Here is a 69,368-nt window from a genome sequence, read left to right as displayed (position 1 = left end):
TCTCCTGTCAGACTGCAGGGATTTAAGGGCTCTATAGTTCCCAGTGCTGATAAGGGTGCATAGTAAATGGACAAATCTCATAGACTGTTTAAGTAAATTGTACAACTATTTGGAGAAGAATTTGACAATAACTATCAAAATATAAGATGACTAAATAATCATTTCAAGATACCCCCCTATCTTATAAAAAACAGCGTGTTAAGATGTATGTGTGAAAATACTAGATATACAGTTATCTAATTGTCTAAGATATTGAGGAGTTCTCTAATTGTCTAAGAATAGGTGAATGGGTAAAGACATTTGGGTACATCCATATGTTAGAAAAGACGGAGCCATCAAAACAGAAAAAAAAGGAAGTCAGTACTCTAACTCTGAAGTATGTTCATGATACATTTTTAAGTGGAAAAAAACTATCTGCAGAATATTTCCTACGATATTTTACAATGCATGCAAATGATTATAGACAAACATAGAAAAAAGCCTGGAATAAACATCAAACTGATAATATGCTACCCATGCTTCCTGGAAAAATCTCCAGGGACAGAGGCTGTCAGGCGCCATTTTCGCCATTTTTCTTTCTTCCTTCTTTCTTCTTGGCAGGTGCCATCTTCATGCTCTCCCTCTGCTGGTGTCCTGATTTTTGTGGCTGCTGCCCAGGGTACACCCCTCAACTGCTGGTCTCTGAAGGCTGGTGGGGGGTTGCGCTCCTGGGTCCCATGGCACTGTAACAATTGAAGAGACAGTTCTTGGCAGACTACCACCCCCAGGGCACTGCAAAGACAGTAGACGGAAACACGCCCTCAGTCTTTCTTAAAAATAGACCTGTTTGTTTGTCCAGGAGCTTTGGCCTGAGGGGCAGGCTTCTGGTCTGGCACACCTCTAGTGGCCTGTGGAGATGCTCTCAGGGAACTGTTAGAACTAACAAGCAAATTCAGGAAGGATATAAAATTCATATACAAAAATCTGCTGTGTTTTAATACACTAATAACAAACTATCAGAAAGGAAAATTAAGAAAACAACCTATTTATAATTGCATTGAAAAGAAAATATCTAGCAATAAATTTAACCAAGGTGGAAAGATCTATACTCTGAACACTAAGAGACACTGATGAAAGAAACTGAAGAAGACACAAATGAATAGGAAGATATTCCATGATCATGGATTGGAAGAACTATTACTGTTAAAATGTCCATACTAACCAAAGTGAACTACAGATTTAATACAGTCCCTACCAAAATCCCAAAGGCATTTTTCCCAGAAATGGAACAAAAAAATCCTAATGTTTGTATGGAATCACAAAAGACAACCAAATAGCCAAAGCAATCTTAAGAAAAAAGGACAAAGCTGGAGGCATCACATACCCTGATTTCAAACTATACTACAAATCTATAGTAATCAAAACAGTAGGTATTGGCATCAAAACAGACACATAGATCAATGGAACAGAACAGAGAGTCCAGAAACAAACCCACACATATATGGTCAACTAATTTACAACAAAAGAGCAAAGAATACATCATGGGATTGGGCAATCTCTTCAATAAATGATGCTGGGAAAACTAGATGCCCACATGCAAAAGAATGAAACTGGATGTCTTACACCACACACAAAAGTTAACTCAAAATGGATTAAAGAGTTGAAACAATAAAACTACTAGAAAAGAAAAAAAAAAAAACACAGATGGTAAGATCCTTGACATTAGAATGGCAATGGTGTTTTGGATCATTCCGAAAGCAAAGGCAATAAAAGCAAAATAAACAAGTGAGACTACAAGCAACCTTGTTTTATTGCACTTCATTTTACTGCCCTTCACAGATACTGCATGTTTTACAAATTGAAAGTTTGTGGAAATCTTGCTTTGTCAGATGATGATCAGCATTTTTTAGCAATAAAGTATTTTTAAACTAAGGTACATACATTGTTCTTTAAACATATTGCCATTGCATACTTAATAAATTATAATATAGTGTAAACATAACTTACATACACTGGGAAACCAAAAAATTTGTGTGACTAGTTTTATTGATAATTTTATTGCAGTGGTCTGGAACTGAACCTGCAGTATCTCTGAGGTGTGCCTGTACATGAAACTAAAAAACCTCTGCTCAACAAAGGAAATTATCAACAAAATTAAAAAGCAACCTACAGAATTGGAGGAAATATTTGCAAATCATATCTGATAAGGTGTTAGCACCCAAAATATATTTTTTTAAAAAACTCATAAAATAGCCACACAAAAAAACTAATTAAAAAATGTCAGATCTGAATAGCCATTTTCCAGTGAAAGCATACAGATGGCCAACAGGTATATGAAAACTGCTCATCATCACTAATCATTGGAGAAATGCAAATCAAACAATGAGATATCACCTCACACCTGTTAGGATGGCTATTATTAGAAAGACAAGAAATAACAAGTTTTGGTGAGGATATAGAGAAAAGGGAGCCCTCCTGCACTGTTGGTGAGACTATAAATCAGTGCAGCCACTACAGAAAACAATATGGCAGTTTCTAAAAAACATTTTAAGAATAGAATTACCATACATTCCAGCAATTTCACTTCTGGGTATTTACCCAAAGAAAATGAGAACATTGATTCAGGAAGATATATCCACCTCCATGTTCACTGCAAATTTACAACAGCCAAGGTACAGACATAAGTGAATAAAGAAAATGTGTATATAGACACAGCGGAGTATTGTTCAGCCATAAGAATGAATGAAATATTGCTATTTGTAACATGGACGGACCTTGATGGCATTACACTCAAGTGAAATTAAGTCAGACAGAGAAAGACAAAACACTGTACAATATAACTTATATGTAGAGTCCAGAAGAAAAAAATTTAAAGTAAAACTTTTATAAAGCTCAAAAATACAGAAAATAGGTTGGTGGCTACCAAAGATGGCAGGTGGTGGGGGTGGGCAACATGGGTGGTGGGGGTGTGTGAAGTGGGTGAAGAGGGTAAAAAGTACAAACGTTCAGTTACAAAAGAAACAAGTCATGGAGATACAATACACAGCATGGTGACTACAGCTAATACCACACTGACTATTTGAAAGTTGTTAGGAGAGTAAATCTTCAAAGTCCTCATCACAAGAAAAGAAAGTATAACTACGTACCGTGATGGGTGATAACTAGACTGACTGTGGTGATGATTTCACAACACAAATACCAAATCATGTTGGACACCTGAAACTAATATTGTCATATTTCAATTAAAAAACAAATCAATATAAATTTGTAATTTTGAATGCTTTTAAAAATATTTTGATTTTTTTCCCTTCGTTCCTAATCAATATCACATCTAGACTATTTTGCCAGATTGCACCAGGAAACATTCCCAAACGCAGAGGACAAATAAGCTTTCCCTTCCTCCTCTCAGACTGTAGGCTATTGCAGTAAAAACAATGTGGCTCCAAGTCTGACCTTGTCGCATCCTAACAATAAAGTCTGAAGCATCTATCAGAAAGAGATGATGTGAAGAGTAAACATGACATCATTAAAGTTCTCCTCCTTTCTCTTTTCGCCCTTCCCCAGATTTTTACTATGCAAACTCAGTGTGCCCTGAGTACCATTCCCCCACATCAACACTTGTGTCTGATGAGTTCAAGTGCAAAACATATCCCTGTGTCACTTCAATAGCTGAAATGTACTTTGTTTTATCAAGATCTGTTTGTTCCTATTGATCCTGCACTCACTCATCCACTACTTTACTCAGATCTATGACCCTTTCCCAGTGATTTTCCCGTTTCTGTAAATCGTCAACTGTATTTATGGTATCTTTGGTTCAAGGCCCAGTGAGGTAGAAAAGTTCCTCGAAGATTACATAAAGTTCTACCCTATTCTATGATGCAAGACAGAATGGGTTATCCTACTGTTTGTTGGATCTATCCTTAAACTAACAGTTCCCTGAAGCTGGCAAAATAGTTTTAACAGTTCCAGGCTTTGCTTTCGCATCCTTTAGTTCCTTGATGTGAAAAAAAAAAAAAAGTATCTATTCCAGTGACTGTCCTAAGAGCAGGCAAATCTTTCCCAGAAATTCTCGGGAAAACTCCCATGACATCTCACTGGCCTAAGGATGGTAAACTGCCCAGTTCTAAGCCAAGCCATGGCAAAAGGAATGCCAGGCCCTATGTGATTAGGAGTTCCTGAGGAAAAGGGGTAACACAGGCCGGTCAAGTCCATTCTCCAAGGATGGGGACAGCTATTCCTGAATTGCATGGGTTCTGGTAGGGTGGGGATACTTGAGTGATAACTGAAGAACTGTTAGAATGTATAAAAAGGATGGAGGCTACATAGGAAACCAGTAACATTCACAGTAACTATTATTTAGACTTTATTAATAAAATGAAGTCAGTGCATCTGTTCTCAAATCATCACTCTAGCCGTATGACCTCACTGTGGTGTCGAAATACAGCTGCTACAGAATAGGTAATGTATGTTTCTAAAGATGTCTGTTTACAAAGTATGAAAAGAGCCCAAGTTCTTGCATGAGTTTTTCTACAAAACAGAATATGGGTTTGTGATTTTGAAATAAGAAATGATGCAAATGGGGATTTAACTTTAAATCCAAAATCCCAAAAAGGAAGTTTACATTCAGTAAAATTTTATGTGCATCTAAATAGCTTTGAAAACACACACACACACACACACACACACACACACACACACACACACACACACACACCCCAAACTGAGTATTACGAGGTTAAAATCAATCCCAATATTATTCTGTCATCATAGATTTCAGTTAAAAACTCTCAGAAGTTACACAGAGGAAAAACACATCACTTCTCCAGTAAAATACTCTAAATAGGATGTTCCCATAAAAACCACTTAAGTTCCTTAATTTTGTACCAAAATTCTCACACACTTCTGAAAACCACTACAGACGAAGTGGGTAGACGGAATTTTTGCAGTCTATTAGCCAGTTGTTAATATTTTGTTGATTTAATATTTCCAACCGAAGGGGGAAAAAAAAGAAAATCTGAGCTCATATTCCAGAATCAGAGTCCCTTGGAAATTCTGTGAGGCTAACTGCAGCCCCCTGCCCTGTCTTTTGCCACACATTTTAAAAACAAAGTTCCTTTGAGTGACTTCAGTGGAAGCCAAGATCTGGAAGTTTCCTGACCTTTCATAACCTGAATATCATTTGTAGGATTGAGTTGTCTTTCAGATGCCACAGACAGGTTTAGGACATAGAGAAGAAACTGAAAGGGAACCGCAAAGACTTAAAAGCATGAAAAGGAGGGGAAAAAAATAAATGACCCATATTACAGAGGATGGAATGCTCTAAATTGTTTAAGCTCTAAGATTCCAATTCCTACTACAAGGAACTTGAAGTCTAAAAGCTTGGACAAATAATGTCACAGGTGTCTAATTTTTAATACATATAACAAATTACATTTGGGATGTTTTCTATCCAAGTCAAACCAAATTTTAAAAATTGGGATAAAATCATCCATGTGTGTCAGTCACCCTGACCTTGGAGTCGGGAACTCCAGCATAGTCAGTCAAATGCTGGCAACTTACACTTCCTTCTTATTCCATGTTTCAATGCTTAGGATGATAATTTTAAGACTAAGCCTGAGAATAAAATCATCATAGGGGAAAGCAAAGCCAACAGAGAAGTGACATTGATTCACTCTCTTGAAGTTTTACTCTAGCCAATAAAATCCTGACTGAATTTCTATAAATTCTTAATAATTGAATTTTGTTTTTGACTTGAACATGTTGGTGATGCACAGATTTTTAGAATCAATATTGTGGAATACATGAAAGAAACTATGCTTTTCACAGCAAGGAAAGCTGCCATAAATATCTTCAAATAGCTAATCAGGATTTCCATTTTACATTTCTATTATTTTGACTCCTCTGCATAGGAGAAAAAAAAATATCATGCAATCTTTTACACCATGGTCCTGTCAGTTTTTTTTCATCCAAAAAAATCAGGAGGAGAGAAACCAGTTACTTTGAAGATAAATGCTGGAAAAGGCATGGAGAAAAGGGAACCCACCTACACTGTTGGTGGGAATGTAAACTGGTGCAGTCACTAGGGAGAGTAGTATGAAGTTTCTCTAAAAAAAAAAAAAACTAAGAGTTCCCATAGGATCCAGCAATCCTACTCCTGGGCATATATCCAAAGAAAACTGTAATATGAATAGATATATGCACTCTAATGTTTGTAACAGCACTATTTACAATAGCCAAGACATGGAAACAACCTAAATGTCCATCGACAGATGACTGGATAAAGAAGGTGTGATATATACAATGGAGTATTACTCAGTTATACAAAGGAATGAAATAACACCATTTGCAGAAACATGGATGGCCCTAGAGATTATCACACTAAGCCAGTGACAGACAAGTATCAAAACACTTATATGTGTATCTAAAAAAATGATACAAATGAACTTATTTACAAAACATAAATAGTATCACAGACATAGAAAACAAACTTATGGTTACCAAAGGGGAAATTTGGGGGATGAATAAATTAGGAGTTTGGAACTAACACATTTAATATAGATAACCAACAAGGGCCTACTCTATAGCACAGGGGACTGTATTCAGTATCTTGTAGTAATCTATGCAAGAAAAGAATCTGAAAAAGAATAGATTTACCTATATACAGAACTGAATCACTTTGCTGTACACCTGAAACACTGTAAATCAACCATACCTCAATTTTTAAAAATGAAAAAGTTTCTGATATTGTAAAAAAATATATATATACTTATATACAAAATAGTAAGGGAACTTTATTTTGTATAGGCTTGCATTTTTTAAAAAACTTTTAAAAATCAGTATTTTTTCTGAATGTGGGGAAAATGAGTCTTTAATGTTTGGTATGTCTGCTGTATTCCTTCATCTTGCTTGGGCTCCTGACTGATTATGTCACTAGTCACCTAAAACTAGTAATTTGTTTTGGAAAATCAGGACACCAAAACAGTATGGTTCTTAAAAGCCAATTGGAAATCAATGCATAAACGACCTGTGGTTTCATCTTGACCTGGCAGTTACCTCTTTTAGAAGGGTAAACCCAATGGAGCCTTAGCAGAGTAGGTCTTTCTTAGTATCTCTGTGGTTGTCCTCTCAGCTATGAATTTACAGACTGAACATCTGAAGGGCATGTGCAGGGAATGTGCTGAGAAGCCCTCAGATTTAATAAATAATTTTTAAAACCAGAAAAAAAAGATCAGAAGGAGGAGAAACCAATTATTTTGAGGATTAAATCAGCTAACATTAAGCATACAGAATTGTATCTGGTACTTAAATAGGAAATCAGAAATAGGAAATAGAAACCTGAAGGAAATACATTTAATACTCTTGGTAGAACCCAGCATCATCATTTAAAAATATTTATTAATACTCTACTTTTCCAAGAGATGAGGTGACTTCTTCAAAAAATACCAAATTGGATAAAAACATGGGTTGAATCTTGGCTCCATCAATTATCAACTTCACAATCTTGGACAAGTTACTTGCTTCTTTGGGCCTCTCTATCTTAAAAATAGGGAGTTGGATGTCATATGAAGGTGAAATAAGTCAGTACACGAAAGCCACTAAGTGCCTTTAAATGCTAAGCGCTCAATATAACTTGTATTTTATTATTACTGTTATTATTTCAGGAAGATGACTACTGGTCATTTACCTACCGATCTTGTGTAACTGGTCACCTCATAAAGCAACATTTTTAGTGATTCCTCTACATTTTAGAAATTTTTCAGTTTAAGAACTTGAAAAGAAAACCTTAGATATTAATGTGTAAAACTAGTGAAAATTAACAAAGTATCAGTGAAATGACCTAAATTGTATTACCAGCTGGTTTAGTTTAAATAAAGGCAAATACTGAAAGTAGAACCCAATTTTCTTAACACATAGTTAAATATTCTTTCGTCTCTCCCTACACTCATAGATTTAAAATAAACCCTTAGGCTTTATTTTTGAAATAGGTAAATAAAACCACTAATTACAAGTGCATGGAAAAATATTCTAAATGCCAGTTAGAATATGGAAGCAGTAAACTGATAGTTTTAAATATCCTTCCACAGTGAAGTTCTTATGTTCGAGACTAATAAATAGAGTAAGTACCAAACTGTGATTCTGATTAGTACAGGACACAATTACAAATATGACAATATATGAAAACAAAAAATGTGGTCAAATATTCAGATATCCCAAATGTTTAAATATTCAACATAATAAAGGCCAAAATTCTAAGTATAACTCAAAATAAAACACAAAAATATTTTTCATAAACTGTGTTTTATATAGCTTGTTACTACTGACAGGGAATGATGAACTTAAAATAACTATGTGGTTTAAATTTTACGTAAAATAGAAAATATCTAAGGTAGCTAACTTATCAAAGATGAAAACAGAAAACCTGAGAGAAGAAAGCAATTCTGTGACCAGAGTAGAACCAAAAATTTTATCAGGTGAACACTTAACCAACATAGGAAACTAACTCCATTGTGTACCATTAGTTCTTGTATTAGAAAGTTAATTAAAGAACCTGTGGTATATTTATACAATGGAATACTACTCAGCCATAATAAATAATAAAATAATGCCATTTGCAGCAACACGGATGAACCTGGAGATTGTCATTCTAAGTGAAGCAAGCCAGAAAGAGAAAGAAAAATCCATATATCACTTACATGTGGAATCTAAAAAACAGAAAAACAAAGACAAACTTATTTACAAAATAGAAACAGACTCACACAGAAAACAAACTATGGTTACCAGGAGGAAGGGATAAAGTAGGAGTTCAGATTTGCAGATACTAACTAATATATACAAAATAGATAAACAAGTTTATACTGTATAGCACAGGGAAATATATTTAATAACCTGTAGTAACTTATGGTGAAAAGGAGTATGAAAACAAACATATGTATGTTCCTATATGACTGAAGTATTGTGCTGTACACCAGAAACTGACACAACACTGTAAACTGATTATACTTCAATAAAAATATACATAAAAAAAGAAAGTTAAATGACCTAGGTTAATTGCTAAAATATGCAAAAAAAAAAAAAGGCAAATGGGGCCCCTATAATCCCTAAACACAAAGCATTCTTTGATGCCCACTAATACATAAGAAAACAAACTTGCTTCCAGACAAGAAAGAAACACAACGGATAAGTGTCAATCTTTACCAATTTATTTTATACAAAACAGTAGCAATGTAGAATATGGGAATTATCTTCCGCTGCCGCACACACAAGTTGTGAACATTCCAGGACGATGTGTACAGTGTGGAGGGGAAGGCTAAAGCGATGGCATCAACCATGCTACTGAACATGGGAATTTATTTAAAAAGATTAAAAATTAGATAGCAATGTCTTCTTAATATTGCTCTCATCATTGAAGATGGAAGAAAAATAAAAAGTGACTTTTTTTAAGATTAAAAAAAAAAAGGAAAGGGAGAAACCAAGAGGCTGCTACAACACTGCCATACAGTCAAACCATCATACTTCAATATTTGCATACCTGATAGCAGCATTATTTTTACTGAACCGTGTGCAACTACATTTAGAAACACATCAAAGCAAAATATCATGGCAGTCATCAGTTAAGATCCAAAAGGAAGAAAACAAACAAAAATAACTCTAGGATGAACACACTATAAGTAGATAAACATTACGGAGAATGAATCAATATCTACATTCTTGGACTGTTCCATTCTGCCCCAGTAAGTGTCAACTCAAATTGTCAGCTGTGCATTTTTGGAGGATTTGAGTTTTTCCAGTTCTTATTATACTGCATGCTTGGAACAAAGAGGGTCATAATAAATCCTTCTACACAATGAACTTTAAGCAGACAGCTGAAAATAAATTTACTACTTGTAAACACACACAAAAAGAAAAATACAAGATATTTTATCTTTAAACAATCAGTGCTTCCAAAAGCGCATTATCTTCTATATCGACCTCTCTCCCCTCGGTCTCTGTCCCGATCACATAATCGCTCTCTTTCTCTTTCTCTATCACGTCCTCTATCTCGCTCTCTGTCTCTTCTGTTATCTCTAGGACGGTCACGTTCTCGCTCCCGATCTCTTTCACGGGGTCTACTTCTCCGACCACTGACAACAGCTTGTGTTCGACGAAGGAAATCATCCACCCTCATATCATAATCATGCTAAAAAAGGTAAGAAATGGGTAAGGTATGTCAAAATCAAATGGAATTTATGAGTCCCTTTATTATAATTGTCTGGTAGAGAGAAAGAATCTAGAGAAATATACTTATGCATTAATTCAGAATGTAATTCTGACGCTGTTTAGAAAAAGGATTTCGATGTCTTACTCATTAGACACCTACAGCAGAGGATTATTCAAATCTCGTTAAAAATTACTTCACGTAGTTAGTTTTCTATTTAATTTCTCCATCCAATCCCTTTAATAAGATTTAGGCCAAAATAATCACCTAGTGGGGACCATCAACCACATGATCAATACATGAATACACGTTGCCAATTACATTAAATGTCATCAACGTTTTTCTGCAACATGGTGAACCCTGTTTTTCCTCCTTTGATTCTACAAACTAAACTAAGCCAACTCTGCCCTCTTAAGGTGAAATTAGGAATTTTTCCATTCTGGATTTTCTCTCAAACTAAATCACTGTTAATGACAAACAGTTCAGGCATTTCATAGAATTTTGAGAAAGTATGTACTGCAGTAAGATTGTGGAGTCTACTCCACACAGAGCTAATAATCCACAAAAGGTTGAGGAGGACAGCGAAGGGTAAGATTAAGCAACTGAGGTGCAAAGTTGCCATGCGGCTACTTTAAGTCTGATACCTCCTCTAGGCTTTCTACTCTTAGTTCGCAACTCATCTCTACTTACTGAACTTGGTCTCTTCAAAACTCAGCTTGAATGTACAGGATATAAGGTTCAACAATTCCACATTACCTTTCATATATAATAAATAAGTAAATATTACGTAAGCATGAAACATAAATACTAATCAAAAAGCAAGTACATAAACGTGCATGAAACAGAACTTGTTAAAAAGGACGAGTATATTTTGTAAAAGAATCTCAGGAAAACTTCCTATTGTGAAAATAATATGATCATTCACAAAAGGGATTTTTTTTAAACACAACCCAGTAATCTAGTGAACTAAGATTTCATCATACACAGGCTGTATATTTCTTTTTCTGTGACTGAAAAAAAAAACCCACTGAAGTCTATTAGTCATTAGGATTCACAGACTGTTTTACTGAATATTGAAAGTTCTAGTATGACTTTATTTTGAAGGATTAATATCTGTATAAGGATAACGAAATAAATGACAGACCAAAGTATCTCAATGACAGGCTAGGAAACTACTGCTCTGATGGGCCCTATCAAATATGCAAGCCCTTCACCATCTGGGAAGATAAAAGGAGTTTATGTGGCCCAGCACAGAGTCAGAGAGTGTGTGTGCGCGTGTGCGTGTGCGTGCATAACATTTAAAAAACAAACTTGACCCAACTATGTTGAAGACCCAGAAATCTCAAACTAGAGACTGTCTTTCATTCATCCTATTTTGAAGTTACTGAAAAAAAAGCTTTCATATCAACTATCGGAACCAAAATCTATTAAGGGACAATTACTTTTCTGCTGCATTGCTTCTTATCTGTTTGTCGTTTGCTGTATCATCGTAAGAATCAAGAGATAGAGAGGTGAAATAATTCATTTGATTACTAGCTTTAACAAAATATGGTAGAACCAGAAATAAATGACTAAATGAGATTAGAGTTTATCTATTAACTAAATATATACCATCTATCGTACGAAAATTGAGTCAGCCAGAATATATAGAGCTTAGAAATATCTATCTGTAATATTAATTACAGAGTTACATTTAAAGATTCAAGCACAAAAAGAAAACATCCTAGTTTATGGTATCTTTAGGACACTACCTAGTTTGCTGTATCACTAGGACATTACCTGAAAGTTGTATGTAGGAGTTGCCTCAACCTAAGCAGTTCATGCTTGATCAGTGAAAGAAATATAGTCTAGTTAAACGGGATTAGTCACTTTTAGTAAAAACAAACAGTGAACTGCTTCAAAGTCTGCAGTAAGCAGTAAGAATATGAAACATTCCACCACTCAATGTGCCCTGGTATGCCCCACATTTAAATTTTCTACAGAATTATTAGCAGATGCCTCACATCTCTGCCTTCTTATGCACTTACTACTCGTTTATCTCTGTATCTGGCTTCATGTGGTACTGGGTGATGTCCTGAGTAAGGGGGATGAGCTTGAGGAGGTGGAGCATGGTGCTGATAGTAAGGATGGTGTGGAGGTTGTTCCATCCCAGGATAAGGAGTCTAAAAAAAGAAAACTTCCATGAGCATCTACCGAACACCCTTGTAAACAAACCATTTTTAGAATTCCCCTATCCAAATCACCCATCCCAAACAATTTAATCTGTACTAGCCTTCCACTTTGATGGTATTAGGATTCTTCACAATATTATATTTGCTTATTGAAAATACATGTGCAATAAACTATCCAACTGGATACATATCTTGTAAGATTTAACATGTTTATACTTTTTAACACATTATTTAAATTCTAATAGACATAGCAAGCCGTTACTACACACTGATTAATTACTATGAACCAGGCACTATCCTAAGCACTTCACACATCTCATTTAATTCTCACAGCAACCGTACCAGATAGGTACTGTTACATAATCATAGTTTACAAAAGGGCAAACTGAGGCACCAAAATGGTCAAGTAATTGGCTTAAGATCACATTGCTATTAAAGGAGTGGAAGTTAGATACAGCATCAAGCACTCTGGCTCTGGAATCAGTCATCTTAACCACTATGCACAAATCTATTCTTTAAAAAAAAAAAAAAAAATCCAGGAGCGAATAAACTTTTAAATGCCATTATAAAATGAGTAAGAACAAATAAAAGGTACTTCTCCCCCTAGTTAGCGTCAACATAATAAATACTTTGTTTATTTTAATTTCATAGAATCTAAAGGAAAGAAATTTATAATTCATCTATCTGTGTACAATACCTTAAGTGAAACAAAAGTCAGATGTAAAGGTCACATTACAGGCAGCACTTAAAATAAAAAAATGTTTAAAAAGAAAGAAACAGTAAGAACTACTTCCAAGTTTTTTATTTCTGAGGAATTGATGCTTCAGCTATCCTCAATATCTCAAAATATACTCTAAAAAGCATATCCAGTTTTCTTAAATATAGAAAAAAAAGTTTAGAAACAAGGTTTAATTAACCTTATCTTAAACAGAAAATTTACTGAATATTAGAGTCAGGCACTAAGCTATAAATTTTACATGTATTTTGCAAATTAAGCTTCCTATGAGGCTGACATTATTCCATTAAATTTTAAGCCATACAAGGATAGGCATAACGTCCAATTTATTCACCAATGCATACCCAGAGAAAGCACAGTGCCTTGCAAAGAGTGGATACTAAACATTAAGTTTGATGAGCCAAAGAATAAATAGACGCTCACTGAGTTTTACAGGAAAGGAAAACTAAGAAAAAAAAAAGTATTATGAAACTTGTCTAGGTCAGATTTGTGAAGAGAAGGTGTTTGAACCTAGAGTTTTGCACTACCTACCACTACAATAATAAATCATAAGACTTGTCAGTTAAGCCTGTACTATTAATACAAATCAAATCATTCATGAGTCTTGAGTTTTAAAAACAGCATGCAGTTATTTGTCCTCAAAGATACGTATATTAAGTCTCTTAATGGGTAACTGTAACAATCAAACTGCAAACGAAGTAAAATAACTTGCAAAAATAGAATACAAACCATTCCTTGCCAAGGTGGTGGTGGTCCCATGTTATGAAACTCCCTCACATAATCATTGTAGGACTAAAATGAAAGGTGATAATGTCAATAAGTAAATAAAAAACCCAGAACTACAAAATAAATCAGATCCTGATTTTACATACATTAAATATAAAAAATGAAATGCTTACCCCATTTAAAAACACATCTCGGCGAACTCCTGAAAATCGTCTGTTGGGAATAAGATTTGTGAAACTAAATTCAGGTAATTCATAAACTAGTTCCAAGAATGTAATTCAAAACTAAGCAAGAGTGAACCCAACTTACCTGTCTACTTCCTGGTATCGTGGATCCTTTAAATACCCTGTTCAAACATCAAGCATTTTAGTATATCAAATTTATACTTTTTATTATGGCATTATAATTAAACCTTCCTTACCACTCATTTCAATTCTTCCCATGAAATATAGTGATGCTATTAAATGATGCTATTACGTATCATTCCATTTTCAGATTTTCTTCTCAGATTTCAAGATAATTTAGGAAGTAACTAAATAACTTACTGATATCACAGAATTATAAACTGCTAGAGAGGTTTTCATATGGATCTTCTAAATCCACACCCCAATTCTTGCTAGACAGAAATTTCTTCATGCTGCACCATAATAAAGGTAAGGGAAGAGGAATTATCTTGAGGACACTGTAATAGGACTTTCTTAAAACAAATGTTTACCTTCCACCTTGAGTACACAGAAGCCTTTCTAAATCAATCATAGATCGTTTTAAAAAATGCAAACTTAAGGGAAGAAAAGCAAAATTACAAAAGTTGCAAAAATGAAGATATATACACTTTAAATGAAAGAACCATGGTGATAGAGAAATATTCGCCCCCTCCCATATCTGCTTCTAGTAAGGACTCAGCAAATTAAAATGTAAAAAAAAGTGAGTGGCCAAGTTATGGGAGTAAAATTAATTTTACTCTCTGGAATATCCCATTTTAGAGAAGAATGAGGCTTATCAAGCCACTTGTGATGTAACAGTGCTGTAGTGCTCACTAACACCAATTTCCAAACTGCTTAATCTTTATAATTGGATCACTGACAATTTTAAATAATACAGTTTGCCTTTTATGTTTCTAGTAAGGGAAAGACTAACTGAGAAGCTGCTTTTAGATTACAAGCCAAGTACTTCCTACTCCTCTCTATAAACATGGAAGTCAAAGATACTTGTATGTAAAAAAAAAATTTCAGTTTCTAATTAAAGCTATATACCACATGAAATACTAAGTACCAGAGAAGAAAAAGCCTAACAGTGTAAGATCATTGCTTTCCCTAACTACATTTAATCTTAAAACACATACGCAGTTTCCATTTGTGCAGTAATTATAAACTGGCAATTTCAGGTAATTAACAGACTATGATAATGAGTCACACTGGAATAGATTAAACAAATTTAAAGTAGAGGAAGAATTATTAAGAACTATTAATAAATTTCTAAGGTTTAAGCAGTCACATCCTAAGTTTTCTCACTTTTAAAACTATAGGCCCATGACAGAAGTTTTTGTGTTGTTGTTGCTGTTACTGTTTTTAATAATTTCAAGTCATCAGGATTATAAAATATTAACCTGGTCTCTGATGAAACTCAGGGGCATAGTCAATCCTTGGTTTCTTTCTGCTGTTATGAATATCATAATCTTCTGGTCGACGCCTACACAAATTAGACACATTAGAAATTAAACCAAAAACTGCTGGGAGAACAAACAGCAAAGCAAGAGTTTCTGACAAAAATAAGTACAAAGAATAGCTTATTATTTCCTTTAAAATAACACCCTAATTTCTGGTGAGCAAGTATCTTAAAATTTCTAAATTTTAATTCCTCAAATTAATTACTATATACTAATCCTTAGATGTACTGCTGGAAACAAGATATTTCTGTAATCCTCATGCTGTGATGAGACGCTTGCAAAGAGTAATCTGCTCAAAATATGTAAATCATATTTTAGTAATCAAAACAAAAGTAAATGAGCTGCCCTCAAACTAATGTTAATATCTAGTTTAGCAATTAAAACACTTTCTCAGAGTCTCCATTCAAGTAAAAAGAGAGGGAGAAAAACTCTCTCATCATTACACAATAAGTAACTACAAAATCCATATATTTAAACTTATTAGTGTCATGTTAGGCTAAGTCTGAAGAATGAGGACTTCTTAAATATTTTTCTTCTACTTTGCACAAAATTATACTTTTCACATGATCATACAGAAAATTTGACACTTATTAAAAGTGACTTTACAGGTAAGTTTTGAAAATCTTAATACTTCAAAAAACTAATTTCTAAAGTTAATAACATTTAAGAATTCAGGGAATTTTATTTCCAGAGACAATGCCTTAAAAAATAATACTGGCAAGTAATGGGGCAGAGTTTTAACAGAGTTTATACAAGTTCAAACTTTACTCTCTGCAGAGGGCTGCTCTTCACTATCTACCATAAATCTTAATGGTTAACGTAAATACATCATTAAATACACTTCATTTTACTTACAGTTTAATAAAGAGCTACACAAAAGAAACAAAAATCCAAGTTTTTAAGGTAATAAATATCTTTTTACCCTTAATATCAAAAACTCTGTGATAACCTGACATCACTAGTTTTCCAGTTATTTCTCTGAGTATCAACTGCTTTCATTAACTTTTGCAACACAAATTCACTCAAACTGCTAAGTTGCAATAAACCCAAGCCCCCCAACAGAATAAAAACAGTTGCATCTACAATAAATAAGACTAAGAAAATGAAAAGCTGGTTTAAAAAATAAACATACCGCTTTCTTGTAGTTTGGGAAGTGCATTTACGACCGGAATAAAACATGATAGTAACAGTTCATAAAGTAGTCCAACTACTGACTTTAAGCTGTAAGCCACATACAAATATGGAGGCCCTGGCAGGCTTGAGAGAAGGTGTAGTGGTGTAATAAGTATGGTTTACAGTCCATTGCAAAACTGAGGTAAACTTCACTTGTATGTACTGTATTGCACTGGAACTCTCTTAGCTTAAAACTTCAAGAGACATCTTGGTGTTCAGTCCTTCTAGGCCAACAATAAGGGGGCTCTGCCAGGTTCCTCCTACCTACTTGACAGTGTCCTTCTTAAGCTCAAAGAAATAGGGACGCTTGTTGGATTATCTGTACCTACCACAGGATGTTTCCATCAAAAGGAAACTTAACCAAAGGTTTCATCCCATCATCAACCATACATCCAACAGTCTTTAGCAGAGTATTTTAGATTTAGCTGTATGCAAATCTAGACAGGGGAAGGTGTTGGGTAGAAGGGCTTAAATCAGTCCTTTGCAAAAACTTCTCCAATTCTGTAACAAGTTAAACCCCCTTTTCCTGGAAAATGCTGTTTAGTTCATAAAGTAGTGATCAATAACCATGGCGATCCTCTAAAAACACTTTTAAGTCCACAGGTACTGCCAGCATCTGGAAAAGTTGAAAACAGACACAGCAACAGCCTTTCTTTTTGGTTTGTTGCCGGGTCTCCCAGGGCCACTTGATCCCCTTTGGAAAGAACCTATGGTTTTCAGAAGCTCAGCAAGATGTGTGAATTCACTGGGTACATGTTAGACAATATTTGACAATGGGGTTAACACATCACGGTGGTAAAATCTGAAATAGTCCCAATAATGCTCCTCTTGAACATCAAAATAATTTAAAATATTTTATCCTCTAAATAAGGCGGCATCTTCTGAAAAAATATTAGTGATCCTTTATAAAAGTCCCATATCTGATAAGGTTATCCAGAGACACACCTGAAAGAAAAGGCTTTTTACAAAATATTAACAATTTTTGCAAATAAAGACTTTCTCCTCTTCCTCCTTCCTAGCCTGTTCTTAGCAACAAAGGCCTACCTCATTTCAGTGGTATACATCGTATAATGAGATTATCATCTAAACTGGTTATCACGCTTTAGCAAATAATTTTTTCTGCATTAGGAAAGATCCCCATTTTCCTCTTGAAAAATGACTGAGACCAAGGTGAGACCATGTGAAATCCTCAATGAAGCCACAAACTAGTCCATGCAGCTTGATTTGAGGATTTTCTCTTTCTTCTTTACCGCAGGACAAACTTTTGACGAATCAAATTCCTCCATCATGTTATTCTGACACATGTGCCTATTATCAGTCCAAAGAACGTTTCTAACCTTCCCACATCCCGGACTGGTTCTCGACGGGATGGACGTCCTCTTGATCGGGGCTGAGAATGCATTCTTCTCTTGTGACGCATTTTATGAATGACCTGATACAAGTCAATACTTTCATCAGGGGGAAATAGAAGACAAAGCTGGGTTCCACATTCAAGTTCAATTTCCTAAAATAGGAAAGTAGTAATTTACAAGAAGAAAAAAAGAGGAGACACTTTCAATAGACTTGCTGTATTTTCCTCATGTACAAGAAAAACAGACTGACTTGAAGGCTTCCTTCCCGAGGTTGATGATTGTATGAGATTCCGATAAACTTCCGTGAAAGGTATTAAAAAGCCTTTCGAAAGTGTTTCATGTATTTATATAAAGGTAAAAAACTAAAAGTATAAAATCTCCAAAGTTAACTATACAAAAAACTCTGTGACAATCACCCTCTGCAACAAAGGAGTATTTCTTTGTGCAGAATACTTAAGAATCAGGACAAAGTCATCCATCTTAACACAGTGGGGGAAAACAATACTTTAGTGTGTGTGAACAACTTTCGTAATTATGAAGAGCTAAATGCACTGAAATACATTAACTACAAAGGCAGACTAACCTATGGGCTTTTTAAAATTAAGTTTGATTTTCAATTACCAACATTTCTTTTATAAGCAATGAAAACCTGGTTCAAAAATATATGTAGAAACATAAGGGTCACAGGTCTGGATTTATTTTAATTTCATTTGTAGACTTGAAAATCTGAGTACATATACTTATCATCTTTTCATAAAGCTTCCTTCTATTCAGAAGATTTCAGCAAAGATGTTAAATGGCATTTCTGAAATGTATTATACAAAATGCAGAATCTATTAAAACCGTAATAAATATAATGAAAAACCATTTGAAATAATGTCAATTTTCTTCAAAAAAAATTTCCTTCAATTGTATTAATTAAAGTATCACATAAAGCTACCTATCTTTCAATATTAATGGAAGTTTTATTAATCAGTCATAATCACAGTGATCACAAACTCCAAATAAGAGTATCTTCCCTTAATCTTTCCCAAGTTCTTTCAAAAATGGTTTTTAAATGTCCCTCAATAAAGATCTCTAAAAGGGTTGATTAAATATGTGTTTTTTTTAAAGAATCAACTAAAACAACAAACCTGTCCATCACGTCCAATCTTTACTGGCTTATGTTCATTCCAAGGGTTAGTGAGATGAGCCGACTTAGTGAAGGGTAGTTCACGCCTAAAAATACAGTGTTATCAATTATATTCTTTTGCAGAATCCTTTAAAGGCCTTACAGTACTTTCACAGTGAATTCTTATGTTAATCACAATTTAAATGTGACTAAAATTTAAGACTGGTAGAACTTGTTTCCCAGAAAGGGAACCATCTTCAGAGATGCATTCTTTCCACATTCTCCCCAGTGTTTTAAAAAAACAAACGGAACAAAACGAAACAGACCTAAATAACATGCTTAAGAATATGAGCTTGGAAACCAAGACAGTTTGGGGTTTAAATCCCAACTCTCTTTCAACTTCTCCGAGCCTGAGTTTCTTCATCTTATAAACCAGGATATCACTATTGTCTTCATAGTTGTTTTTAGTAGTTTGAAATATCAAGTGTTTAGCATATTTCTTGCTTCTCTGTACTAAAAGAAACTGTATTTTTTAATAACTGATCAACAAAGAGATAAGCCTTAACCAGGCAGTTAACACCAAATGAAAGTAAGTGTTCCCTATTCTTAGTTCAGGACTGCTTTCCCAAAGTCAAGCGTCCTCCCCTTTTGATAACGCAATACTCCCCACCACACATGGAATGGCTCTTGACAGTACAAATGTTTATAGTTATAAATACACATATTTGCATGTATTAATTATGTCCTCCACTTATACTATAGTGCTATACGTATTTACCTTAAAAAAAAACAACAACAACAAAAAACAAAAAACCCAGCTCTAAGCTCTGTGAGCAATAGGGGAAAATGGTCTCTCCAAGTTAAAAAAAGTATCCTGTATTTTTATAGTTCTTTATCAACCTAGCATAATACTGAACACAAATATGACATTGTAATAAGTACTTGTTAGTTGTCAAAAAACAATCAGAAATTAACAACGTTCGATAAGGTATCATCTAATTGTGCATAAAACAAGCAATGTCAAATTAAGTAAATGCTTTAAAGAATTATTTATTATAACTATAATACAAATGAAATTTTTCAAAGGACACACAAAGACGAATAAGACAAAGAAGAGCCTGCATTCCTAACTTTTCTTCCACAGCTTTTATCAAAGAATAAACAAGCACACACAACTATTTTGTAAATGAATGAGTAGCACAGAGTATAGAATTTTGTTTTTCATGTGGATGTTCATATTTATTTTGGAAAGAAAAAAAAAACCAGAAATTGCATCCTGGAAAAGGTGGCATATGGGATAAATCTGAAAGAAAAAGAGATTCAGGAAAAGCCATATGTAGGGAGGTTAAGGCAGGGTTACATTTGAAGCAATGAAAAGGACTTGAGCAAAGACATACCAGAGAAGACAAAATACAAGCAGGTAACCTAACCTGGTCCAGTAAATAAATGCTACATAACCATTTATTCTAACCTTACATGAATTTTCTTAAAGATGAGTATTACATGCTCGAATTTTTACCACTGTTTTAAACCTCAGAAACATTTTGACATTTATAGGAAAGAGAAGTACTTCTAAAATTAATGTTAACAAGGGGGCATGATCTGCAGTGGTGATATGAAGGTATGGAAGAAGTGGGCAGTGAGTAATGGAAATGCCCACTAGGTACTACTACAAGACTTGGATTCTTCATCTAACACATATCTTACCTCACACATCAAGAGTAGTTCAAGAATATATATACACATAGGTATGTATATATATAACAATCACTTTGCTGTACACCTGAAATTAATGCTGTAAATTGACTACATGTCAATAAAAAATAAGAATTAAAATAAATTTAAAAAGCATACATACATACATAAAATATACATATACACACACAAACATTCCCTGCCCTGCCCCCTTTTCAGGGAGGTTGGGAGAAAGAGACTATCATTAAGCTAGAGCAAGTCCATACCAAAGCCTAGAATATCTAGAGGCAGATCTATAGTTTAAAACTTTGTATTTCGTTTAATACTTTCTTAGATTTTTCTTCTAAACTGCCAGTTAAAAAACAGTTATAGGAAAGGAATATATAATCTACAACTAACCAAAGTGCAGGAAGGTTACAAATTATTATTGCACAGAGTTATCACTGTTATTTAAATATCAGCAATAGAATACCCTAGGTCCAAAATAAAGGCGTATGTCAAGCTGGCTGAGTCATCTGGGGTTAAGAGTCTTTGGTGGCACTGGTTCTAACGAGATTCTATAGATATCTGCCTACTGTTTTGACAAATTAGTTAATCCCAGCCAGAATATCACAGAGAACTATGAGGTCTTAGGCAAAACAGGGCTCAGATTAAGAATAAGAGAAATTGCACATCTGTGATTACAATTAGAGAACAGGCATCCTAACAGTTAGCTTTTGAGCAGACATGTAATGAAGAAGCCTACAGATGACTATCTTTACTGTGAGTACTTTAGATAACATGGGAGTAATTCTTTAACTTAGCGAGCTTAGTAAATGGGGCAAATTTAACAAAAGAACGTGAAACTGTACAGAGGCTCTGTGTACTGGATAGTGATTTGGTCATTAAAGTCAAAATAAAAGAGAAATCCTGAAAGAAGAGAAATGGGTTATTTGCAATGGCCATGAAAAGGGTGAGTATAAAATACAGTAATAGTCAGCAGATTTAATTCTAGTCAGATGACATTTTATAGATTATAACCTTATTTTGATCTAACTCCCAGTGACAAATAAGTCACTTTTTATGCCTCCCCTCCTATCTGCTACCACGTACCATCTGGTCTTAAACTTCAGTGTGCCTACAGGTTTCAGGTGGGTCTCAGGAGTCTGCATTTTAACAATCAGATACTACTGATGCAAGTGATCCAGGGACCACACCTAAAAACTTAAGGCTAGTTACTACTAAATCCGCAAGGTGCTTAAATGAAAGTCTAATAACTATCATATCTGAAAAGAAAAAATACTAATAGCAGTATTACTGATAGCAAAGACCTTAGGGTTTATATTTATTGAAGCTTAATCCTTTTAACTCCGAATCAAATGCAATTCTAATTCATACAGAGAACTTGAGAGTTCAAGTGATTTACCCAAGGCAATATCAAAGTAGTAAGTATCACATGCACCCTCAGAACTCTTAAGTACTGTAAAATTACTCTTGAACAAAAATAATATTAAAGCTTTTTAAATTTAAGAATATTCTTTCCAGCTAAACCTAAAACTTACTTGAAAACAGTTAAAAAAAAAAAAGTCAATACCCAAAATCTTGAACAAAATGTTAGTAAATGGACTATTTAGGTTTGTACCTCTTCCGTTGCTATATGTATCTAATGAGTTAGTATAATAGACAGTAAGTCAATGAAGAACATGAAGACAATAATCTGTGACTAAATTAAACTTATCTTCTAAAATTAAGAAACAAATTTTCTTACCAATAGTTAAAAAATGAAGGTTAATAAAACAAGTAACATCAAAATAAAATTTGCAACCAGTGATCTAAAACTGGTAATTATTTTTCTATTACTAAGAAAGCATCATCTCCAAATATTTTTTAGTGACACAATGCTTCTAGTCATAAAACTATAGACTTAACCTCTATTTTGGTGTTTATAGTTATCCAGCCAATCAATCAATCAGTAAAAGTGTCTATCTCTGCTAGGAAATAATTGGTACCTTGTCTTCCCTATAAACTGCCATCAGATTTTTAAATTTTATAATTTTGATTATGATCTAATTTTAATTGAATTATAACTAATTTCTAAAGAACTATAATTTTGTATTAATAAACCTTGGGTACAATGGAGTATGGGGATATCATCTATTGTCTCACCACCCTAACAATGCATTCCAACATTACAATTATGTATTCTTTCATCTATTTTATCTTTCCGTTTATTACATGGACAATTATTTTTGCATATTACATTTAAGTGACAAACCATAATTTACTTAACCAATTTCCTGTACGGGAGAATTCAGACTGCTTCTATTTTTCCCCTATAGAAAGTAATGATGGGACGAATAATGGTGGTATACTTATGGCATAAACTTTTTGTTTAATTGTCAACCTAATACCACTATATCACTGCCCATGTATTTTCTTAGTTCCTCACTGTCCCACAGTAAAGGTTTAACTCCTTAGGCTGGTCCACATTACCATTCATCTTTGTCTTTTGTTCTTCTCCTTACTATACAGTTCATTAAAAAGGTGTCTCCTTATCCCACCCACATACCCCACTCCCACCCCCGATCTCCCACACCATGGTTTCTGATTCCATGGCTCTTCTTTGTGCTAGTCTACCTTCCTGAATATGAATAGCATTTTTCCCTTTTATCCAATTCCTCCATCCTCATAAAAATTCACGTAAGCCAATTTATGACACAAAAAAAACCCATATGGTCCCTTTTCAGGTAATTCTTATTTAACTAAAATTAATTTAACAGGTAACAGATTTGTGTATGTCATACAAAGTTCACTTAAATAATTAGCTTTTTCTGTTGTTGAAATAACTTTCTAGACCCAAGATGGAGCCAATCCTATCCCGGGTGTCACATCAGCAAACTGAAACTTGTAAAATTTTCATGTCCCTATAAACACACCACTTAATCAGAAATGCAGTATATCCAGTCAGCCAATTCCCAAATGCCAAGTCAACCCTGGGCTTTCTCATTCCAAACATGATTGACTATGTGGCTCCGTCCAATCAGATGTTTTGTTATTCGTCTCTTCCTTGTTTTCTTTACAACTGATCCTAGAAAAGCTTTCTGCCATCTGCCCTATTTTGCAGTTCTCCAAAAGAGACTGTCCATTTCCTGAAGTGTCAAGTTTGTTTGTATCACCTAAATTGACTTCTTTAATCATTTTTTTTAAACGATATACAGGGGGAGGATGTAGCTCAGTGACAGAGTACATGTTTAGCATGCACAAGATCCTGGGTTCAATCCCCAGAATCTCTATTAATATCTATTAAAAAAATAAAAAATAAAACAACATACAATCAATCAGTTAAGGACAAAAAAAACAGTGGCAAATAACTCGGTGTTTGAAATAAGTCTATTTTTCTAACAAACATTTAAATCAAATATTCCAGTTTCAAAAGATAACAATGCCAGCTAATATGATTTAACTTCCTTTAAAAAGACTACTTGTTCACAACTAAATTAGTCACCTCCAAAATGTTATTAGCCAAATCAGAGTGATTGTTTTCCCATTCCACAGTAATACGATGTTAAATCACTAAACATATATATATATATGCCAAATAACATTCCAAGCAATTGTCGTAGCAAATTTACTGCTGAATTACTAATACAGAGGACAACTTAAATACATAAAACTCTTGACTACATAAACCTTTGCCCTTTGCATCCTATATAGATTATAAAGGTGGTGAACAAGACAATCAAAGCATATTAATGTTATTTTTTAGATTGTTAAATAAATTTTACAGGTCCCAATCACCCTAGGAATGAGGCCAAACAACAAGGGAGAATAATCAGAATAGTAAATTACAACATATAACTGTGAAGTTTTAACATTATTCTCAACTAGCAGTCCATTCAAAACAAGGACAACTTTACACACTGAAATGTATAACTTACCTGCAAATCCAGTCAATTTTGAACACACCTCCCAGCATTTTAGCACTCATTCCTGCTGGAAGCACCCAATGTATAGGAGATCCTCCATGATGTGACTCTGAAGAAAGTCTTGCAAAGCCTAAGGGAATAAATCACAACATAATATATAGATGCAAATATAATTAATGTTTTTAAAATCCAACTTATTTTTATTCTTACCTTGAAATTTTCCACTCTCTCTCACAGAAAATATTAAGATAACACTCCTTGCAGATCTGAATGCAAGATTTAATTTCTTCTCATTTACCGGCAGTGTAGACCACACACCCTATATGCAAACATCACAGACCGAAATCAATGCAAATCATTTACGTTTCCAATTATATTTGCAGAAGATCAAAGCTACCAATACTGTGGTACTTTAAATTTAAGTAAATTATAATCAATTATCAGCTGTCAGAATAATGGAATAATCTATTAAAAACTCAGAAAAAATATGGAGAAAATTACCAACCTTAACCAAATCACTAAAACAACTAGTAAACCACACTGGGGAGGGGGGTGAGCAAATCATATGGCATAGAATTTCATGTAATAAAAACAATCACCTACAATTATTTTAGTATCAGAACCATTTACTGTGGTACAAACATGTTGTCTGAAGGTGAATCACAATGTGTACATTTTTCTTCTTAAAAAACTATGCCTAACGAAATAATTATCATTATATTAGTAAATCCATAAGTGAAGAACTTCTGTCAAGTTACTAGCATTTCTTTTTTCCTATTTAAGTTCAAATTTTCATGTATCAATAGTTTGAAGAGGCCTGTGTTTTATCTAGAGTTGGAACATAATTATTAATTTCCAGAGCATTCAATTCTTTGTTCATTAAAGATTAAGAGAGAATGGTAAAATAAGCCAGAAGCTCTAATCCAGTTTAGCCCATTGATACAAACTAGATCTCATCACACGAAGTGATTAATTACTTCTGCCTAAATCTACTAAAGAACAGAATAAACTTCCACTAGAGAGTTATCTGATGTATTATTCCTTCCATCTGTAAAATTTAATGGGTAATCCTCAACTTAAGCTAGAAATACAGGATTATTAATAGTGACAAAAATATGGTTAAAAAATATTTAACTTTAGTTTTAACTTTCTCAGAGTCAGTAGAAACTATTAAACCAAAAATAGTGACCTTACTTTTAAAAGTAAAAGAAACTCTCTGTTAAAGAATGATATTTTTTCAAGAAAAATCTCAAGGCATAGAACAGCATCAATATAAAACAAAAACTGGCTAACTAAAGAAACTTTAAAAAGTATTAGTATAATAAATTAGCAACTGAATACAGAAACTACAAAAATTGAAAGAAACACGTCTTTTGCAGTACAATGTATAATTATATCCATTCTTCAAATACTGAATACATTTACTCCTAAACTTTTAAAAGATTTAAAAACTTAAATTACTACTATGTTGCCTCCAAAAGCAGACTGGGCTATGGATTATGGCAACTGGGCTATGGATCTTTAAAGCTTTCACAAAAATTACAGTATCTCATGCACTCAAGTGACACTCAAATCCAGTTCACATTTAAAAATTTCAAGATTAGGATAGTTTCAACAGAACTGATGCTAATACCTTAGCTTTGGCAAGGGACACATTCTCATGGTTGTTACTCTTTATGAGGAAAAATCTTGCATCCTGTAGGACATATTTGAGTTTACTGGTTTGATCTGAAAAAAAGAAATCCAAATTGATTAACCAGAGGCCATTATCAAACAGAGGGATGTAAGCTGTACTAACTGAAATTATCCCTCTACAACCCAGCTAAACTTTTAAAATTCATAATCACCCATTCAACCTAGAAAGCTAAGCCACAACACATAATAAAGCAAAGCTAAGAGGACACATTAGCATTTTGCATGGAAGTAAACCTAATATAGTGATGTTCTGATATATCATATTCAAATTTAAATACAAAAATGGCTATAAATTTTATAGATTTCTTTTATCAGATTAATCATTTAAAAACTGCTAACAGACCACTATGCTATAAAAAACATATATACCATCCACTGTGTCCAAAAACTTTTACGATATCCTAAAATGTTTGCTATTGTTCTAAAAGATAAGCAGTAAGAAGTGAACATGGAGCTCTATGTAAGACTACATCGTTAATTTTTCTTCCCTTAATGTAATATATCAGAACATTACTACATTAAAACCAACTATTAATGGAGAACCAATAAGGCAAAATAATGACTTTAGGCAGCATGCAATGAAAACAATTTCAAATTTAAATGATACCTTTTCGGACAGCACGAACGGAAGATGATAATTTCTCATGCTTCTTTTCTGAACCTGTATTTAGCCAAAGTACATTTGTTCAGATTGAGCTTTAATATAGAAATAAGACAAAATTTCTACAGTCTTGTCACATAAAGTTCTCATTCAAGACAAATTATTCTTTCTGGCGCACCCACACACACAAATACTTCTCAATGTGTACGAGTGTTTTGCTTTTTGGGTTGTTTGGATTTTTAAAAAAATATTTGAACAGTTTCTCACTCAGAAAACTAGTCACTGAATCATCATCTTCCAAGAAAAAATAAAAGTGAAATTCCACTTAAGCAATAACAGAACAGGATTAAAATAATAAGAAAAAGCTTAGTTTCCTCTAGAATTATTACATTGAACATGCCAGAAATCAATACTAATGAACATCAACAAGTTCACACTAAACTACAGCCTCCACACACTTTTTACAGCAGATTACATCAGAATTGGTCAGATACGGTCACAAGTAAAAATAAACTGAGAATACCTGCATATGACTCCGATGCAGAGCTTCCACTCCTATCAAAAACAATAGGAGATATGCCTCTAGCTCTCTTCCTTTCCTTCTTTTTCTCATCTAAAAATGAATTCAAACAAGATTTTTTAAAACATTACAATACAGGTACAGGTAATCAAATAAGAATGTTTTTATTATGTGTCTGGATTTTGCATAAGCCCTAAGTATTAGTCATTACTAATCTCTCACATTTAAATTTTTTCAGGTTTTCCAATCAGAAGACACTGTTCAAAAACTAAGGACATTTTGTTATTTCTCCAATTTTAATCAAACAAAAACACACGGCCATAATTAAGTACTTGTCCTATACCTAAAGGTGGTCTTAAATAAAGTTTTTCAAAAGGGGAAAAAAACTCTGCAAAGCAAATGCAACTCTTCCTTTAATTAAATTTACTGTGCTCCCTTCTATTCACCAGGTACCACTGTTTTAAGTCCTCTTTTTAAGATGTATACTATCATTCTTCATCACAATTCCAACTGTGATTCTCCCTTAGATGTCTGATAAACCCCAGAACCCAAAGCCTTTCAACTGTTTAAAAAAAGAAAAAAATTACACTATAGTAAACAAGTAATTCCCTTCTGGTTGTCACTGTTTCTGTATCTTCAATTCCATTCTTCTTAACCACTTCCTTTCTCAATTATTGTTTGTTTTCAAATTCAGTTTAAAATTTATCTCTAAAATCAATGATATTCTATAGATATCTTAAAAAAAAAGCTGGGAATCTTCAGTAAATAGAAAAAATTTGCATTACTCATCACATAAGAACCATTTCAGGCTTAATTTGGAATTTTATAAGCACATAAACAAAGGCCTAAACAGGAATTAGGCTCTCCTGTCTCTGTTTATTGGTATTTTAATTATACCACTATAAGCACCTTTACTTTTCAGCTAGAAGGAGGAATATGACAGGAGAAAATGCATATACTTATTTTTATAAAAATAAGTCAATGTTGAAAAAGAATAATCAATGATCTTTCATACACAGTACTATTTTAAAAGCTTTAAATAAATTATCTCCCTTAATCCTTGAATCAAACTCATGAGATACCTAATACCATTATTTTCATTTACAGAAAAGGAAAACTCAACTTAGTGGGGAGGTTAGCCAAATTGGCAAGGGTTCCACAGTTCTTAGGTGACAGAATCTAGTTTCTAACTTGAAAATACAAGCCACAAAGAGCTAGTCTTATTAAGAGAAAACAAAAATTTTTACTACTATTCTAGGGGGATCCTACGTCTAAACTAGTTTAAAGATGGAAAACTCCAAGGAGATAAGTTCCTTTTATTTTAGTTTAAGTATCCTTCCCTTTGTAATGTATTATTAATTGCTTCTCCAAATACACAGTATTAAAAGCTCGTAAATAATGCTGATTTTCCTAACTTAGGGCAGAAAGGAAGGGCTAAGCAACACATATCAGCACAATTGTAGCGCCAAGCCCATTTAAAGCTAGCAACCTTGGGGACATAACAATATTCAAATAACTAACTGTAGGGAAAACCATTTATTTTCAGGCTTGTTGGCTTTGAATAATGATATCTGACTTTCAAGTTTTAAAATCTTTTCCCTCAGGGCAAACTATAAGACTTCAAGAGAATACACTGAAGCTTTTTAGTATAAAATGACTGAGAACTTCACCCAAACAGATGAGAAACAGGTTTTGTCAAATCCCAAATTTCTTTCTCATCCATGTGTTTTGTTCACTGACTACACATTCCTACATAGCGCCTGGCATATAGTAGGAACTGAATTCATTCAATCAATGAATATAACATGTACATGAAAGAAATGAGAAAAATAAAACTTTTAAAAATTTTTAATTATTTCCTTTAAAAATTCTAGCATTTTTTTTATTTTTCCTCTATGAATATTTAAGAATATGAACTTTACAGATTTAATGCAATCCCTATCCAATTACCCAGGACATATTTCACAGAACTAGAACAAATCATAATAAAATTTATATGGAACCATCAAAAAAAAAAAAAGAATATGAACTTTATAAATTGATCACAAAGGATAATACATTTCTTGTTGCTATTTAAAAATAATATGTTATGTTTCTAAGTACTAAAAGGATGTCTCACTAAGATGGAACAGGAAAAATGATAGAAGCAGAAGTTAAGATCTTGCCCAACTATTTTTATATAATGTTAAATATAGCATTATCATGAAAAAATCTCCAAGGATTTTTTCATCTTTTTTATATAACTTTTTTTGTATAAATCACTGCTCTTCCCTCTCCCAACAATTATTCTCAGGTCAAAAAAACAATGAAAGTCACCTAACAAATAAACCTGTAACAACCTTTACTAAATCACTTTTGTAAGGACGGTACTGAAATTCTTGAGAAAAAATAAGGTAGAATAAACTAGAATGTAGGAAATTCATGACAAAGAAACTAAACTGTGATCCCTTGTATTTAAAAATGGACATTTCCTAATCAAGGCATTCCAAATCCACCCCATTTTTCTTTTGCACATGATTATAAAGAGAAACTATTCCAAGATAAAAATTATAATGTCCTGCATACTGAATACAGTCTCTAAAACATGTTCCACATAAGAGCTCTTCAAAGGAAAGGCCATATATTTCCCTTTAATAAGGAAAGTAAGACTTCTAGGTACGTCTTTTAAAACAACAAATCTAACAGTTTTAGTATCAAGGTTTTGTAAAACTACTGCCTATCATTCAATCTGAAATATTTTATCCACAAATATATAAAGTATTAATCAGTACCTTGTGAAATATCAGCATCTAGGAACTTATTAAAACTACAGATTATTTCAGGTCCTATTCATATAATTCTACCTTATTTGACTTAAAACAAGATATACATAAATTCTAAGAAATATTGTTCCTAACATGGACATCAAAAAGAAGACTCCTAAAATAAACTCTTACAGGTGTTTCACATTCTCCACATAAAGGAACATTCATTCATACTGCCAATGCAATTTTTGTTCTCTCTCCATTATCATAAATTATAAAATGTGTATCCCATCAGTTTGCAAAAAGTATGACAGAATCAGAGTAAAATAAAAGTTTTCCACAAGTTTTTTTTTTAAATATCAAATGCAACTACTCATCCATTCAGTTTAACTCTTTAACCTCCTTCAAAAACCCATTTAAACTCCCAAACCTAGAACTCTAGTGAGTACAAGGGTGGAAGCACTTTAGCTGCCAATTAGAAAATACTTGGCCATCTGCTCTATCATTTACACTACATCAAGAATATGATTTACTAACAATGTATTACTAAGATAACAACATTCTATAATACTAAAATTGTAACTATCATATATATCTAAATAGGATTTTTCTAATGTTTAGTACATCTTGCCTATAAAGCAGACGTAAGATAGCCATGAGAGTGTCATCATCACATAGAGGCCAGGGGTCTTTAAGTACCCTGATCTCTCCTTGCTCTACCCTCTGAACTTTCCCCCAAAAGAGGGTCCCCTCAAGCTAGTGACTGCCACCACCTCCCACTTCTACATTCAAGTCCCAAGGGTCAGATATAGTGGGAGGGCGTGTAGTACTGAAGGAATTACTCAAGATGGCTCTTACCCCATCTCTTCACAAGAATTTTACTCTTATTTTCCATCTTGTACCTTTATACCCATCCTTTTGGTAATCCTGCCCCAGTCAGTCAACCCACAGGTATAGAACTGAAAGGAAAGTCTGTTGTGCTCCCAAAAGAAAAAGAAAGTTAAGTTGTTTAGATTTGCTGCCACATGATAGAAATGTAGAAGCACTTAACGTGAAAATACTGTAAATATCTAGCAGACAGGTTCCACATGAATATACTTCATGTACTGTAGTGTTTAAATAAGCTGTTGTTGGTTAGTACAGAAATCTAAGAATTTATAACATTAAAACCTCACATACATCTCCTTATGGAGAAACAGACTAGCGTACATTTACAATTAATCAATTTGTAGCCAGGAAATACCTTTACTAAGATATGTAAATCTTACTCAAATGCATGTATAATACATAAAAGCATGCTATACCAAAAAACTCACTAGGCAGTCTTATTAACATCCCAGTCTTATTAACGGCCCAAGCACCTCAAAAATTTTATAATTTAACTTAAACAGGTTTAAGAATAAAGCCAATCAGGCCAATTAAAAAAAAAGACAAAACTTTACAGATTAAAAACTAGTACCTGATCCATCTGTGCCTGAACCAGATCTGACAGATCCATCCGTGAAGGAAACAGATTCAGAATCAGAGTCACTAGCCTCACTTCGAGTGTCATAATCATTTCCCTCTTCCTTCTGGTCTCTCTCATCCTGTTCATACTCTTCTTCCTCCTCCTCTTCTTCCTCTTCCTCCTCTTCCTCCTCCTCCTCCTCTTCTTCTTCCTCCTCTTCCTCTCCGTCTTCATCCACCTCTTCATCTTCCTCTGCATCTTCTTCTACCTCTTCATCTTCCTCCACATCTTCCACCCCTTCCTCCTCATTCTCAGTGTTGTTGCCTTGCTCATCAGAAGAACCACTGCTGCCAGTCTCATGGTCGGAGCCATATTCTTCAGAGTTCACCTCTTCCTTAGAAGACTGGCTGGATCTGCTTGCACGTCTATCCACTTCAAGCCCAATTCTCTGATGTTTAAAGAAAAAGGGAATCAGGAGTCATGTAACAGACAAGGTCAGAGTGAATAAATAGTTCTAGCCTCAAAAAGAATTGCTTTCTGTTTTATATTTGCAATAATATTTACTACCTCAGAACCATCTGGCGTAGGGGATTTGATCCTCCTTTCAGGATCCCTTTTCCGCAGACAAGTTTTTTCAGGTTGACTCTTATAAGGTTCTCTAGAGGCACTGCTTGACAAACGAATCTTCCGATCAGCTTCCAGACGCTTGTTTCTTTCAGCTCTTTGATATTCTTCATTTTTATACTCTGTAACTGACTTTCCCTTTGTACTAACCATTCTTTTGTTATTGCTAACTGATGAGCTCAGGGGCTTAGAAATTAATTGTCTTGAATGAACAGAAGGCTTCTGTCTCTTTGTGTCAGAGGATTCCATTCGATCACTTTTTCTTTTTGATCCTTAAAAATACAAAGAAAAAAAAAAGAGTCTTGAGTATTTGATTTATTTCACCCAAGATTAACAGGTAAATATATCAGAGAGAAAAAAGCCTCTTCTCATTAATGTCTTCTGAAATATGTTTACTCCAAAGTTAATCATAAAGAAAAACAGCTTTCAAATACTGGAATAAACCCCATGCAAATGTCTGAAAAAAACTTATTACTCTTATTCATGTGGAATTGGGTCCCACTGTTTGTTATGATTGTGCTTTTGGTGTTAAGAGTCTTAAGGAACAAGTGCAAAAGTGAAGACTCTTTCTTAAGAAATTAAATCTCTATTTATACTGGCATTTTAACAAAAATAATAGAAATCTTTCATACCCTTTTTCTCATTTTTATCTTGTTCACTCTCTGGATTATACAGTTCATCATCCTGTTCTGGTACTTCAGTCAAAATATCATCTAGAACATTAAGTTCTCCATCTGAAAACAAAATTAAAAATAGGGAAAAATCATTATCATTAAACATTTATTTCTGAGTACTTACTATGTTGAGGCTAAAGAAGTATAAGGACATAACCATCAAGGAGCTTTTATTTCAAGACACAAGAATAATTCCTGTAAAACCATACAAGATAAAGGATGTGACAGAGCTCTGATTCACAAAGCGAGGAGGAGTATATACCCCATAGAATACGAAAAAATATACTGGGGTACAAAAAAGAAAATGTAAGAACTTCTGTATGTGTATCTCACCCTTTAATTTCTAACTTTAATAGCTGTTTTAAAATATGCACAATAAACTAGCATAAAAATACATGTGCATAGTATAACTTTTAAATAAATATACATTTATCAAAGACTGTGTACTTCCAGCAAAATACTTATTGATTACCAATTTACAGTGGAGAAACCTGGCAGACTCCAGCTTAACCAACTAATGAAAGTTCATATCACCAGTAGTGGTCAAATCAACATCCTGGACCCTCTGGTATGACGCACTATGAATAGAACAATTCTGTAATAGATTCCAATGAAATATGCAAAATCTGAACCTACACATGAGGAAACAAATATTAAACAAACCCAAATTAAGGGGCAACCAAAAATATCAATGACATGAAATACAAACACTAAGGAAATACTTCAGATTAAAGAAGACTAAAAGATACAATAACTGAATACTTACTGTATATGATCTAAGACATTAACTGGAAAAACTAGTAAAATCTAAATAAGGTCTGTAGATTACAAGTTATCAATGTTAATTTTCTAATTTTGATAGTACTATATAGTTAAGTGAAAGAGAATCCTACTTTTTAGGAAACATTTAAGGATTTGGGGGCAAAGAAGCATCATGCCTGCAACCGACAAAAGCATTCAGGAAAAAAAATGTGTCTGTGTGCATACATCCACACATATATACAGAGAGAGAGAGAGAGAAATAGAAAAAGCGAAAGAGAATGAGTTAGAGAGAAAGATAAATGTGGTAAAATGTTAACATTTGTGGAACGTGGTTGAAAAGCAGAAGAATTCTTTGTACTAATCTTATAGTTATCCTGTTTGTCTGAAATAATGTCAAAGCAAGTTAAAAGAAAATTACTGATGTGCTACACAACCAAAAACATTTGAGGCTGCTAGTATGGACTATATTAAATGCAACTTGTTCAGACAAGGGAACTACTGACAACAACTGATATTCAATAATCATGAAAACTAAGAATTCAAGTTTTATCACCCTATCCCCATCCCCACCCTCATCCAACAGGACAAAATAAGTCTTAGAAATACATGCAAATATTTATTTACTACTTTAAACTGATTTAAAAAAAAAATAAGGCACTAAAGCTAATGGTAAATGCTTTGAACACTAAATATTTCGGTATAAAAAAAAACCTCTGCAAATTTAAGGTGATGCAAAGAGGGTTATAAAATTATAAAAATTGATGAGATAGGACAATTATATTTATGACTTCAGCCAAAAGGCAAAGCCCACTCAAAGTACAGCAAGGGCTGTTAACCTGAGGTCTACGAACAGGTTACAAGTGATTCAAATTTCTCCAAAGAGGGATAGAAATCAGTGACTGAAGAGAACTAAAAAAGTTAATGTAGGCATTGATAAGGAGGAAAGCAAGATTACACGGATACAGAAAAGGTAACAATGCACATATTCCTCTGTACTTATAGTCACAGTTGCTATTTAAGAAGAACACGTGAAAATTACATATGCCTGGAATAGCATAGTATCTGATATCTTTGGGTGGTTAAGAACGCTTATCTACACTATTTTTCTAAAATGAATGTATACTATATGGACTGTTTTCATTTGTGTTTATTTATTTTTTAAATGTTACTGAAAATCAAGATATGTCAAACAAAAAGGCTTCTCTCATCCTCTGCGTTCATCTTTTTATGGAAGAAATTCCCTCAAGATCTGAATGGTAGCAAACAATTTTTAAAGGATAGACTGTAAATAAAAAATTCAAAAACGTGTAATTTGATTTTTAAAAATCCACGTTTTTCAAATACTTAATGATTCTTGGGTCAAAGCTTTCTAGCCAGTAAAAAGGGGGCCTAACAGATTCTGAAAAATCAAATATATTTGTAGAACGAAAAGAAAAATACTAAAACTATCACAGGAAAACAGGCAACTAAGTAAATAGTGCTATAAAAATCTTTTCATGAAATCACTAGTTCTTAATAGAAATATCCCACCCAAAAGTTTGAACATTCACATGAAATTATACACTTTAATATGTGCTAAATCTATTATAGAATTAAAGAACTGTGCAGGTTAATTAACTCCATTTAAATTTCAGGCATGCCTAAATCATGATTTCCCTACAAAAAGAGTATTATTGTCTTTAAAAGCTTTAACAAATAATTGTATCAAATTCAAAGACTGGCTGCAGTTTTAGAAAGCATCTATAAATTTTTAAAATATTAACCAATTCTTAGTTTTCTAACATTTTATCACTCTCACATGTTATATATGACATATATAAGGTATGTTTTAAATCTAATACTTTGCAGATAAAGAAATACAATCTCAGAAGTTCAAGTTGAGCAAATTCACTTGTCTACAGTTCAGGCTTTGTAAACTCAGGGTTGAATTAGATGAGGAACATTAAAAGCACCTTTAAACAAAGTATAAGAGAACAACCAAACTGCAAAGTATCACTGAAAGATCTTGATTAATTTCAAGTTAGTACACTAGTAATTTCAAATTAGTGCACCAGAAAGCTCTGTACTAATATCATAGCATCTTAAATTTACTTTAAGATGAACAATAGCATCCTCACTTAATGGTCTACACATTTTTATCCATATTACAGTCCATGACATCAATAATCTAACTGTAGTTTTATCACAACATTGGCAAGCTAAGACCTGCAGGACCAATCCCGCCCATGGCCTATTTTTGACTGACAAGTTGAGAATGGTTTCAGCATTTTTAAGGTTGTATTTTTAAAAAAAGAATGAAAAAATATATTACAAAGACCTTATGCGGCCCACAAAGCCTAAAATATTATCTACAATTTGCCAACCTGTGATATAAGATATATCATATTTTAAGATACTTTCCTCCACCACTGAAACCACTCATGTATTTGCCGAAATATGATACACAGGAGAAAGAGGTTTGTATTTGTAAGTAAGAAAATCCAGGTCATCATTTAAGAGCCAGGTATCCTTGGGAAAGTCTCAGTCTGAGCTTCAGTTTCCTCACCTCTGGGAAAAGGCATTTAAAACAAAAAGATCAGTGTTTGGGGAAGAGGGGAGAGGAGGTAGTTTTCTAAATCCTCTGATAAGCCTTTCCAGTCACTATCAGATTCTAATGAACTCTGTCTGCCACAAACCTTGCTAATGACTAGGGTATATGACACACAAAAACTGGTCCAGAACATAAAACAAAATCCTCTTAGTAAGAAATATATAAATGTTCTGATTATCTATTGATGTAAAGATTATATGTTACTCCAAAACTTGACGATGATCTAAAACAATACAATGATTTATTATTACTGCTTATGGTTCTGAGGCTCAACTAGGGTCTCTCATGTAGCTGCAGTGAGGGCCAGCTAGAATCATCTGAAGGCTTGCTTATTCACATGTCTGGCGGGAGCCTTGGCTGGGAAGACTCAAAAAACCTGGGGCTACAAGGGCATTCCTTTCCAAGGTCACTTGCCTCTCCACCAAGGCAGCTTCAGGGTAGGCTGACCTCTTACATGGTTTAGAGCTCTAAAGATGTACAGCTCAAAAAAGAAAGGGCCAGGCAGAAGCTCAACAACACTGCCATAGTATTTTATTCAGAGACAATCACAAAAGTCTACTAAGGTTCAAAGAGAGGAGCCATGGATGGACTTCACCTATTGTTGGGAGAAACGTCAAATAACTTGGCAGACGTTTTCAAAACTACCACCGTCAGCTTAATTTTGGTTTAACCTTAATGATTTTAATAATAAATGTATGGAGTGTTTTTAAACATCAAAATTTGGTTTAAAAAGAGCTCACAGTATTGCATTATAAAGCTAAAAAGCTGCTTCCACTTCTTTCATTGGCTAGAAAAAGTACACTCTGTATATATTTTAATTCATTTTTTCAATTTCAAGTCAATTAGTTATAAAGAAAGGGAAGATTATTTTGGTAGTCTCAAAGCTACTATTATTAAAGACTAAACATAACTGGCATAACCTTTTCGGAAAGAAATAATTATCTCTAATAATTAAAGTAACATCCATTGGTTCTCTACAGTGACTTTAAGCTACTTTAATGTTTTAAATCATTTTCGTTATCCTGAAATGTAACATTATTATTCTGTATAATGATGCAGATATATTTAAATACTTCACAGTTGTTTGACAGCAGCACCTTAAGAATACTGGTAATAAAATGAACAATGGTTAGCAAACACCAGTTAAGAAGAATTTTATGAACACAATTTATATAGTATAAAAGTGACTCAAATGCAGTTATTTCTGAGTTAAAGCACTTCATATTTTTTGAGAAGTCTATATAAAGAACTATACAGTCTTTTCAAAAAAGCACTTTAAAACCCTAAAAGTTGTATTTTAGACGCCACGACAAATGAGTTTTTTTACATCAGTGCAAATCAACTCAAATGAAACAAAATAAACAGCATTTCCACTTAAAGCTAAAATTCAAATCCATACAAAATTATATACTAACAACCTGTAGATGAACCTAGCTCTTGGATGCTTTGTTTTTAAAAACTCCAGGGATTTAATATAAAAATCCAGACCCTACATTTTCTAAAAAAGACGATTTCATCATTAGCGGCCCAGACTCTCATCTAGAAATGAGCTGGAGCAGTCCTAACAGTCTCCTGCTAAGACACCGTGAAGGTAACTTATGCCAAGGTTGTGCATGAGACAATCTGGGTTTATGCCCCATAAATCAAAGTATTTACTAATACTGCCTGAACACAGACCATGTTTACTCTTTTATTCCTTATAACCTAATACTCACCATTACATACTGTATTAAATGAGTACTTTATCTGCCTGACCCTAGAATGCATACAAACCTATAACTCTTAAACAACACTGATATTAAATAAATGCAAATAAACTTAAGGTTCAAGACACTGAGGCACAGGGACACCAAACTACAGTTTTAGTATATATACAATACTTTGTAAAAGAGTAGGAATGCTTAAAGAGACAAGCCTACTTAACTCCAGTACTACTTAACTGCCTTGACAGAATGCAAGCACCATGATGTCAGATCTTACAAATTTTCAAGAGGATTCCCAAATTCAGATTTTTATTTGGAATTTTCTGACTTTTAAATGCTGCCTTAATTAAAAACAAAACAAAGCAGACTACTGCTAGCTTGATTCTTCTATGGAAATGCAATCATCTGTGAATATTTTGCTTTCACAATATATGATGTGCTTCTATGGACTTGATCATCATTACTGGTGCAAAGGAGCACAATCTTAGTTATTGTCACAAACTATAATTAGCAAACTGAATTTTAGGATAAAGGTACAGATTCACAGGTATAGGAAGCAAAACAAGGAAATAAGTCACTGTTTTTAGAACCTTTTCAAAACTGTGTTAGAATTAACAGGGCTCGTCTTTTTGCTTGATTGGGAGATTTTGGTCTGGACAAGATAAACATGGGAACTTTAAAAAACCTAACTAGCTTTCAAAGCAGTTTAACCTTTAGAAGGTTATGTATGGAACAAGTATTCCAAAATGAAGCCCAAACAATTAAAATAACTTGACTAAAATCTCACAGCTCTGATTCCAAATTCAGTGCTCTCTTTACTATACCAGAATTACATCTTAATGTTGAAATTCTTGGCCCAGAAAGGCCACAAACCTTACTTAACTCCAGGGATTATCAGCGTAGAAAATTAACCTTTATCTGAGACACAGTTCATTTTCTTGACCCTGGAAGTTTGTGTGTCAGGAGACACAAAGTACTATTTATTCCAGGATCCAGCATCAGACTAAGACCTGAAATATTTAAAGGAAAAAAACAAACAAACAAAAAAAAACACTGGGCAGTTAAATATACAATGAATTTTGTTTTCCAACACAAGGCACCAAAGTACACTATAGTTTTAATTTTATTTCACTTAATACAGTTTCAGTGGGGTTTGGCAATGGAGTAAGATTTCCTGGAGCCTCCCCTTCTGTTGTGCTTTACGTTAGACCAGTCTTTCAGTTACTTTTTGTCATTCAAAACTGTCATTCCTCTATATGAAGTGTAGAGACTTGGATTTCCCACCCCATACAAATTTACTGTCTTCCAAAAAGCATACAAGTGAAGTCTAAGGAGAGCATTTAAAATCTCTTGTCTTACTTCTATTATGGGTAAAACAAATATACTGGAATATCAAATATATACTCCATGCTTTATAAAGCCCTAACTAAAGTATAAGTCAATCTAACCGTAAGGACTTACCATATATTGGAAGCTACAGTATGTAAATATGTGTGTGTGTGTGTGTATATAACTGTGTGTACATATTTATATGCAACTGTGAGTGTGCACATATACAATTTAAACTGAGAAACTCTTAGCTTTGGACATCAATAACAAATATCACATAACTAGTCAGTTATTAAAGAAGTCTGATCTTGAGCTAATGATTTACAACCTTCTAAATCATTTATTCAAGGCACTGAGACAATTACTGTATACCACGAACCCGGTAAACTCCTGGCCCTCATGGAGCTTCCAGTCTGATAATGTACAAAACACGTTACTTTTGAAAGTGGTACCTTGTTATCCATGTTTTAGGTATGTTAAACTTGTATAGCTGTTTGTCAGAGAGAACTTTGTAAGAGCTTAAGAAGTAAAATGTATACAAGGTGTTCATAATAGAAAAGATGTGTATTTCCCCATATAGAAAAATGGCATTTAATTTTAGCTACCACCACCAACATTCCAACAATTCCAAATCCATTTTTTGGACAAATAATCACCACAGGAATCAGAGGGAGCTGGCAATTTCTCCAGCTATAGGCTTCAGCTTCTAGGTATGGGTATTATAGGAGCATTTATAGAAGGTAATGTCTGCTTATTACACAGCTAATGTACAAAGCCCAACAATCCAAGCATTTTATGACCAAAAGTCTTCTAACTATTCTGTGATTAATAGCAAACTTCTGCAACTTAAACTCATTTCTTATCAAGATCTTACACCATTTACAGAATCTTTTAAGAAGGGACCAAAGGTTTGTTAACATGTCTAAGATCCTTACAGGGTTTATCTTTTTAATTTCCTAATGTTTCATATAAGGTAACTTATGATAATAAGTACTTAGCTTTCCACTTTTCTTCGTTCAACATGAGAAATCAAGTATTAATTTTAATTCTAATTATAATTCTGGCTGATTGACAGAGATGAAATAAGACACCCTAGGCCTCAGTTTCTTTATTTACAAAGTGGGTTATTCTAGAAATCTTCCCATTCCAAAATTAAATAAGTAATTTCAGTAGGTTTGTATTTGCTAGCTTTCCCAGTAAACTAGAGAAAATTAAGGTAAGTACTTGTATCATAAATTCTGAAATAAAGAAGTTGAACTATGGAAATTAAGTTTTTAAAAAAACTACACAAATGTGAGGCCTTTCAAAAGCTGGACAATTTAACCTAAGTATTGCTAATAGGGGGCATTTACTACTTTCCAATAATAGTCACAAAGTTTAAGTATCTCAACTACATTTTCATCATTAAATCCATTTCTTAAACAAAATTTTTAAAACACTACCTACTTTTCTTCCTCCACATACTTTACTGTGTCTACTGTATCACTTTATTTACAACTTATGTTCATCTGAACGGACAATTAATTCTTGAGAAGTATTAAGTTTTACTCATTTTGTATCTAGTTCATCTCACCCACAACCACCACCCCACTCTCAATACACACAGCTCACAGATTACACAGACACAAATGCTGACTGGATTAATTCTTATTGATTAAAATCATCTATTTAATACTACTTTACTCCTAATTAAAAGCAGTTTCTTTTATTCACTAACCCCATGCAATTTTATGTTCACATTCCTTCTGGATTTCTCAAAAGTGGGGGTGGGGGGGTTGGATTTTAGAATTAATTTAAGGAAAGAAAATTAAACTGCCATAATCTAATTATTGGGTTTAAGACTGGAGTAGTACCTTAAACATATTCCCACCCACTCCATTTCCCAAACTTGTCCCTATCCAGTTCTGATTCATGAAGTCTCTTCTTTCTCTTAAGAAAAATCACACAAGTCTAATATCATTTAACTCTACAGCCCATTTAACAAATCCCCACCCCAAATTAATCAGCCACACAAAAGGGTAGATCCGTGAAATACAGGAAAGCAGCTAGTCATATTTTTTATCAACCATAACCTTTTCAAAACCATCATAGTAATCTTAGGGTTGGAAAAAATCTTAACGCAGCATCCAATATAGACCACTCTACTACAGACATGTATTGATTCAGGATCTACGTTAGTATTTCCAGGGGCTGGAAGGTCAGTATTTCAAAAGATATGGCATTCCATTCTGGCAACATCAGTTCTTCCCATATTTCAATGTAACTATATCCCTCCAATTCTCCATAAATTACATCCATTTGTTCCTCGTTGTACCCTCTAGGAGCTATGCACAACGTGTTTCTAGCAGAACAGTGGCCGGGTTTGTTTGTTTGTTTTTGCCTGGCCTGAGTCACACAATCACGTTTTCAAACATCATGTTTTCCAAAATAAGTATTTAGGGAACCAAACAGGCCATTCTTGCCAGTCTGCCTATTTGACAGGAATAGCCAAAAGTTAATTATAAACATTTCTCGAGATTAATAATCCACCTATATACCACTTCTTAAATATGTTGCTTACTAGCTTTAAACTTGGCATTAAGGGTTTTCGAAATTTAGCTTAATAGAAAAGGCTGTTCTGAAAATACGCAGTACATCCGCATACTACTACCAGGAACTAAACCCTAAGGGCCTTGCAACTCCGAACAGGCCTTCCTTCAGCCGCGCCCAGGACAGCTAACGTTAAGTGAAGAAGGGAATTACGATTAGAAAAGAAAAAAAAAACAAAAAACAAAAAACAAAAAACAAAAAACCAAGACTAGATGAAGTGTTAGGGCATGAAGATCGAGGACGAAAGGGTAGGCCTGTTCTTTTCCAATGAATCCAAGGGTCTCAGCGGGGAGACCGGCTCCGCGCGGGGCAGACTAACCTCCCCAACCCCCAACCCCCAACGACAACCACGGCTCCATCTACCCACTCCCGAGCCCCGCCTGCGCCCGTCACCTTTCTCCGCACTAACCTTTCTCCTCTCGGCTGTCGGCCGCCATTGCTCCCCTCTTGTTTCCGCCGCCGCTTCGACGCGACCCGCGAGGGCGCCGCAGCCGCGGCAGCAGAAGCACAGGCGCGTCCGTCAGTCCGTCCGCTGGGCTGCGCACTTCGCACCTGAGTGTTTACCAGGCACCCTTCCTCCCTGCTTCTTCCCTTTCTCCCTTTTCCCCTTCCCTCCTTTCACTCCAGCCTCCCGCAGCCTAGGCCCAGCCTTCTCGTTGGGGCTTGGGGACGGGAGGGGGCAAAGGGGAGGGAAGGGAAACAGATGGCGACGGCGGGCGGCGCTAAAATGGAGCCTGCTTCCTGCGTGAAACAATCCCGCTCCCGAAATGCCCTGCGCTGTTTACGCCTCGTTTCTCCCTGGGAACGTCACAGTGCGGAGAGGGGCGGGGAAGTGGGGCGGGCAAGGGAACGTAACGTGACGTAACGTCAGCACGTCGCCCCCCCCCCCGCAGCCCGGAAGTCCCTTGAATGAGTTTTACTTCTAGTGATTAAGTCGGCCAAGTTACTTTGTGGGCAACTTGCTGCAATGCGTACTACTAGGTGTCACAGTTTTCTCACCTGAAACGACTATTAATGGACCTTCCATCCTCCAGGCAAAGATGCTTCCTGTCGCTCCGCGGGACGCCTAATTCAGTTCTGGAAATCGGAGTCTTATTTAAGACAAATCTGGGCCGGTCCTTTTGCAGCCATCACTTTATACTCTGGGTACCAGATGTGAGTTCTTATTTGCTTCAGAGCAGGATGCAACCAGCTGACTTCACAAAAGCCTACTAGTATTGATTTTAATTGGGGAAAGGAATGATATTTTAATAATAGCTTTGTATAACAAGTTTGTTAAACATTTATCGAGGTCCTGGGACTAGAAATTAAAACTACAGAAGTGACCAAAAATTACATAATATGGTAAAATCTGCAAAGAAAACTTGCATGAAGTAAACTGTCCAAAGGAATGAAAATGTAATTTTGCTTCACTGCTTCATAACTGAGTTTACAAGGGAAACAAAATTTGAAGGAAAAAAAAAAAGAGGTAACACTGTTATATAAAAACAAGCTAATGGCAAATTTAGAGAAAGACAGTCTACAGAGTCTTGGTCCTTGATAGCCCTTTTTACATATTGAGACCAAACTGAAGGCAACTGGAAGATTTTAAGCAGTGGGAAAACACGAATAGAGATTTGTTTGGAGCCATCTGGAGGGCTTGAAGGGAGAAAAGAGAAGGAAATCAATTCAGTAAATATAAAACCAAGCTATGTATCAGAGGCTTAGGAATCAAGATTAAATAGGACAGTATTTCTGCCTTTAAGGAATTTTAAATATATAGTATAGGGAGGAGAAAAGTAAACAGGATATTACTGTGTAAAAACAATACCTAAAAATTTGTGTGTTCTTGCTGTGTGGTGGGTACCGTTCTGAGCACTTGACCTACACGATGTGATTTCATCTTTCAAAAACGCAATTAGATTAATATATTATTAGCTCTATTTTACATGAAAGGAAAGTGAAGGATTATGAAATTGAAGTGCCCAAAGTTAGGAGTAGTAGTAACATGGCTGAAGTCCAGGTAATTTGGATCCAGCCATCACCCACTTCCTAATACTGCTTTATGTAGTAAGCTCAGAATGTTACTGGAACCCTTGGGGGCAGGCCACTCAGACTGGTGGGGGGTACAGAATAGAGTAAACGGAAGCTTTCTGGAGAAGGGGAAATAAAGCCTAGTTGAGATTTAATAGCCTCTCAGCCTCAGTAAGAGGAAAAAGGGCAAGGGTGGTGGGCAGAAGAATGGTTTTCATGTGAAAAAAAAAAATCCTAGGTGACAAAGCTGCCCATGGTTCAATTCAGGTTGATATTCAATGGTTATGTAAGAAGAAGCTGAGGATTATGTTCTAGTGAGAGAGACAAAGCATAAGGAAACAAAAGTCATGATGAATTCTGTGAAAGAAACAAGAGGCTAATGTGGCAAGGTGGTGATGGGTGGAGGCTTTTTATATTAAAAAAACTAGTAAAGTCCTCTCTGAGGAGGGGATACATCAGGTGGACTGATACCCAGTAAGAGGAGATAAGAGTCTTCCAGGCAAAGAACAGCCCATACAGAGGCTCTGAGGGAGAAAGAGGCCTTGGTATGGTCAAGGATCTAATGAGAACACCAATGAGCCACCCAGATAATGAGTGAGAAAGCAAGTGACTGAGATAATTTGAAGGAAAGGCCACATCGTACAAGTAAGGGCCTAATCAAGACCCAGGCTAAGACAAAAACAGCACATGATCTGCAGAGGGACAGAATTTCAAGGTTGAATCCACTGGAGGGTTGGAATGGATCCACAGATCCACAGCTAAAAATATAAAAACAAGCCAATACAAGTTCAAGGTGACCAGCACTTCTCAGAGGATGACAACAATATCTAGAGTCTCTGAAACATTTTTCACAACATTTAATATTAAATCAGGCCAGGGCCAGATCATACAGCACAAATTGCAAACTGGTGTCTGCTGACCTAAGACTTTCCTGGAACCAGCAGTGTTTGTGTGCTTTTACTGAAGCTTAATGCCTTTAATCAGGGCATGCACTTTCCAGCAAGACCTTTCCTGCATCATCCCTCTCAATTGCCTTACCTTTGACCAATATTACTGACTGAAGTATATGTCTATTGAGCATGTGGATTGAAAAAAAAAAAGGTAGATTCTGTTGCCCCAGAAAGTTTATGCAGAGTGAGGAATTAAGAAGACTCAGTCCAGAGTCTTAGAGAATATCAGTAAAGGGAATATGCAATATGAATCTGGAACATTTTGTCATATTAAAAAGTAGTAATCAAAGAATGCTAGGGTCCTATCAAGATATGAAACATTTTGAAAATCTGTAAAGATAAAATTGCATTGAATTGAAACATATGCAATATGTTTAAATCCATGAATTTATAATAGTTCAAAAAATCCATCAGTCCCTCTTGAATGACGCTAGGGAACCAGTTCATTATTTTGAAAACTGGTAAAGAGAAATCATCATTTATCCTGTCCTTCCAATTAGAATTCTATCTCAGTATTACCAAGCAAGTAGTTGATGAAGGGAAGTTTCTCTAGGGAAGTATTCCAGCTAATATGTTGCCAGGGCAAAGTAATGATAGAAGTAGGACACCATCATTTTATAACCATTAATGAAATAAACAAACCAAGACAATGGTTATTAATGGCTGCTAATTTATATAACAGTCAGATGTTATGTGCCTCCAGAGGGAAGTGCATAATGCTATCTATGAAGTAACATTGCCAAGACCATGAAACCTGGATCTCATCAAGACTTGTCAGTAGTTCTCAACCAAAGGTGACTCTGCCCCCAGGGAAAGTTTGGAGAAATTTGTAGCTACTGCAACAAATTGTGCTACTAGAATGTAGTGGGTGGAGGCCAAGGATGGTGTTAAACATCCTATAGGGCACAGAAGAGCACCCCTCCTCCCCTAAACATAACAAGTAACTATCTGACCCAAATGCCAATAGTGCTTAGGCTGAGAAATTGTGCTTTAGAGCACAGGCAAAACACAGATGACTGTGTTAAGCAATCCCACACAAATATCATTAGCAAAATCCAGACAGTAGAAAACTCTACAGGACAAACAAGCAGGTGTCTTCAAAAATAAACTGCAGTGAAGGATGAAAGAAAAACAGAGGAGTAAGTAATCTATATGTTAAAATAAAATTGTAAGAAATATAAAAAATATAAACCAATTGCAGGATGTGGATGTTATGGGTTGAACTGTTCCTCAAAATAATATGTTGAAGACCTAACCTGCAGTACCTCAGAATGCAACCTAATTTAGTTTTAGGCTTGTTTCATATGTAACTTATTAAGATAAGGTTAGAGTGGAATAGTGTGGGTCCTTAATCCAATATGACTAGTGTCCGTATAAGAGAGAAGAGACACAGAAACAGAACACAAGGGATATTTGGCCACGTGACAAATGGAAGGAGAGGTTGTAATGATGCAGCCAAGGGACTCAAGGATTACTGGCAAAACCCAGAAGCTCAGAGAGGCAAATAAAGATTCTCTCCAATGGGCTTCAGAAGGAATGTGGCTCTATTGACACTTTGATTTTAGACTTCTATCCTCCGGAACTGTGAGACAATAAGTTTCTGTTGTTTTAAGCCACCCAGTTTCTGGTACCTTGTCACAGCAGTCCTATGAAACTAATATTGTGGACCTTATTTAAATGCTGACTTGAATACATGAAAACACATCTCACACACACACACACATCAGCAAACTTACAATAGTGAGTGAATGATGATTTTGAAGGAATTGCTGTTAATAATTTTAGTCTAATAAGTTATGTTTAAAAAAGAATTTTTATAATTTCATGATACATGCTAAAATATTTGCAGACGAAATGATAATGGTATCTGGGACTTGTTTCCAAATAAACTGACAGGACAGGGAGATTTGGGTGGCATTATATATGAAATAAGTCCACTCATGAGCTGAAGATGGGTGATGCATTTGTGGAAAAATGTACTCTCCTCTCTACATTTTTTTTTAATATTTGAGATTTTCTTTAATAATTTTAAAGAAAAGCAGAGCAAGAAAAACCAGCCAAGAAAATGAAGGTGATATCAGAATGCCACTTTCCCTAATCCATATTTATCCTATCAGAACTAAAAAGTAACTAAAAATAATCTTTAATATAATTAGAATTCTATATTTAAGTATTTGCTTTTAAAATAAAGTTATGTGAAAACAAGAGCACAGCTGTTTTAAAAATGCAGTTTTCGTTTTAGGCATGTTAATAGAAAGGAAAAGTTATGGAGTTAAAAAGAATTGATCTCTGGATTTGTTGAACATCAATCTATTCAAGTAAACTATTGTGTAATTATTAAAAGCACAGGCTTTGCAGTCATAATGAGCTGGTACAAATTCTGGCTCTGCCGTTCACTAGCATGAGGTCTTAGAGAAATTAACTTCTAATCTTTCGTGTCTTTATGAATGAAAACTTAGAAATCATTTTCAAAGAGTTACTGTAATGTTTAAAAAGGTTAGAAAAAGGCAGTTAAATGTTCAATAAGCTGGAGCTTCTGTTATTTTTATTATTTCTGTAGTTGAGGGAGGATGGATTGTTTTATTGATTGTTGGTAAACGTGAGCAGAAAATATAGCACCAAGTGCTCTCCGTGGGTTTTTGCCTTAGCTATGGATGTGTACGATTTCTTGAATGAAGATGGGTAAACTAAAAACATAGACCCAAAAACTCTCTTTAGACCTCAGGGGTCATCAAAATGTTATTTTAAAAATGTAATACAGCTTATACAGAGGAAAGTTCCTTTTCGATGGTAATGAATTGTGAATTGAATTGAATTTAGTTAGCAATAAAAAGTGCACCGAGCTATGCATGTGGAGAGAAGAACATAAAAGGACTGATTACCAGATTTCAGTTACTATTGAGTTGATATCAGAACAGAGATACTAGAGATAAGCAAAGCTAGGGAAAGAGCAGTGGTAGGGAACTTTGGAGATCTAGCCCCTCTGAGGGAGATCTCAGTTGTACTTCATAATCCTCCAGCAATCCAGGTGAGACAGCTGAAAGGCCACACTACATATAGATAGGGACTTTAGCCTAAAGTCTGATCATGATCTACTCAAACAGAGACCAAAACCAAGGCCCAGCAAGATCCACAGGGGAAAAAAATGTGGAAGTTTTGGAGTCTTGCATATTAGAGAGGATTAAGAAAATTGGGGGGGGGGTATATCTGGGGGTGAGGGTATAACTGTGGGTGGGGGTGTAGCTCAGTGGTAAAGTGCATGCTTAGCATACGTGAGGTCCTGTGTTCAATCCCCAGTACCTCCATTAAAAACAACAACAACAATAACAAAAAAATTGGACTTTCCATATATCTACTCCTATAAAATGTAAACATCCAGTGTATACAAGTTCAAAGTGATCAGCCTTCATATGACTGAAGCCCTAATCTGATTGCAACTTCCTAAGCCAGAACTGCCCAGCTGAGTGATTCTGAAATTTCTGAACCAAAGAAATGGCGAGACATAATAAAAGTTGTTTTTAAGCCACTAAATTTGGGGGCTGTGTTGTTACCCAGCACTAAATAAGTAATACACAATGCCATATGTAAAAATTAATTATATTTCTAAATATAGCAACAAACGATCAGAAAATGAAATTTTAAAATGTTTACAATAGCATTAAAAACATAAAACACTTACGAATACTGAAAACTATAAAACAGTGTTGAGGGAAATTAAAGAAGACCTAAATAAATGAAGAGATACTCATTATGCATTGAAAGACTCAATACTGATTGATGTCATTTCTCCCTAAATTGAGCTATAGATTCAAAGCAATCCTATTCAAAATCTCAGTGGGTTTTCCTATAGAAGTTGACAGGGTGAATTTAAGTCTGTACGGAATGAAAAGGACCTAGAATAGTCAAAACAATTTTGGAAAACAAGAAAAATTTTGGAGGTCTAGCACTACCTAATTTCAAGACTTATTATGGCAGGGGAAGGCATAGCTCAGTGGTAGAGTGCATGCCTAACATGCACAAGGTCCTGGGTTCAATCTGCAGTACCTCCACTTAGAAAGTGCAATTTTTTTCCCTTGCAAAAAAAATTAATTAGAAAAATAATAAAATGAATAAATTAAACTTTATGAAAAATATATCATAAAGCTATAGTAATCAAGAATAGTGTGGTACTTTTTAAAGTAAGACAACTATATGAATAAGACACAATCATACCTAGGCATGCAGTACAGCATTAAATGTATAGGTAATTTGTGTTATATTCATATACAGTTATATAATACAACATCAAAAATAAGAGCTACATGTATAAACATGGTTAGATTTCAAAAACATAATGTTAAGTAAGACAGGAGCTCTCAGAGTGCCATGATACTATTATTTAAATGTTAAAAAAAAAACCTATGTATTCTTTTATAGATGCAGAAATAATGTATGGAAAATATAAAATTGTATTATAGGCCAGAAGTAATCTTCCAAACAGTGTTGATTTCTGGGAAGGGAGGAAGGAATAGAACTGAGAAGGGGTACAAGGACTAAACTTTCATCAGATATGCTTTGTTTATTTAAGACAAGAAAGACCTGAAAGACATGGCAAAGCAATGACATTAGTGAGTACATGAGGATTACCTTATTCTCTTCAACATCTTTGAAACATTTCATTTTTTAAAATTATTCATGAATTTTAGGCAAATTTCTAGTGCTCATCATTGCATCAGGCAATTGTGTTTAAAATAGTTGGTCACAGTAGAAAAGAAACTGACCCTCCTATAGTCTTTGTCTCCGGGCTTTCTCCACTAGGGGGCCTTGTTTCTGCTCATTCTGAAGAGCTTGATGCAGATTTAAGAAAATTTCCTATTCCTAAGCCAAGTGTGTGTAGGTGAGAGGACAGCCTGGGACCGGACTCTGTATACTTTATTGAAATACTTATCTGGGCCTACAGATGCATAAAACTTAGCTTGCCTGCACATTCCAGCCTCTCTTCTTGTTTCTGCCTGGGTGCCTCCATAAACTAATGTGTAAGAATGTGGCAGGACCTGATTTGCTGTTCCTGACTGTATCCTTCTCCGTCTTCACCCATGCCTAGTAAGGATTAGGTGTTTTTATAAAATAACACATTAATAGGTTTAGCATAATAGAATACAGTATTAGGAGAGCTACAAACTTTCAGTTATACTATGATTAAGTTCTAGGATCTAATGAAAGCACAGTGACTATAGTTAATAATGTTGTACTGTTTACGTGCTTGAGATTTGCTTAGAGGGCAGATTGTAAGTGTTCTCACCACACACACACACAAATGGTAACTATAACTATGTGAAGTGACAGATGTGTATATTACCTTGATTGTGGTAATCATGTCACAATTTACACATGTAATGTACACCTTAAATATGTACAATGTTTATTTGTCAATCAGAACTGGGGGAAAAATAAAGTTAAAAAAGAGGAGAGGAATTGTTCATACTGTAGCTGCTCCACTTGGAAAACATCTGTGAAGGACATAGGCCTTTCAAGGGTCTCTCTGGGCTAACCAAGAAAAAGAGGCCACAGGACTTGAAATCCTGAGGAGAACAGAGGACTAAAATAGAAGGTCTGCAGAAAGCCCTAGAGAAGGGAACTTCCTGAAGTCACTTGAAATAGATTTAAAAAGACTTAAAGATACCTTGATGGGAATCACTAAAAAATATTTAAATTTGGAGGAAGATATAGCTCAGGGTAGAGCACATGCTTAGCATGCACGAGGTCCTGGATTCAATCCTCAGAACTCCCATTAAAAAAAAAAAGGTATAAAAATATGTATTTGAAAAAAATATTTAAATTTGTATTCTGCACCACCTTCTGGCATCTGACTCAGTTCACATTTGGCTCCTAGTAAGACTGGGTCCTTTTTGGTATCAGATTTGCCTGAAGCTCTTCCAGAACTTCCCAAACATAAGGAAAAGTTACATTAAATATGCCACAGTAAACGTTGCTGAACTCTTCAGTGTAACACAGCAGAGGCCTTGATGTAGTACTGAACTCCTGCCTGAACAATTCAGTATATTATGTACTCTTAAAATAACTAACCTTGACTAGCGTGTTTACTTAGAACTTCCTTTCCACATATACTATCTCATTTAAACTTCACAACCAACTTGTGAGTTAGATTCAACAAACGTTATGACAGCAGTTATATTTTCAATTGAAAAAAATCAATAAAAATCTAAATATCTAGATATTGCACGGTATTTTAAAATTTGGAAGTGTAATAATCTTTTGATTTGAAACCAGATACCTGAACATTTTCTTCTGCACTAAGATGTCAACGTCAAGTTTTCATTTAGCTTTTACATGTACCACAGAAGGTAGCCTTGCATGCATTCTTTAATAGGAATTCTATTGGTTTAAGTCTTTTAATAGGAAACAGATTTTCAAAATATAAGTACTTCCAAAAAAAGAAAAGAATTCTGCTCAGCTTAAAAAATAATTATCTACTCCTGGGATAGTTAGAGAATTCTGGAATTTCGTAGTTGCTCTGCTTACTTTTTAACAACATTGATAGATGACATTTACTGAGCACTGCCAAGTCTGCTCTGAATGCTGCCTGTGTTTTACTTCACTTAATCCATCTAATAACCCCATGAGACATTACTGTCATCTTTATTTTACTGAAGAGGTAAGTTTCTTTTGAGTAAATGCTTAGTCTTTCAGGGTTTTTCTTTCCTCTTCTTCTCTTTTCTTGGTAGCATCTTGGTACAGCGGTGTGCTGGGTCTCTCTGGCTGCCCTGACCCATTTTCCTTACACTCTACCCTGCTCTGTACTTTAAAAAGCTGACCTATGGAGACTGCTCAGTTGGTTCCTTTCCTTGGTTTTGGCTGAGTGCAGACAAGGGAAGGCACACACAGAAGATCTGAGAGTAGGAAGACAGTAAGAGTTGAATTACTTATTTTCATGACTTCCTCCATGCAGGGTTACCAGAGGTTGGCTCTGTACTTCTATTCATAGCAGTCAACAGTACCTATACAGCTATCCTATGTTGGTTCTAGTAACTTCAACTTTAATTTGTTCGTTCTGCCTTAGGGTATTACTCTGGACTGAACTGTGTCTCCCCAAAACTCGTATGTTGAAGCCCTAACTCCCAATGTCTAACTGTATTGGAGACAAGTCCTGTAGAACCCAGGGGAAGTCCATGAAAACCAGGACAGAGCTGCTCCAGTGTCATTCTTAGTCTCCTGCTGGTCTGGGGGGACTGTAATAGGAATCCAGGCTGGCAGACTTGGAGCAAATTGAGAAGGAGGATTCTACAAGATCAGTAGCAAGTGCTGTGAAAGGTATAAGACTGAAAGGTCAAGGGAACCTGAGGTACTAAGAGATTCTGGTGACCTGCTTAGGGCTAGCCCAGTGAAGAAGAAAAACCTAGAAACTCATGCTTCCACAGTTAAGTCTGTTAAGCAGGAAGAACCCAGGGTTTAAAACCAGCTCAGAGGTTGCCCAGGTCTGAGGAGTCCAAGGAATGTACCTGATGGTGCTCTACCCTCTGATCCTTTAAAGAGTGCTGTGTTTGTTCCCTTCCTCCCTTTTGAATGGGTACCAACTTAGTTCTCTTTAGCAGCTGGAAGACATTCCTCCTAAACTTTCCTCTACTTGCTCTAAGAAAGCACCCCAAGGCAGTAGGACCTGGTTTCTTAGGTACTGGGGACAATCGGATCACTGCTTGGACTCTGCTTAGAGGAGGGATGGTAAGTAGCCTGCCTTCATGGCTTTCCCTTTCCCTCTCCCTTCTTATTCCCATGTCATACTGCTCTAGTTTTCCCAGAGTTTTACTAAGCCCACCTGCAGCTCCTGGCCATCTGGATGCTGTCCTCTGGATAGCCATAAAATACAACGGGGAGTGGAATCTGTTTGCCTCCCCTCCTCCACAGGATGTCATTGTGGGAATCAGGGAAGAGAAAGTGGCAAGCCAACCCTGTGTCTGCTCTGCCTTCCACTCTTCCGTGTCTCTCATTCAAAAGGAGAGGAAGAGCCATTAAGGAATGGAGAAGACTCTGTGTTACTTACCCACTTCTGAATAAATATTTGTGACCCCTAAAAAATGGAGGAAGGATAGTCTCCCCAATATATGGTACTGGGAAAACTGGATATCCACATACAAAAAGAATAAATTAGACCCCTATCTTACACAATACACAAAAATCAACTCAAAATGGAGTAAAGACTTGAATGGAAGGCCTGAGCCATAAAACTCCTAGGAGAAAACATAGGGGTAAGCTCCTTGACATTGGTCTTAGCAATGGTTTTTTGGATTTGGCAACAAAAACAAAAATAAAGAAATGGGACTATGTCAAACTAATAAAAGTTTCTGTACAGCAAAGGAAACCATCAATAAAATGCAAAGGTAACCTATGGAATGGAAGAATCATAACTCTGATAAGGGGTTAATACTAAAAATAAATTTAAAACACACAAAAGTCAATATCAAAAAATTCAAACATTCCAATTAAAAGTGGACAGAGGAACTGAACAGACATTTTTCCAAAAGAAGATATACAAACAGCCAACAGTTACGTGAAAAATTGCTCAACATCACTATCATCAGGGAAAAGCAAGTCAAAACCACAATGATATACCAGCTCAAATCTATTAGAATGGCTACTATCAAAGAAACAAGAAATAGCATGTGTTAGAGAAGACATGGAGAAAAGGGAACTCTTGTGCACTGTTTAGTGGGAATGCAAATTGATGCAGCCATTATGAAAAACAGTATGGAGTTTCCTCAAAAATCGAAAATACGATTGTGACTACCACATGATTCAGCAATTCCACTTCTGGGTATTGACCTGTAGGAAACGAAAACACTGTCTTGAAAAGATATCTGCATCCCCATGTTCATTGCAATATTATTTACAATAGCCAAAACCCGGAAACAACCTCAATGTCCAGCAATGGAGGAATGCACAAAGAAAATATGATATAAAAAAGAAGGAAGTCTTGCCATTTGTGGCAACATGAATGGACCCTATGGGCATTATGCTAAGTGAAGTAAGTCAGACAAAGAAAGACAAATACCATATGATCTCACTTATATGTGGAATCTAATTGAAACAAACAAACCCCAAACCAAAACCAAATAAACCTAGCTCATGGATATGAGGTGGGTGGGTGGGTGGCTGGGGAGTGGGCAAAATTGGTGAAGGGGGTCAAAACGTACAAACTTCTTATCACAAGAAAAAAAATTGTAACTACATGTGGTGGTGGATATTAACTCAACTCACTGTGACAATTGTTTCACAATATATACATATACCAAATCATTATGTTGTACACCTAAAACTAATACAATGTTATATGTCAATTATATCTCAATTTTAAAAAAATAGTAAGGTAGGCAGAAATGGAGAGACACACAAAGAGAAACCAGAGTCCATGAATTTTAAAAAGCCATAGAGTCAGAGTAGAAGACTAAAAGGTTGTTAGTGGCACAACAGGTGATCAAAAATGAATCGAAGCTAACTCACCATAATGATGGCTTGATGAAGGGGAAAGAAATAAGAAATTCCCACTTCTAAGAGGTATTTGCTAGCATTGTTATTAAGTCAGTAAAACTTTTGAAACAATTGGAGCTCCTTTTACGTCATAAATTATTTTCCAGTTGTTTATCTTTCATGGCACTTGCTTAAAATGTGAATTAGGTACCTTACTGCTCCCTACAAGGAGTCCAACATGCTTCCCAACTGTGAATTTTTCATTCTACTTTTTTTAATAGAATTTAATTTTAATCAATGTTCCATAGTATGTACACCTTGTATAAAGGAAAACTATGCATGTATTTATTTATTTTTGTCTTTTTAAGGTATCACCCAACCTGCTCTATAGTCCCCTGACACTTGCTGTTCTCGTTGTGGTTACCTGTGTACCTGGCTATCCAAACTGCTATCTAGCTTTCCAAACTCACAGTCATCTCTTAGCAGTAACTCATCCTTCAAATAGCCTTCCTATTTTTTGAACCAAAATTGGGATACATATAATTTGAGTGCCCACCATCTGCCACAAATGGTGGGGTGTCGCTGCAGGACCTTGCTTCAGACATGTAAGATCCCCTATCTATTTAACTATTGATGTCTCTGTCACTGACTCTGGGCTCTTTCTTCAGTCTTGAGGCTGGGCAAGTACAGGGCTTACAGGCCTGTGGGGTGTAGCCCAACAGAAGGTTTCTCAAAAAACTAAAAACGGAACTACTATATGGCCCAGCAATTCTACTTCTGGTATATATCCTCCAAAACCCAAAAATACTAATTTGAAAAGATACATGCACCTCAATGTTCATAGCAGCATTATTTATAATTGCCAAGATACAGAAGTAACTTAAGTATCCATCGACAGATGAACGGATAAAGAAGATGCGATATATATATATATATACTACTCAGCCATAAAAAAGAATGAAATGTCGCCATTTGCAACAAAATGGATGGACTTGGAAGGTATTATGCTAATTGAAATAAGTCAGACAGAGAAAGACAAATACTGTATGATATCACTTATATGTGGAATCTAAAAAATAAAGCAAATATATAACAAAAGGAAACAGACTCACAGATCTAGGGAAAAAAACTAGTGGTTCCCAGTGGGAAGAGGGAAGGGCAAGATGGGGATAGGGGATTAAGAGGTACAAACAATTATGTATAACAAAATAAGCTGCAAGAATACAACACAGGGAATATAGCAATATTTTATAATATTAAGCTATAAATATATAAGCTATACATATAGTTTATATATATTAAGCAGTATGTTATAATAGGCAATATTTTATAACTATAAATGGAGTATAACCTTTAAAAATTGTAAATCATTAGATCGTACACCTATAACATTTAATATTGTACATCAACTCTACTACAATTTAAAAAAATAAATAATTGAAAAGTTGTATTGTTATCAATTGTGTTATTGCTTGTTTGAAGGAACTTACCTTCTAGTATAGTAGAAGTAGTAGATAGTGGAGTAAACGGTATTTTGACTCCTTTAATTGCTGGTGAGCTGGTAGATATTTAACAACCAGCTCTCCAGAAGGAAAAACCTTCTTTGTAGTGTTTGCCAATTTCTGTGATATGAATACTCCCATCGTGACCTATTTGAAGCTACCAATGTGACATCACATCACTGAACAGAGTTGAGAAGTACGTGGTAACACACAATTAAATAGTATTTTTTATCATACAGGTGCAATAGATGTAAATAACCTCAAGAACATAGATAATATTACAGCTTAGTTAAAATAATTAGGAAGTGGTGAGTTTTGATATGTTTTACTTTATTTTTAATATAGTTGACTTAACTATACCTTTATATAATCTAATTTTAATAATTCCTGTGTTTAACAACCAAGTTGCAAAATTTGTGAAAATCTAAGTTGGCTCTTATAAGCCATTATGAGCCAGTTCCAGCATACTACTGTCCTTAACTGCCCCTCAGACACACAGCTCCGAGTGGCCATATTTGTATAGTTACAGTCTCTCCTGGCCACAGCTGCTGAGAGCAATGTAGAATTTAGAAGAGAATTAAGACTGAGAATCATTTTCTTTGTGTGATTGAAGCTATAACTAACACGTGAATATTTGAAGCTAATCACTTTTTGACAATAATATGGACTGAGTAGCAGATAAGATTAATCTTTCAGTAAAGAATAAGAAATGCAGAGGGAAAAGCAGAAAAGGAAAACACACATCTTAGCTGTCTTACAGCATTCTAGTTTTCGGCTGCAGTTTTTTTCTGAGACATGATTGCATTTTATTCTTGGACTTGGGCAGATAACCTTACCTCCTGTTAAATGAATTAAACAAGGAGACCATCACACTGAGATGGCTCTAATGCCATGGCAACTGATATAAGCAAACCAAAACCTAAGCCTGTAAATGCCTCAAGGTTATGAATCAAACTGCTAAGGACAAACAGGCAACTAAGCTTTAAGCTATAGCCAGTCAAATATTTTCCTTTCTTTGTTTCTACGCTTTCTCTGTATAAGTCTTTCCCCTGACTCTTGTCAGCAGAGTTCTCCTAACCACTTCCGGTTTAGCACTCTCCACTTTGAATCCATTTTTGCTCAAATAAACTCTTAAAATATTTAATATGCCTCAGTTTATCTTTACACACTGGTGACAATGCAAAATGGTACAGCCACTCTGGAAGGCAATTTCTTACAAAATTAAGCATACTCTTACTGGGATCCAGGAATCACCCTTCTTGGTTTTTAACCAGAGGAGCTGAAAATTTATGCCCATAGAAAACCTGCACATAGATGTTCATAATAGCTTTATTCATAATTACCAAAATCTTAAAGCAACCAAGATATTCCTCAGCAGGTAAATAGATAAGTAAACTGTGGTACATTGAGACAACGGACTATCATTCGGCACTATAAAGAAATGAGCTACTAAACATGAAAAGACATGGAGGAATCTTAAATGCATCTTAGTAAGTGAAAGAAGCTAACCCAAAAAGGCTGTATACTGTATGATTCTGAATACATGACATTCTGGAAAAGAAAACTATGGAGACAGTAAAAAGATGAGTGGTTGTCAGGGGTTGAAGGTGGGGGAAGAATGAAAAGGGGATCACAGAGTATTCTTAGGGCAGTGAAACTACTCTGAGTGATACTATAATGATGGTTACATTACATTATACATTTGTCCAAACCCAAAGACTATACAACATCAAAGGTCTATTTAACATAAACTATGGGCTTTGGGTGATTATGATGTGTCAATATAGTTTCACTAATTATAAGAAATGTACCACTCTGGTGGAGAATACTGATAGTGGGAAAGGCTATGCTTTGTGGCAGGGGTTATATGGGAAGTCTCTATACCTTCCTCTCAATTTTGCTGTGACCCTAAAACTACTCTAAAAAAATAAAGTCTTAAAATCATTAGGATACTTCTTATTTGGGTAAGTTTGGTTAAATTGTGCCAGACTTTCTAAAGCAGGTTTGAGGCCAAATTTCCAGGGACATTTTAGACATTTTTGCAGGCTAAGTGGAACACAGATGTGCAGCACTACCTTTGTGCATGTGTGTCTAGGACATGGACACAAGCTGTGCTCCTGTACATCAATGCTTCCACCTAAACTGGCTCATTTGACCAGAACAATCAGTTCACACACCAGTGCAAGCAAAGAAAGGTGTAATAAAAAGAGGGAAAGAATGAAAGGCATTTAAAAGCTGAGTAGTTAAATTTACACCTAGTTAATAATTGTATTTGTTTTTCAAGGGCTACTTAGCCTTTTGGAGAAAGAAAAACAAGGCAGAAAACGGATTCAGCATTGGAACTGATCTGTGCAGTATTTCTGTAGGTAATCTTATCTATCTGCCTTATCTCCCTATTAATCCTTAATTTTATCCAAAACCTAAGTAGCTGGATCTATTTCCTCAACTTACTCCCCTTCTTGCCTCCTCACGTTTTTTTCCACAAGTATTTATTATACATCTATTGCATGACAGGCACTGCCCAAGACATTGTTTTTTGTGCCAAAACAAGGAGTTTGAACTTCATCCCCCAGATCGGGACTTCTCAAACTATAGTGTGTGTAAGATTCATAAGGAAAACTTATTGAAAATACAGATTCCAGGTATTGAATCCAGAAATCTGATTCAGGGCTTGTTTAAGTCTGGGAACCTGCCATATTAACAGGCATCTTAAATGACTGAAGTGATTGGATTTACATTTGAATATAATAACTCTATCAACTTCTCTATGCATCTTGTAATTTGGTTTGTGATGAGCCTGCCTCTGGAAATTTTTATCTCTCTTTAGGAACTCTTGGATCAGGCTCTCTGATCTAATTGTGACTCTGCCACTTAGGAGCTATTGGTCAAATTAACCTCTTCCTAGTCTGCCTCTTAATCTGCAGGTATGTGGGTATCAGAATACCTGCTTCAGAGAGTTACTGTGTGGATTTACCAAGTAAAGCACGCGTGCCATCTGGCACATAGAAGTAAGTGCTTAAAAGATGGAAGTTTTATTGTTGCTGTTATTGGTAGTAGTTTTACCACAACTTTATTTCCTAGAGAGAAGAGGAGCAGGACATACAGTTTTAGCCACAATAAGTGGTTGGGCTTCTGGGGCATGACTAGACAGATGATTGCGTCAAAAGAAAGACGTGTTCTGCCTTCTTTCTGCCTATTCCTATTATCTAGAAATAAGGCTGAGATCATTATGTTAGCAATAATCATTTTATTTATTTTCCACGTATTTACTTATTAAATCCCTGGGTAGTGTGTTCTACCATTATTGCTGCTCTGAAATTTTCTTCTCATCGCTTAATTTAAAAGAACAGGGGCGAGAAGTGTGAGGTTATAGCTCAGTAGTAGAGCGCCTGCTTAGTATGCACGAGGTCCTGGGTTCAATCTCCAGCGCCTCCATTAAAAACATGAATAAATAAATAAATAAACCTAGTTACCTAACCCCCCAAAAAATAAAAATAAAAGAACTAAAATTATACCTAGCTCAGAGAAGGAAATAACATCTGCTCTTGACAAGCATCTAAAAGATGTCATTAACAGAGATAAGGAATATAGAAGAAGAATCAGGATTGTAAAGAATGTAAGTTCAGTTTAGGTCAATTTCTTCACCATTTACATACACCTAGGGTCTTATATTCTTAAATGCTAAAATTTAATTGCATATATTATCTCATTGATTTCATAATCACCTTATGCAGAAGGTACATATGCAGAACATATAGGTGTGTTCTCAGGTTTACAAAACTTTTTAAGTGAAAATATGATGATTTAGCAGTTTCATGAAATGGAAGTAGGAAAAAAAATCACTTAAAATTGACTGCTATTTCTCTCTTCTGTTAAAAGATAAACTGAGGCAAATTAAACATTTTGAGAGTATATTTCAGCAAAAAGCAATTCAAACTGTGCCTTGCCAAACTGGAAGCAGCTGGAAACACTGCACTCACAGGAGCTGGGGGAAAGACTTACAGAGAAGACTGACTGCAAAGTAAGGAAATTATTGATTGGCTATAGCTTAAGGCCTAATTGGCTGTTTAGGACTGGTTGACCTTGGTTTTTTTTTTTTTTCAATCAAAAAAAAATTGAGATATAGTTGATGTAAAATAGTATATATGTTACAGGTATAAAATATAGTGAGTCACAGTTTTTAAAGTTATTATAAAATATTGTTTATATCCCCTGTGTTTTATAATATATCCTTGCAGCTTATTTTGTTATACATAATTGTTTGTACCTCTTAATCCCCTATCCCCATCTTGCCCCTCCCCCCTTCCCACTAGGAACCACTAGTTTTTTCCCTAGATCTGTGAGTCTGTTTCCTTTTTGTTATATTCACTAGTTTGTTTTATTTTTTAGATTCCACATACAAGTGGTATCATACAGTATTTGTCTTTCTCTGTCTGACTTATTTTACTTAGCATAATATTTTCCAAGTCCATCCATGTTGTTGCAAATGGCAAAATTTTATTCTTTTTAATGGCTGAGCAGTATTCCCATGTACCTGTCTATACACAGCACATCATCTTTATCCATTCATCTGTTGATGGACACTTAAGTTGATCCATATCTTGGCAATTGTAAGTAATGCTGCTATGAACATTGAGATGCATGTATCTTTTCAAATTAGTGTTTCTGTGGTTTTTTTTTTTTGGATATATACTAAGAGTGGAATTGCTGGGTCATATGGTAGTTCTATTTTTAGTTTTTTTGAGAAATTGTCGTATTGTTTTCCACAGTGGCTTCACCAATTTACATTCCAACCAACAGTGTATGAGGTTCCTTTCCACATCCTCGCCAACATTTGTTATTTGTGGTCTGTTTGATGATAGCCATTCTGACAGGTATGAGATGATATCTCATTGTGGTTTTAATTTGCATTTCTCTCTCGATTAACAATGCTGAACACCTTTTTATGTGCCTGTTGGCCACCTGCACATCATACACATGTCCTCTTTGGGAGAATGTCCATTCAGGTCTTCTGCCCATTTTTTAATCGTGTGTGTGTGTGTGTGTGTGTGAGAGAGAGAGAGACAGAGAGAGAGAGAGAGAGATGTTGAGTTGTATGAGCTGTTTATATATTTTGGATATTGGTTGTCCTTTGGTAACAAAAGGTTTTCATTTGGTAACCTTGGCATTTATGGACTTAGGTTTTGGTTTGCTTATATAGGCTGACAGGGTATTTATAGCCACCTCAGTCTAATGGCCTCCTTGTTTAATTAATTTAACACAACTAAGGGAACAAGCAGAAAAATCACTAGATTAATTGTTCAGAAAAAAAACCAAAGTCACCCCTCCCAACACCTTCCCTCTTTCCCCCCAGAATTAGCTGAGCAAATGAAACCAGGAGGAATGCAGGAATTCTACCATTTATGTGGATTTGAGCCAAACTTGTTTGAATAACACAGGACAGACTACTTTAGTCGATAACTGGATTACACCTAAAAACAAATGCTTTTGAGGGAAACTGGGGAGTAGAGCAACAGAATTGCCGCTGAACTGAAAGGCAGAAGGGAAATCTTTTAAAATGCTCTGTCTTAAAAAAATCACTTTTAACTTTCCCTACAACCACATTGAACTACTCACATGAATGCAATTATTTGCTCTTAAAGACACAGTCGTCCTTTAAGAAAACAGTTTTTGACATAAATGATTGTTAAATTATACTCCAGTTTCATTAAATATTAACTTTGACAATGTGATTTTTAAATTGATGTGTCATATTCACCTTATGGATGAGCTATTGGCTATGGTTCAGTTGCTCACGGTTCTGTCGCTCAAGCAGGAAGGATTTATTGCCGGAGTTTAGACGGCTTAAACTCTTTGTGATGGCAGGGCTAGGGCGCTTCTGGGACCGACTTCCACCCTCCAGAATCACACCGCCACCCCTGCACTCCCGAAGCAGCACCGCCACTAGGAAGTCGTCAAACAGAGCGGCTGCGGCGGGCACAACAATACAGGCTCCGCCTGCGTTCGCAGCATCAAAACCAGCCGCTGCGGGTCCTGGCCACGATCTCTTGACCCTGATTGGTGGAACCCAAACCCATCCGCCACCCTAACAGCGAGGGCATCTGGGTAACGTAGTTTTTACTTTCCAACCTCAAAGGCACATAAAGAAAAAAAGTAGATGGGATGGAAGTAGCACATCGTATTATAATTCACCTAACCATTCCTTAAATTTTAGGTTTTTAGGTTCTTAAGTATTTTTCTCTATGATAAATAAATAAAATAAATTCATAGAAGTAGAATCTCTGAGTCAGATGGTACAAGTACTTTTCAAGTTTTTTACAATTATTGCAAAATTGCCCTTTTGAAAATTTGTAAGTTTATACTCTTTTTAGCCATCCTTGTTCTATGTTGTCAATCATGATTAATGCATTCATTGTAGTTTTAAAAAGGAAAACGACACATCATTTAAAAACTTAGCATTTCTTTTGCTAGGAAGTTTGAACGTTTTAATTCTCACCATAGGGGAATTACAGTCAAGTCTTTAGACTATTCATTTCCCCAGCATTTCTCAGCAATGCATTCACACATCTCAGATGATGGGAAACAACGTTTCTTTTGTTCATCCATTTGTTCTGTTATTTTATTTTTTGTTATTTTAGTTAAATAACTTTAAGATCTAGTGACCTATGTTCCTCTATTGGAAAACAATTCTCTTTAGGCTTTCAAGTAAATACCAAGAAAAATTTCTTCTTTCACTCTCTGCAAAATTCAACTAGTTTAATTTTAAGTTTAGTTTAAGCCTGTAGGCCTCAACTAAAATTAAGATTATGTAACTTGATGATGATGCAACCAGTTTAGTTTAGGTGCATATCCTAGACTTGAATTGTAAATGTTTGAATATTTATCAGTATGGTTTTATGAGGTTTGTGGGTTACATGTACATGGGTCCAGGCTCTGAATTTCTTGCCACTCACAGTAAAAGCCCTGTAAGGAAAGCAGCTCTGTGAGGAAGAGCTCTACAGCTCAGAGAGGTCTGAAAGGCCCAGACTTTCAGCTGTCATTCCACTGGCTAGAATCCACTGATGAAGTCACTATCCTACTCTGATTTAATGCAGCTCGGTGAATGCCCGGGGAACCCTCGGGCTGTCAGACAACAGTTCCCACATCTTTTTCTTCTAGTAGGAGCATGTACAGCATCCAGTCTCAAATGTTAAGAGAGTGATTGACTTTTGACTGTTCCTGGGGCTAAAGATCCTCTTTTTTATTCCCAGAATAAGCACAGGGAGATTTAGAGGAGGCATTAAGGACAAGGCTTGTTTTATTCATATTAGTGATTTACAGAGGAAAGAACTTGTTTTAAGTTCACCTTTGAAACTAGTAACATTAATATTTGAACTTTGAAATATTGTTTACCAGATTAAGACAAGACCTCATACTTTATACTTAAGCAATTATCTTAAAAACCTGTGTTAACCACGAGACGATAAACTGTCATTACTCTCCACCTAGTGGCAAGATAGGTTAATTGAAAGCTAGAAATGTTCTGACACTTGAGTGCTAGATCCAAATATTTAAAAAGACAACAGTAAGTATTACAGCATCAAATGAATCTTACCACCATTTCATTAAATTGATATAAATAAAAACTCTGTGTACAATAATCCATGGTTGTAATTTGATGTTGTATGAAGTCATCTAATTTGCAAGTGAAAACCCTTGCTGGATGATAATCAGAATGCTCATAAATGCAGGCCTTTTCTTGAAAGTGCTTTTTCTTAATATCTTAAACATTTTATGACCTCAAAAATCTTACTGTTCTTAAGAAAATACCAGATTATAGTTTAATTGTTGCAGGGAGAAGATTTAGAAGGTATGTTGCCAATCAATTTAGAGAAAATCACAAAATCAGAATTTGGTCACTGAGCAGGATATTTTTGGCACAAGAACTTTGCAAACTGGAGATATTAATCAAGGTATGATGGTACATATAACTAGCAAAGGTAGCTTGTAGTCCCAAGCTAAGCTGATGTTCAACACTGAGCCTATATCGAGTAGTTACAGTGGGCATCTGTCTGTTCCAATGTGTTCAATATTCTGTTAAAATTAGTTGGTGTCCATGCCATCTGGTTATTCAATCATCTGGGTATTACTCTAGATCCTAGGGGACACAAGAAAAAAATAACAAAGTGGGAGGAATGCGAGTACTATGAAAAGAAAGTAAACAGAAATCTTTAGAGGATGCCAAATGAATGGACCAGACCAAATAAGAACTTTTAAAAAGCATAAGTAATAACCTTAGTGATCTAAAGGAGGAAATTGGAAACATGAATCAGAAAAATCAATTATGAAGGACCAACTGGAGATACTAAACATGAAAAACCTACCAGACGAAATTATGTAGTAAGTCTCGTATCAGAAACACTTTACTACTGTTTTGTGGATACTTTTTCAGACTGAATACACTTGAAAAACAGATTAGTGAACTGTAAGATCAGGTCAATGAACATTCCCAGAGAAATTAGGAAGGGACAAAGTGATACTAAAAAACTGAGTGAAAAGAGAGACGTTAAGACACAGTGACACAATTTTGCAAAAGTAAAGAATGATATTAGTATCTAGATGGAAAGAGCACAGAGAAAGTGTTGAAATAGGAGAATTTTCAAGCTAACAGTTTTAATCTAATTCATTATATGTAAGGCCAAAATAAGTTACTGTAAGGTGCACAATGCCTCAGAAGGCTGACACACAAAGATTCTATTTGAAAACAGGGTGGGAGGAAGTGTTTGAGCAAGCAAAGCAATGAATCCAAGAGGTAACTAGGAGATGCAGAAGGTGTGGAAGAAGCAACGCTTTGCATTATGCTTGGATCAGAAGCTGCTGGAGCCATTAATACAGATGGCTTCAGGGGGAGGCTAGACTGGACCGCTTTGTTACCCCAGAGATTTCATAGAGTACACACAGGTGGGACACATGTCATTTGTATATGGGTATTTGTTGGAGGAACAAAGGCCATAAAAACCTTCCATGAATTTATTTACAAATTGTACATGTGAATATGCACTATTTCCTATAATCAGAGGTAATGTTTAAAATATATGACAACTAATACAGCATGGGCACTGACCAATCAGAGCAGACATCAGTCAAAGGGCTGGAGCAGATTCTGGGAGGCTCCTGCTGTGCCCTTCACCTGGAGATTGCAAGTACATCTGAGGCAAACTGGGTCAGGCTGGGGCCTTGGAGAGGCACGGGGGAAGGGCTCAGGGTAGCTTCCATTTACCAACAGATACCAGATTGTTCAGAATTTTAACACCTGGTATGGTCATGTATACTGGCAGAGTAGCAACATGTCTTCATGTTTGATTATGTCACACAATTTTCTAAAATACACTTATTTTTTTAAAACTAACCTTTGGTAGATGTTATACTCCTAAGAGATGAAGACAGTGTCTGTAGTAAAATGATTTGGCATATTGGAGAGCCTTATCTTATTTACAATGCAAATCAGAAAAAATAATAGGGGATATTAAGTTATAATAAAGAAGAGAGAATAATCATATAATCTTAATCGAGACATTTTCCTGACAAGTCAGCTTGCATGGGTTTTCATTAAGCTTACTTGATTATAAATATCATGTCCCATTTTCTTTCCTATTTTTAAAGGAATTTTAAAACATGAAACCTGTTAAAGTTGAAAACAAAAACAAAACCAAAACCAAAAAACTCTTAAGGATGGTTTCCTTTCATTGCAGACCTAAACCAAACTGCAGGCTGTTGCCAAGCCCAGTAGACCTCAGCAGAGCCACAACTTCCAGCAGACCAGTCTGCACACTCATGAGTGAGAAATAAACATTTGTTCTTATGTCATTGAGTTGTTCAGTTGTTTGTTACATAGCAAAAGACATTCCTTTGTCACTTACTCATTTATTCCTCATTCACTATATATTGAACATCTGTGTGCTAGATATTGCTATAAAAACCCAATGCTGGTTTTTCTTCTAAAAAATTGATTAGGCAAGTTTCTGACCAAACTAATCAGGAAAAAGAAAAGAAGACGCAGTAAATAACAGGACCTGTGAAGTTTGCATTCTGCTGTTGAGACAGAAAAAACACAAACAGGGAAACCCAAATGGCTAAAAAACAAATGAAGAGTAATTTACCTTTACAAGTAATCAGAGAAATGCAAATTGAAACATCAATTAGAAAGTCTGATAATTTCAAGTAGAGGTGCGGATGTTGGGAAATAGGAAATCTCCTATAAGGCTTAAGAGAAGGTAAACTGGTGCAACCATTCCAGAGGGCAACCTGCAAGTACTTGGTACATTAACTCTTCTTATACTCTCTATAGGATGTAGCAGTTACATCCTAGTCTCTTGCACTTGTCCCTGAGAATATTTTTTACAGCACTGGTTATGGTAATAAGAATGGGGGAAGCCGAAATTTCCATCAGGAGAGGAATGAGAAGTAAAGTGAGAGATAGACACATAATAAAGTTATATGCAGTAATCAGAATGTTCTAGATTAATATATAGCTAGATGGATCTTAAAATATCATGGCAAGGGAAAAAAAAGAAACAATATGAGATTTTTAAAATTTTTTTCTATTATTATTATTTTTTAATGGAAGTACTGGGGATTGAACCCAGGACTTCGTGCATGCTAAGCATGTCCTCTACCACTGAGCTATGCCCATCCCCAACCCAAAATATGAGATTTATAAAAGAATATCTTTCAAGGAGATTAAATGCAGACACCTAGAAAACAACACTATACTTATTTTTAAGGATACATGGGTATCTAAATAAATATAGAGATGACAGACTGGAAAAGCCTGTATTTTAATATATAATAAATTAATATTTTATTACTATTACATTTAGTATATAATAATATTTGTACACGAGTTGAAGAGAGATAAAGATGGTGGATGAATGGAAAAAATACTGAATGAGAGTAGAAAAAAAGGCATTCAAAAGGCTGATAAATTACAGTGAAATATAGCGTGTGATTAACTCAATTTTGTGCACTTGATTGTTTAATAATGCATAGTAGAACAGGGAGTGTGGGTTCTGAAGTAATTTGAGAGCATATGAAAGTCAGTGCTATCTGGGGATGAGCATGTTGAATTCTCAGGCTTCTGATGATCCCCTGCTCTTATATCCTTTCTGGGATAAGAGGAAGATAATAAATATCATAGCAGTTATATTTTAATTGTTTCAGTTTGGCAAATGATAATAACAAGATAAGCTGTAAAGCTTTACCTGACACATATATTTATACTAGTAAACATAAATGTAGAGAGTATATTTTAAAAGAAAATAATGCACTATGTTCATCAAAACCTTCACTTTTCTATGTGATACATATGGTGATTTTTTTAATAGTAGAATTTCTTTTGTCATTATCTTGTTAATTGGTATAATGTGAGGCTTAAATTGCATTCACAGATTTTAATGTGTTATCATTAGAAAGTACTTCAATTGAAGCTATCATTTTACCTTTCTTTCAGTATCATTCATGACCTTGAATGAGGATTATCTTTGGAACTCAGAGCCTCTCAAAATTATTTGTCTTTGCACTTACCCTCTGCTGTATACTCTTATTTTCTCCCTTCCTTTGAACAATCACAAAAGAGAAAGTAGGCAATGGAGTATACAGAACAGTCTTAATAGTCTTAACTGTGAATATTAAGAGGATATTATATTTCCAAGTAGAACATTTAATTCTATTCAATGTGTTTTAACATCACTGTTGGCTCCTTAATTGATGATGTAGTGAATACCTGTCATGTGGAAAAATGCCAACTTAACATCTTAGGTAATCTGAACAATGTCTTTCTTTGGCTGCTGATTAAAGTGCTTCAAAAAGTTTAAAAAGAAGAGTGTTTTTTAGGGTGAGGGAGGATAGACATTACCACGTGAGAAAGAAAAAGCTTATTACATCACTCAGAGTTGATGATTACAATTCAGCTGTCATCTGTTTTTCTCTTGTTCATCCTCTAATTAGAGAAGGGATAGGTTCAGAAAGATTACCTAAGGAAACCGATTATTAACTAAACTGGTTTATATTCACTCTGTAAATTGATAGTGATGCCACTTTCCTCTTTTATTTTCATCATGATTATGCTTATTATTTTCTGATTATTTCATGTGAATTTTTATACATACTGCATTTCAAAGTGATTTTGCAGTTGCAGAAATGACTGTTCTGAAATTTGAAGACAGATGAACAAGCTAACCCTTTCGGATCTAGTGGTGTTGGAACTAGAAGGTCCTGCTTCTTTTTCTTAGTATTTGCCTGCTGGTTGTGATTGTTGTTACCTGTTTCTCATGATTTGTTCCCCAAGGAAGTAAGATTTGTGAGTCAGTGTGGTTCCTCCACTTCTGATTTTGATCCATCCCTCTGGGACAGGCTAAGTCACAAACTCCCTGGTTCATTGCCACGATAAGCAGCGTGACTTAAGTACGACCTACAATACTTTCTTTCAGAAGATCAATCATTCAACTCACTGAATGTTAATTACTAACTTAACCCTGGAGAGGGGCTTTTCCTTTGTGTAGGAAGAAATACTCTTCAGAGATCCACAGTTCTTTTATACCATAATGTAGGAAAAGTAATATATTCTTTCATGAAACATCTGAAATTCCAAAGTCTCTCTTTATGATAGAAAACAAATAACATTAGTTTTTATTTTGTTTACTATTTATTTTCCTACCATTGTTTGACATGCCTCTACATGAATACAGGTGGTCCTTCTGGTAGACCAGGAACTGTAGTTTCAGTAGTTAATGAGAAATCACAGAAACTCATCCATATATATTGTATTTTTGTAATTTTGGAGTTGCTATCTGCTAATCCTCATCAAAATCTATTAGTTAAAAATGATATTGTGCATGTGAGGTCAGATATCTAGGCTCCTAGACAGAGTCAGATGATGTTGAAAATAGAAGGACACTTGGGCATAGATCTGAATAAAACTAATATATCTTAAGAATCTATTAATATAATCTTGATATTAAAATTATTGCAGTAATATTAGTATCTTCAATTTCTGAGGTCTTTCCAATTCATAAAGTACTTTCTTGTACAGCTTTTTAGAGGCAGAAACTATTTCATTGACTTCTATCCCTTGAACCCAGAAATTGCCAGGCATAGCTCAGTAAGTGTCTTAAGTAAATATTTGTCTTTTGTTGTTCTTTTTGCTGAGAGCACAAACTCCCTTCCTATATTTGGGGAATTCTTAACCATAGGTAACCCTGACAGAAGCCTCAAAGGCCATACACTAGGTATCCCATCTTCCTTTTCAGCAAGGGCACAGGAACTTGACCTGGGCTCAACCAGTCAGCTGCACACACTCGACTTTGTGCTGGGAGCTAGTGGAGAATCTCTTCTAATTGTGGTAGCAGTGTGTGACCAATGCCTGCTGCAGAGCTCCAGTGGAAGTAGAACGAGGGTGGCATATGATGTCCATGCCA

The 69,368-nt window shown here is 35.1% G+C and overlaps 1 protein-coding gene across 4 annotated transcripts; it reads right to left on the bottom strand.

The window, feature by feature from the left end:
* Positions 1-9,157: 9,157 nt before the first annotated feature.
* On the bottom strand, positions 9,158-42,755 carry YTHDC1 (YTH N6-methyladenosine RNA binding protein C1). 4 transcript variants are annotated; one of them, XM_006212489.4, is made up of 17 exons: positions 42,397-42,687; positions 32,973-33,074; positions 32,284-32,612; positions 31,729-32,164; positions 27,529-27,618; positions 27,012-27,065; positions 26,343-26,437; positions 24,920-25,028; positions 24,722-24,839; positions 19,132-19,216; positions 17,984-18,150; positions 15,414-15,496; positions 14,117-14,153; positions 13,981-14,044; positions 13,811-13,873; positions 12,202-12,336; positions 9,158-10,156 (listed from the first exon to the last, which is right to left on the bottom strand). In XM_006212489.4, exons 1-17 carry the CDS (start codon positions 42,422-42,424, stop codon positions 9,932-9,934), a joined length of 2,220 nt encoding a protein of 739 aa, XP_006212551.1. In that variant the 5' UTR covers positions 42,425-42,687; the 3' UTR covers positions 9,158-9,931. The 4 variants fall into 4 exon arrangements, with proteins under 4 accessions (XP_006212551.1, XP_006212552.1, XP_006212553.1 ...); XM_006212490.4 differs by having other exon boundaries at positions 13,981-14,020; XM_006212491.4 differs by lacking the exon at positions 27,012-27,065 and having other exon boundaries at positions 13,981-14,020; positions 42,397-42,755.
* Between the last annotated feature and the right edge of the window lie 26,613 nt (positions 42,756-69,368).

Source organism: Vicugna pacos, chromosome 2 (assembly GCF_048564905.1).
Source record: "Vicugna pacos chromosome 2, VicPac4, whole genome shotgun sequence".
Taxonomy (NCBI): Eukaryota; Metazoa; Chordata; class Mammalia; order Artiodactyla; family Camelidae; genus Vicugna; species Vicugna pacos.
This window is presented reverse-complemented; position numbering and strand designations above follow the sequence as displayed.

Coding starts and splice junctions, on each gene's coding strand:
- YTHDC1 (XM_006212489.4), bottom strand. CDS start 42,424: ATGGCGGCCGACAGCCGAGAGGAGAAAG. Junction 32,613..32,972: donor AGATAAAAATGAGAAAAAGG/GTATGAAAGATT, acceptor TGTATTTTTAAG/GATCAAAAAGAAAAAGTGAT. Junction 19,217..24,721: donor AAAATTGACTGGATTTGCAG/GTAAGTTATACA, acceptor CTGTATTTTTAG/GCGTGAACTACCCTTCACTA.